This window comes from Plecotus auritus (genome assembly GCF_963455305.1).
Source record: "Plecotus auritus genome assembly, chromosome: 3".
Taxonomy (NCBI): Eukaryota; Metazoa; Chordata; class Mammalia; order Chiroptera; family Vespertilionidae; genus Plecotus; species Plecotus auritus.
In genome coordinates this window covers 115905901-115977989 of record NC_137772.1, presented here as the reverse complement: position 1 = coordinate 115977989, position 72089 = coordinate 115905901, and positions in this window count along the sequence as shown.

The following is a 72089-nucleotide window of genomic DNA, read 5'->3' as shown; positions in this document are numbered from 1 at the left end:
TTCCTGTAAAATATTAAGTAATGAGTATGCCTACTAGTCATACCCCTTTTCATAAAGGCAGTGCAAAATATACACTTTAAACACAGCTGACAGAAATGGTCAGCAGTGGTTTGAGGAGGGAGTGAACAACAGGAGAGGAGAAATTCATCCAATGCCATTTTTCTAGGAGCTCAAGGTAAGCCATCTCATTCAGTGTTCAATGCAACTCTTAGAAATAGAAAACAAGAGGTTTTATAGAAGAGAAACCCAAGAAGAGAGGACCAAGTTTCGGAGAGATGAACTACTGGCCAAAGTCACATAGCTACTGTGTGTTCTGTGATACATCCGTCCTTTTGCCCCATAGCAACCTAAGGAAGAGCTTCCACGATTACAACACTCCATAGGTTGTAAAACTTGTTGAATATAGACAATTTTACGGGATGATAACAAGAATCCTAAAGAAGAGGAAAAACAGAGTCACCATTTATTTCTAATTCCCATTTTACTGTTGAAATCCAGTTTATAAATGAAGGCTTACTTACAGATAGATGTTAAGTAGCTTCTTTAGTTGGGTCAAGGTTAATGTATTTTTTTCTCCATCAGAATAAATTGTTATCAATTTGGTTGGGTTTGCAAGTTACTCAAAGGGCCTTCTTAATTGAAGAAAATGATTCTAACTACTGAGCTATTTGGAGATTGTCCTTTCTGGTCCCTCTAATCTCAGAGTATTTTCATCTAATTCATGTGCCCCCCAAAGATGTGCATGCACTATTGTTCACCATGATGTTTTTAAAAACAGACAGTTATATATTGCTATATACATTGTTACATAGTGTCTCAAAACTACCATGATTTATTTACTCAAGATTCTTCAATTTATGTCAGGCTTAAGTGGGCAGAACAGTTCTGGTGGTATCACTGGGGTGACTCATGTGTCTATATCTGATATTGTGATTAGGGCTACATGATCCAAAATAGCCTCACTCAGAGGTGTGGCTGTTTGCTAAGGCCCCAAACACTCTGGTTCTCATCCAATAATTTCTTTATCAGGATAACACAGATTTCATACATGGCAGCACATGATTCCCACAGAACAAGCCCCAGTGCTCGAGTACTCGAATGCTTATCCAGTCTTAGTTTCTATTGCTTTTGTTGATGTTCCATTAACCAAAGCAATTCGTGCTGACAGAATAATGGCCCCCAACAATGTTTGCATCTTAATTCTCCAAACCTGTCAATCTGTTACCAGACATAGCAAAAGGTACTTTGTGAACATGAGTAGGTTAAGGATCTTGGAATGGTAAAATTATCCCAGATTATCTGGATGGGCTTAATGTAATCACAGGGATCCTATAAGAGAAAGGAGAGGGAGAGTCAGAGTCCAAGCAGAACTGATGACCAAAGCAGAGGTTGCAGTGGTGTAGCCATGAGCCACAATGCAAGAGGCCTCCAGAAGTGGGACAATGTAGAGAACGGACTCTCCCCCAGAACCTCCACAAAGAACACAGCTCTGCCCACATCTTGATTTTATCTCTGTAAGAACAATTTTGGACTTCTGAGCTTGAGAACTGTAAACTAATATGTTTGTGTTCTTTTAAGCAACTAAATTTGTGTAATTTGTTATAGCAGCAAGAGGAAAATAGTACACAAGCTATAAATCAAGTCCAGAATCAACATTGGAGGGGCCATCCAGGAAGTATAAGTCACTGAAGCCCATTAATGTAATAATCTACCAAATTGATGATCTAAAAGTTTAATGATAGAGGATTGTCTTAATGGATTATGGGATTTCCCTATAATAAAATACTATACATTAAAAAAACAATCATACTGTAATAATAAATAATTGTAACAATAAAATTAAAAATAATTGTAGAATAACATCATATAGTACTTACATGTTATTAAATTTAAAAGCAAGTTACAAAATATCAGGTAAAATATAAACCAAAAATATCAGAGGAAAACCTAAATAAAACATCTTGTTTTCATATGCTAGATAGATAGACAGACAGATGGATAGATATCAATAAGTAAATAGTTAGTGTGTATGTGTATAACCTTTAAATAAGGACTAGAAGCATATATCACAAAATATAAAGTGTGGTTTACAGGTGACTTTCTTTTGTTTTATTTTTTCCCATTACTTTCAAATATTCCACAATGAAACGTTACTTGATTCGATAGCCATAAATGGAGCTCTAACAATTGCAATGCTCCTTTGTCACGTGGTAGTCAGGGCTATCAATCAGTGGCCATGAATTCAGGGGAAATTAGAGACTGTGGTGAGTAGGGCAAGAGGCAGCAGCCTCATCTGTGTCCTCACCTGTTCTCAGCATAGACAACAGGTGGCAGGGAAGAAAAAGAATGAGGGAACACTTTTCATCTCCTCTGTATTCTCCGAAAAAGAATGAGAGATGGATGTAGAACACCCCAATGTGATGTGAAAATAAACTCTTCTATATTACTTATTTTCAGAAGAAGACAGTCTAAAGAATTACTACTCACATTCTTTGACAAAGCCCTGGTAAGTTGGCATCACCTGGAGTTTGTTCAAATGCAGAATACAGTTCTATTTGGTCACAATCTGTATTTTAATAGGGTCTCCATGGGATTCTTATGCATAGTAATGATTGAGAAGCACTAGTCTCAAGAGCATAAGAGGACCAACATCCTGATGACTCATCAATAATAATGAAGTGAAAAGAAGTTAAATACAAAATGTTAACATTACATGTTTTACTCTTACATATAATATTGACTGAAAATGGCATTTAGAAACAAACAAATCGATACCCAAACTTTATTCTATATTTTTCATATTTGATTTCTTGGTCAGTTAAAGCAAAGATGGATTAATTATAAAGCAGATGGAGTGATAAAGAAATAGAGATGGTTTCTGTCAGGAAATTTTTACTGTTCAGACTATGTTCCTGCCAGTTTGGGAAGCAAATTATTGCTCAAAAAGTCATGCTTGGGGCATTTGGCTTCCACCTCCACTGTTCAGGAATGCATTTTTCAGCTGCTTTTCTGTTTTAACTGTGATTTAGCTATTGTGCTTAAGCTTATATGGGAAAAATAGATTTATTATTATAACTTACATTAAACTTGATTTAGTGTTCAGCACTTTATACTTTCACATGAATTCAAAACTCCAAATTAAGTTAACCTTAGAAAGACTGGTTTCCACTGCAATGTAGCAGTTGTTTTTTTCATAAGCTTAATCTTGGGGAGGTGGCTCTGTAAGATCTTCAGTGGATCTGGATACAAAAATAGTGCTGCCTCTCTGAGGCCTGGGAGCGATGGCACAAGTGGCCTAATCTTTCCACTGTTCCTGTCCTCAGTGCTCCTTAATGACATGTCTCTCTAGATGTGACTTTAAAAATACACACAGGAAAACCATTGTCCCATTTTAACTGTCACTCAAATAAAAGAGTATTTCCAAATAATTTAACTGGAAAGAATCCATTTCATGGTATTATAAAAGATCTCCCTTAAAGCTTTAGAGTGTTCCCTCTTATCTCACAGCTCCTGTATCATCCTCTCACTTTGAACAGGGCTACAGGTGAATTTAAACACAATACTTTGTATTTATACTCAGCTGTTTAAGGGTCCTGCTAAGAAATCTTCATTGCCAGAGACTTATCTGACACTGATGTGATCTGTTGGTGAAGTTGAGTCCCATCCATTTACTGAAGTCTAAGGGAAATGCAATTCAAATGGCCCAATCTATTGCATGTAAATATATTGCTATAGTATTTTATTTATGCCAGAAGAACTATTTTCATGGTAAACATTTGCAAAAGGTCTCTAGTCCTCTGGCTCTAAGCTTACATGTTTCTGAACAAGAAGAAGAATTCACATAAGAGAAATTCACAATTTTCAGAAATTGAGAAGGAAATGTCCTATCAGAGATGAGTTCCAAAGCCTCATTATCTTGAAGACATTATAACAATGTATATATCCTTGATGTAAGTTTTTACTACCTGCTAATTTCAAGCAATTTTATTTATAAAAACATTTGTAAACAAAATGTGAGAATAAGATCAAGCACTTTAAATATTATATAAATCCACCTCCACTGTTATCTCTCCCCAGGAAAAAAAAATGTTATATAAATGTAACACATTTTAGATAAAATAAAATAAATGCATAAAAAGAAAATTTAAATGGCTCATAACCTCAATATTCAAAAGCAAAACACTATTGACACTCAGGTGTATTTCTTTCCAATCTTAAAAATAATATTATGTGCTTATTTGCACAGTTTTGATTACACAGAAATGCCATTTCCAAAAAAGTTATCTTCAAGATAAACCCATATTAGAATGATGGTCAAGTACTGATTATAAACAAACCAACAAATTTCTGTCAAACTCTGTCACATTTCCAGTATTGTCATTTTGTCTTTTTAGGTGGGGAGCCCCTACACTGAAAGCCAGGATGAAGGAATGAATACAACGGACTCATTTGTTTTGGTTACAATGACATTAAGTATTTGTTAGCTCATCCAGATAGGGTTAATGCCACTTGCCTCAGCTTAATTGGTACTAGTGCCCCTGTCTCCTGCCCAAAGGTATTTCAGCTAAGACAATAAATTAAATGGTGGAGAAACCAAGATGGCGGCATAGTTAAACACCTAAACTGTTGCCTCGCACAACAATTTCAAAACTACAACTAAAAGACAAAACGGACATCATCCAGAACCACAGGAAGGCTGGCTGAGTGGAAATTCTACAACTAGAAGGAAAGAGAAAAGCTCACTGAGACTCAGAGGAGCTGCAGAAGGCAGAGGTACTGAGACATGCGAGCGGAGAGGACTGGCAACTGAGTGCGCGGCTGGCTTTCTCAAGAGGGAGGGAGACAAAAGCTCCTGACTGTGATGAGCTCCAGTTCCGGGCGAGACTCTGGGGACCCAGACTCATTCGGGGAGAAACTGGACTGTCTGGCAGCGGGCGGAACTTGAGGGCGGCTTTCTCTAAGAGGTGCTTGCAGCGATTACCATGGGACACTGGGACACAGGGGCCTATTAGGGCAGGACTGATGGGAAACCAATGCTGTCTGCTCTGCCCTGAGACTCCGCCCCACCCAAGCTGAGCACAGAGGCTTTTGCAGGTCTTGTCTCATAAGGATGTCTCCAGCACAGAAGGTCTCCCAGCATAGACACAGCTGATCCTCACAGCCAGTTGGCCTGGAGGTCAATTCCTCCCAGTGATACCAACAACAATCAAGGCTTAACTACAACAAGACTGTGCACACAGTCCACAAGGGGGTGCACCAAGAGTGTCCACCTCAGGTAACTGGGGAGGCTGAACCACTGGGCCCTATAGCACACCTAGCACACAAAGATACTCTATCAACTCAGGGAAGCAGCCAAAATGTGGAGACAAAGAAACAGGTCACAAATGAAAGAAATGGAGGAAAGCAAATGACTGGATATAGAGTTCAAAACCACGGTTATAAGGTTTTTCAAGAATTTTCTAGAAAAGGCCAATAAATTTAGCAAGACCCTCGAGGATATGAAAAAGGACCAACTAGAAATTAAGCATACACTGACTCAAATAAAAAATATTATACAGTGATCTAACACAGATTAGAGGATCACAAGAATCAAGTCAAAGATTTGAATTACAAAAAAGCAGAAAACACTGAACCGGAAAAGAAAAAAGAATCCAAAAATATGAAGATAGTGTAAGGAGCCTCTGGGACAACTTCAAGCATACCAACATCTGAATTATTGGGGTGCCAGAAGAAGAGAGAGAGCAAGATACTGAAAACCTATTTGAAGAAATAATGACCGAAAACTTCCCCCACCTGGTGAAAGAAATAGACTTACAAGTCCAGGAAGTGCACAGAACCCCAAACAAAATGAATTCAAAGAGGACCACACCAAGACACATCATAATTAAAATGCCAAGAGCAAAAGACAAAGAGAGAATATTAAAAGCAGCAAGAGAAAAACAGTTAGTTATCTACAAGGGAGCACCTATACGACTGTCAGCTGATTTCTCAACAGAAACTATGCAGGCCAGACGGGAGTGGCAAGAAATATTCAAAGTGATGAATAGCAAGAACCTACAACCAAGATTACTCTACCCAGCAAAGCTATCATTTAGAATTGAAGGGCAGATAAAGAGCTTCACAGATAAGAAAAAGCTAAAGGAGTTCATCACCACCAAACCAGTATTATATGAAATGCTGAAAGGTATTCTTTAAGAAGAGGAAGAAGAAGAAAAAGGTCAAGATAAAAATTATGAACAACAAATACATATCTATCAACAAGTGAATCTAAATATCAAGTGAATAAAAAATCTGATGAACAGAATAAACTGGCAAATATAATAGAATCAGGGGCATAGAAAGGGAGTGGACTGACAATTCTCGAGGGAAAGGGGTGTTGGGGGTGCGGGAAGAGACTGGACAGAAATTGTACACCTATGGATGAGGACAGTGGCGGGGGGGGGGGGGGGTAAGGGCAGAGGGTGGGGTGGGAACCGGGTGGAAGGGAGCTATGGGGGAAAAAAAGAGGAACAATTGTAATAATCCGAACAATAAAGATTTATTAAATTTAAAAAAATAAAATTAAAATAAATTAAATGATCACCATATGGAAAAGGCAGCCTACTTTTAACGCATCCACACACTTTCTCACTGTTAGAAATTAACTGGATATTTGTTATAATATTGTTATGGTCATAAGGAAACCCCTCTAATGTATGAAATAATTATTGTGTGAAATCTTTGCTGTGCGGAGACCCCAATACTCTGTAACTTCCAAAATTAATGAACACCCCACTATCTTGATGTGAAAACCCTGAGCCCTTAAAATGTAAACGCCTTGCTCCTAGCATAAGGTACACCTTCTGGCCCACACTGATAAGGACACAAGTTTTTTACTTCAGTCTATATAAGCCGGTAACCGTCTTCAGTTGGCATCTCCTGCCCGATAAGAGGAGGACTCCACGCCGCTCTGAGTGACAAGCCCCTGATTGCTCTGCTGTGTGAGCCTGAACCAACTGCGGCCGTCTGCCTGTCTCTGTTTTTGTCGTCCGTCCTTCAGTGTGCATCGCCGGGTGGCCTTTGCTGGAGCCTAGGACCCACTAGGAATAGGTAAATAAACCCTGTGTGATCGCATACTAATTCTGTCTTGTGTGTCATGTGTTCCGGTTCAGCTCAGCTGTCTAGACATTGAAGTACCAGGGGATAGGCCGTTATTGCTGACTCCTGGTCACCTGCGTTTGTCCCACTAAGTCTAGACAGATAATCAATTAATTGGGGCATAATTGGGACAATATTGAGTTTGCTTATTGAGAAAAAAATATATTTTCTCTTACACAAGGTTTTGTTGGTAGTCTTTTGTCATCATCACTTGTAATTGCCTCTCCCTAAAGACTCATTTAGTCAACTTTTCTCTGTTCAGTGTGGTTGGTGGGGGTGGAGAATGAAGGGGGAAAACTCATCCCCACTTAATCTGCAACAGCACTTTTGAGGGAAGGTGTGGGTGGTATAAATCATGTTAAGTGTATAAGCTAAGAAGTGGATCAATGGCGTTGCTTGCACTGGACAAGTCATTTTTCCGTGCTGCCAAGTGGGTTCAGCATATATTAGTTCATCTCTTAGTTTTGTCTCCACTTAGGATTTTTTATGGATTAACCCAAGGGTGATGAACCAGAAAGTCCTAAGGTTATTGTGATTTGTTATGAATTCCTGTTCCTAGGAGTTTGCAACTGAGGTGCAAAAAGTTGTTCTGACTTGAAATGACTTAGAAATTGAGTTAGGAGGTTCAAATGTGGGGGCAAATATTTTCTTAGAATAAGATTTCCTGTTAGTAGCTGAGTTAGGAAAATAACAGAAAACTTATGAGTTTTAGATGTTTTGAACTCTAATAAAAATGGCATTTGAAGGGAGGCAAGGGAGAAGTGCTAACCTATCACTATCATCTGCAACATCGTTGTCTGAGTAAAGTGTGAACTATACCTTAATTTGATTCACAAATTTATTAGTATAATAATCTCATTTCCTTGTTCACCAACTGCTGTCCTCCTCTGGAGGAAAGATTTGTGACAGCAGGTAATTGTTCTTAGTGGTTCTTTGAGGTGATACTGGTGCTTACACAAGTTTCTGCATGCCCTTGAACCAGCCCCAACCCGCAGAGACTCCTTAGGAAGCTTGTCCTCAAAACTTGTGTAGGTTTCCTGAACTTCACCAATTCCTGTCCATTCTTTCTCTCTCTGTTTCTTTGGCTCACACGTATCAAAAGCTGTAGTTAATAGCATACTATCACCATAATTCAGAGTCCATGCATAGCCTTCCCCACTTACTTACTTAGTTTTGTTCATTTATTCATTTCACAACAAATTAAACTCTTCCTAATCAATGACCTTGAACATCCCCACTAATTACATGTTCTTTCCATCCATTTTTACAGCAGCCTAAATAACATATCATTTACATATAATGTACAGTGCTTCAGGTTATGATCCTGAATACTCTCTCTAGGGTTGAGTTTTTCATTCAATGTTTCCTTTTTTTTTTTTTTTTAGCATATTACACTTTTATTATTATAGATAGTATTCCATATGGTTGCACTTATAAAATAGGAAAAAAAACTTTGTTTTTGTTTTTTTTTTTTTGTTCATGTCGTTGTTTTTCTTTTTTTTTAATTGTTCTTTTTTTTAATTGTTTGAAGTATTACAAATAGTAGTACATATGTCTCCTTTTTTTTCCCCACATTGACCTCCCCCTGGCCTCCCCTTGCCCCCAGTACATGCCTTTACCTGCCCACCCCCCCAGTGTCTTGTATCCATTAGTTATGCTTATATGCATGCGTACAAGTCCTTCGGCTGATCTCTTACAGCACCCCCCCCCTTAACCTCCCCTGCCTTCCCGCTGTAGTTTGACAGTCTGTTCAATGCTTCTTTGCCTCTGTAGCTATTTTTCCCCCATTTCTTTCCTTTAAAAAATCTTACCTCTGCAGACTAGAAATAAACATATAATAACAAAAAATGTTTGAGTCCCAATTTCAGTGTCCAACAGTTCTGAGTCCCCGTTTCAATGTCAAACAGTTCCTTATGTGTACATGTCAGCAATGATATTTGTGCCCTCCCAAAATTCATATGTTGAAGCCCTAACCCCCAATATGATTTTAGCATTAGGAGGTGAGATCTTTGGGAGGTGATTAAGTTTAGATGAGGCCATGAGGGTGGAGCCCTAATGATTAGATCAGTGCTATTATAAGAGGAGAAGAGAACAAAGCTTCCTCTCTCTCTAGGAACATCCACTGAGAACAGGCCATGTGAGCACACAGCACAAAGGTGTCCTGCAAGCCAGGAAGAGAATTCTCACCAGGAACCAAATTGGCCTGCACTTTAATCTTGGACCTCCAGCTTCCAGAACTGTGAGAAATATAAATGTCTGTTGTTTCAACCCACCCTACCTCCCACCCGAGTCCATGGAGTTTGTTACAGCAGCTGGAACAAAGACAGTGTCATTGTAAAGATTAATCTGTGTTATTGTATGAGCTCTCAGTCTTTCATGTGTACATATCTTTATTTCCTTATCATTTTCTGTGAATAGGTATTTTCATTATTTACTGTTTTGGTAACTGAGACAAGGGCTTCTATGAGCATTCATGGTATAACTCCTGATAGACATATAGTTGGGTAAACTCCTGGGTATGGAATTCCTGGCTTACAGACTATGCGGATCTTCAATTTCACAAAATAATGCCAAAATATCTTCCATGTGGTTAAATAATTTGCATGCCCATTAAGACTTCCATTGACCCATGTCCTTTCCAATGGACACCTTAATCTTTACAAACTTAAGGAGTTAAAAAGGCAGTTCATTGCATCTTGAATTGTATTTCTTTAATTAGTGACTTTGAGTGTCCTCTCTTCTCTATTATCTATAATGGTTCATCTTCTGTGAAATACCTGTTCTTGTGTTTTCTCTGGTGCAAATTTGTTCTTATTCCTTTGAAAAAAGGTTTTTGTGGTTTCTTTTTCCACATTCTTGATACTAGTCCTTTGTTAGCTTTAGGTGTAGCAAATATTTACCCCTTGTTTGTAGCTTGCTTTTTGCCTTACACAAAATATTTTTTTAAAAATAGATATTTTAAAAAATTAATATAATCAAATATCTAATTTTATTTATTATGTTTCACATTTTAATGTCATATTTTAAAAAATATTTTCCTACTCTGAAGTGATAAGGCTGTTCCTTTATATTTTGTTCTAAACGTTTTAAAGTTTTACTTTTAACATTTAAGTTCTTAATCCATCTGGAATTGATTTTTGTGTATGGTTAGAAGTAGGGAATCCATTTTTCATTTTTTTCCATATGAATAACCAATTTTTCCAGCAACATTTGTTTAACTACATTTTGTAGTCTTTATCAGTTTGATAGTTGCTTCACAAAAAAAGCCAAAATAATTCCCAAATGTTTCTCTAAAATGATGAGAAACAATAAGTAAAAATTAAAATCATTTTAATTAGTTTGCATGGGATAATATGTCAGAAAATATGTAGCCATTTAATCACAATAATCTTATCAATTAGGTATATTTATCATCATTTTATAGAGACATAAAATGATCTAAGACATGTTAAATAGATGTTGTCTTTTTAATAAAGAGAAGTTGAATGCTTCCTGCAGCTGATGAGGGCAGACAAAGTTATCTAGCTGAAGTCAAGCAGTGTATGCTTTCACTACTTCAACAGAGAGGGATTATATGGGGCGGGGTGCTCTCTTGCTCTTCGTTCAAAATTAAAAGTGAAAATTCCCTAGGGAGAGCAATGTTTCCTTCCTTTTGAGAAGCATCATATGCTGACACTATCAGTTTCTCTCTTTGCCCCCATAGTACTGTGTTCCATGTTCACTGTGGCCTTTCTTTATCCTAGAGTGAAAGGGAACCTTAGAGGAGATCAAGCCCTGGGCAGAGGCTGGAAGCATTGCCTAGAATTGGTGCTGCCCATCTTGCTCCAAGCCATTCTGACAGTTCATGCAGCTGGATGACCAGCATCTGTGTGAATGAGCTACTCCTCATTCCTAAACTTGGTCTGTGGGATATAAGAGATTTTGAAAGGAGGGCATAACTTTTATTTTAATAAATTGTTTTAATGTTTTTGTAACTTTAAAGAAGACACAGAAAGAAAGTTCATGGAACACAAGAAAAGACAGACTTAGAACTAATTTATTCTGTGATAGAACCCCACCCTTATACTAGCTGCTTGACTTTGGACAAGTGCTCTAAGTCAGAAGTCGCCACACTTTTTTTTTTTTTTTTTTTTTTTTTGTAAAGGAACCTAAACTAGTAAATTGTTTGGATTTGGGGCCACACAGAATTTGCCAGAAATTTCAACTATTGTCACAGAACAAAAGTATCTCCAGGAAGATACAGACATAATGTGTGTGCTGTGTAAAATAAAGCTTTATTAAAAGACATTGGAATTTCAATTTTATTTTATGTGTCATGAAATATTGTTTTTTTTATTTTTTTTCATCCATTTAAAAATATAAGCATTTTTATTTCTTAGGTCTTAAATAAATAGGCAGTGGGCCAGATTTGGCCCAAGGCAGTAATTTTCTGAGCCCTGATCTAAACTCTCTTCAGTTGACTCATCTGTAAAATTACAGTCATGAGAATTGTTTTTGGGTATTAAGTTGTGGCTGATATGAAATTAATGAGCTGCTTCATCCAAAGCCAGCCACAGAGTAGAAACTATAGATATAATTTTAAAATTAGAAATTATTATTTTAATTATTAACATGCATTAATATGTTCTGCTTTTTTTGTGTCAACTCTCATTCTAAGTGCTGGTGCTGGGGTACAGCAGTGAATAAGACAGAGTTCCTGCCCTTTTAGTGTTTATATTCTGGCAGAATCAGAAAGACAAAGAGATTAAAGGTAAAGTTTATAGGCTGTCAGATAGTGATAAATATTGGGGGGGGGTGAGTATAAAGGAAAGATGTAGACTGTGGTTTTAGATTTTTAAATCTATATAATTTCAAGCTAAAGATTTTTGAAAATATGAGTGTAAGTATAGATCCTACAGGAAAGAGGGTAAGGTTTAGGCACTGAGCTTTTCTACTATTATGCAGTCAAGGCAATGAAGAATAAATGCTTCAGGTACATCGGGGAGAAACCAAGATGGCGGCATAGGTAAACACCCTAACTGCTGCCTCGCACAACAATTTCAAAACTACAACTAAAAGACTAAACGTCCTCCACCCAGAACCACGGGAAAGCTGGCTGAGTGGAAGTTCTATAAGGAAAGAGAAAAGAGCATTGAGACGTGCACATGTGCTGAAAAGCTGAGGTACGGAGGCACACGAGTCGGGCTGGTGGTGGCGGGTGTCTGGGTGCGCTGCTTCTTTCAACCCAAAGGGAGACAAGCTCCAGATTACTCTGAACTCCAGTTTCTGGGGAGAAGCTGGGGACCCAAACTCCTATGGGGAGAAGCTGGACTGTCTGCCATTGGGTCCGAAAGTGAGGGTGACTTTCTTGCAGAGGTGCGCCCAGCAATCATTGTTTACTGCACTGGGGCATGAGACGCAGGGACTTGAAAACATGGAAATGCAGAGACGGCTGACTGGCAGCCATCGCTGTTTGCCATGCCCTAGCCTAGTGACTCCCTGAGACCCCACCCCGCACAATCTACAAACCCACCCAAGCTCCACTCAGCGGCTTTTGCATATAAATGGCCTGCCCTATCGCAGCTTAACCAAACAAACTGCAGCTCTGGTAAGACTGCTCCAAAACCTCCAAACCCCAAGCAAAGAGGAGAAAACTGTAGTTCTTGCTGTACCTCCTGCTGGGTGGCCTCAGACAGTAGCTGACCAGCACCCCATTGGAGATCCAGAAGCTAGTGTATCTAGCGGTCAGTGTGAGACGACACCAGATTTCAACTACTCACATCCATAAGTGACACATTCAAGAGGCAGATTCAGTGAGCACCAAAGCCCCACTGAAGCAAGTCCTGCCCCTTAAGAGTGTCTCCAGCACAGCAGTTCTTCCATTATAGACACAGCGGGTCCTCACAGCCAATTGGCCTGGAGGTCAATTCCTCCCAGTGACACCAACAACAATCAAGACTTAACTACAACAAGGCTGTACACACAGTCCACAAAGGGGTGCACCAAGAGTGTCCACCTCAGGTAACTGGGAGGCCAACCCACTGGCCCATATAGGACACCTAGCACACAAAACCACCCTACCAATTCAGGGAAGCAGTGAAAATGCAGAGACAAAGAAACAGATCACAAATGAAAGAAATGGAGGAAAACAAACGACTGGATATAGAGTTCAAAACCACGGTTATAAGGTTTTTCAAGAATATCCTAGAAAAGGCCAATAAATTCAACGAGACCCTCAAAGATATGAAAAAGGACCAACTAGAAATTAAACGTACACTGACTGAAGTAAAAAATATTATACAGAGACCCAACAGCAGACTAGAGGAATGCTAGAATCAAGTCAAAGATTTGAAATACAAAGAAGCAAAAAACACTCAACCAGAAAAGCAAAAAGAAAAAAGAATCCAAAAATTTGAAGATAGTGTAAGAAGCCTCTGGGACAACTTCAAGCGTACCAACATCAGAATTATGGGGGTGCCAGAAGAAGAGAGAGAGCAAGATACTGAAAACCTATTTGAAGAAATAATGACTGAAAACTTCCCCCACCTGGTGAAAGAAATAGACTTACAAGTCCAGGAAGCCCACAGAACCCCAAACAAAAGGAATCCAAAGAGGACCACACCAAGACACATCATAATTAAAATGCCAAGGGCAAAAGACAAAGAGAGAATATTAAAAGCAGCAAGAGAAAAACAGTTAATTACCTACAAGGGAGCACCCATACGATTGTCAGCTGATTTCTCAACAGAAACTATGCAGGCCAGACAGGAGGGGCAAGAAATATTCAAAGTGATGAATAGCAAGAACCTACAACCAAGATAACTCTACCCAGCAAAGTTATCATTCAGAATTGAAGGGCAGATAAAGAGCTTCACAGACAAGAAAAAGCTAAAGGAGTTCATCACCACCAAACCAGTATTATATGAAATGCTGAAAGGTATTCTTTAAGAATAGGAAGAAGAAAAAAGTAAAGATAAAAATTATGAACAACAAATACATATCTATCAACAAGTGAATCTAAAATCAAGTGAATTAAAAATCTGAGGAACAGAATAAACTGGTGAATATAATAGAATCAGGGGCATTGAATCAGAGTGGACTGACAATTCTCAGGGGGAAAGGGGTGTGAGGAGTATGGGAAGAGACTGGACAAAAATCGTACACCTATGGATGAGGACAGTGGGAGGGAGGTAAGGGCAGAGGGTGGGGTGGGAACTGGGTGGAGGGAGCTATGGGGGAAAAAGGAGAAACAGTTGTAATAATCTGAACAATAAAGATGTATTAAATTTTAAAAAAAAAGGAATAAATACTTCAAGAGCTGAGAAGTATGGTGAAAATCAGGAGACTGTGCTCTTCTGAGAGCTGGGTGTTCAAAATGGGGAGGGCCAGGGGGATGGAGAGATCACCACTCCAGAACTTCTACTTGGTTTAGCAAGTTGAAGTCTGAGCAGTAGCCATACACTCAGTAATGTGGAGGTCACTGGTGGCCTTGACAAGGAGAACTCTAGTAGATTGGTTGGGTGCAGGGAGACCCTGGTTGGTTCAAGAGAAAATGGAGAGAAACAAGCAATTGGAAAGGAGTAGAGACATCACTTTCCAGGAATTTTCTTCTTAAGCAATGATAGAAATGTACCAATCACTGGGGATAGAAGGGTGGGTTAAAATGAGGGAGTAGGGAGAGCTTTATTTGCTTGTTTTTAATTTCTTTTTTAAGTGGAAGAAATAACAACTTTTAATATGCTGATGAGAAGGATCCAATAGAAAGGGAAACACGGAGGATGCAGTGGAGAAATTAGCAAGTGGCTGGAGTGACTGAAAAAGGTTCTGAACTGTGATGGAAATGGGGGGAGGTCACATTTTCTGACCTCCCAAGAGAATTCATCCATAGTAACAAGGCAGCAGCATGAGTGAACAGAAGTAGATACTCATAGGTGGGTATATGCAGAAGCAGGAGCTTATAGAGAATCTCTTCTGGTTATTTTTTAATGAAATAAGACTTCAGCTGAGAGTAATAATGGGGATCTAAAGTTGGAAAAGAGAAGATATGAGTAATCATCTATGATATCCTATTGTGATTGTTAGATAGTATATAAGACAGAGTTTTGTGGTAGAGCACATGAATTTAACAGTTTTAGATAGCTTTCGGAATATCCATGGATCCCCTGAAGCTGTAGGGATAACTTTCTCCAAATATACATTTTTCTGGAAAGGAGTTCTTAGCTCTCTTAAAATTATTTAATGGGCTCATTAACCACACAAGATTAAAAAAACAAAACAAGACACAATTGCCAGCCAGCATGGCTCAGTGGTTGAGCATCGACCTATGAACCAGGAGGTCACGGTTCAATTCCTGGTCAGGGCACATGCCCAGGATTCGGGCTGGATCCCCAGTGTGGGGTGTGCAGGAGGAAGCCGATCAGTGATTCTCTCTCATCATTAATGTTTCTCTCTCTCTCTCTCTGAAACCAATTTAAAAATGCTTTAAAAAAAAAAAACACAAGACACAATAAACCTACTGATGAAAGATTTTAGCCAAGGCATAAAATCAGGGTTTCTCTCGCATCTAGCTCTGGCAGCAAAACTGGTAAGCCACTTGCCTAAGATGCTAGGTTCCTTATTTGAAGCAAGAAAATGAATTATGACCCTGGCTAGGTGGCTTAGTTGGTTGGAGCGTTGTCTAGTACACTCACAACGTAGTGGTTCCATTCCCAGTCAGGGCACATACCTAGGTTGCTGTTCTGGATCCCCAGGCCAGGCACATATGGGAGGCAACCAATTGATGATGTTTCTCTCTCCCATCCATTTTCTCTCTCTCTCAAATCAATGAGAACATATCCTCGGGTGAAGATTAAAAATAAGAAAATGAGTTGTGGCTGAGACCCAAATGCTGGGGTCCAGCTCTAGAATCATATTCAAGCTGAGTCATCAGAGGGAGACAGATCATGGGTTAGTGTCAAGAGAACTCAACCCAAACAGGGGCCATAGAAATGTAAGTCCAGGCAAGGAGCTAGGAGAGTGAGCCAGACACTCCCACTTATCACTGCTCTCCACATGCAGGTCATACCCACTGCCAGCCCTGATCCTCAGTGCCTCCCTTTGCTTGGGAGGATGGTAAGCAATGATAAAATCACCACATTCAAACAAAACACATTCAAAACAATTTAGTTCCCTCAAAGTTAAAACATGAATTTATTTTGCATATGTGAATATGGGAGGGGAAGTATTTAGGTTCAAAACTGACACAAAATTTCTATTTTGAGAAGATAAGGTAGAAGTGAATTATCCCATTGAAGTATTTAAATTAAGGAATTATTTTGACATTTTAGGCACTTTTTATATATTTTAATTCATTTAATTTTGCATTCCCAAAAGAGATGATACAAATAGGCAAGGTATTTTATGTGGAATAATTATCATAGAGATCAAAATAAAAAGCAAATTGTGATGAAGATAAATTGTCACATACACATTAATCACTTGGAGAATTTAATCTTCTATTTTCCCTGAAATTCAAAAAATACTATAATTGTTCAATTACTAGCTCTTTTTAGGGAAAAACTGAAAACAAAAAAGCAAAAACGCAAGCTTACCTTTATTTGACATTGATAGATATCTTCCTAACTTTGACTTCAAAACTGAAGGGAGGGAAAAAAAGCAACTGTCTCACCTGATGTTTGCCTTTGGCATTATTAAAAGGAGGGAAAATGCCTGCCCCAGACTGAGATGTTATTCACCAAGTTGAAGATTACAGCCAATTGTCATGTCCAAGTTATAAAGTCCTTAGGAAAACATTGACTTACAATGGAAATTTGGACCCACCTAAACTCTGGTAAGGCAACATGCTTCAATAATAATAATAATAATAATAATAATAATAATAATAAAATCTGTTTTTCTATATTCAAACTCATACCACATTCTTGCTGTGAGGAAAATACATTTAGATTTCCAGGGAGGGATTCCAAAGTAGAAATGGGTGTTTATCATGACTGAACTGAACTGACAACCTCCTCTCATTATATTTTGCCACTTTTCCAAATGTTTACATTTGTTATTTTTAAAGGTAAAATCTTAATGAAAAAATATTTCATGTTAAAATTGACCTTTCCTCTTAGTTTCATAAAGAAAGTTACTACCATTCTAATGAAATTAAAGTATGACTGTAATTCATTTTATTAAATATTCCATTAGAAAAACACTCTTTCATAACAAAGTATTCACTTGCTTTAGTCTTGGCATTTTCCTCTTTAGCTGCCATCATTTGATTGAAGCATTTACTTTGAAATGTCTGCCAAATATTTTTGCCTGATCCCACAATAACAATGTAGTGAGGTACCAGTGATTTATCCCAGTGAGTGTACAACTGCCAAACCTGCATGGAACACTCTGCAGTTCAAATAGAAATATTCTTTTCTCTTTCACATTGCTAGTAGTCTGTCTAACAGTGAGTACTGTGCCATCTCACGTTCCCTGTGTAGTGTAAACACCACCAGATAATACTGGTGGCTTTAACTGAAAACAAGACAAACAAAAAAAAAAAGAAGTTAAAGTACAAATATCTATACACACATTCATGAATGCATGGATATGTTCAAACACATATACATATATGTATATTAGTCATTTCCCCTATCACCCTATTAAGAGTTTTATAGACACAGTTTTATTATATAAATAAAAGCATCTTCTCTTTACTTAAGTGTTTAAAAACCCATTTTTATTTCTACCATTAATTAATATAAGCATTGTCTTGTTAGAGTTACCTAACTATTAGATGTCACTCAAAATAACCAAAATGAATTTTCAAATTTGTCTCTAGTTTTACTTCTACTGTGGCTTTTTAAAAACATCCATAACAGAGGAAGTTGTGCCTGCTATGCCATTCCAGAGGTTGAAGGCTTATTCAGAAAGGCCACTGCAGCAATAGGGGAGATCACCAGTTCTTCTGAATGATTGTTCTTTCCATGGAAACAGAAAGAAGTCCAGCCATCCCTCTGGAAAGCACGAGGGCGGGGCTCATTTAGCATCTCGGAACTTTCTGTAGACAGGAACAAAGCAGTAAGAAAAACATCTAGACACAACCCCATGGAGTCCTCTCTACCTCATTTTGCTCTTTAAAGGCTGAGAGATGCATATGTGACTGATTATTAACCAAACTAGAAGCCCAGTGCATGAAATTCATGCCCAGGGGTGGGGGTGGAAGGGTGTTTCCCTCAGCCCAGCCTGCACCCTCTCCAATCTGGTACCCCTTGAGGGATGTCCGACTGCCCATTTAGGCCCGATCCTGGTGGGACTGGGCCTAAACAGGCAGTCAGACATCCCTCTCACAATCCAGGACTGATGGCTTCCAACCACTCACCTGCCTGCCTTCCTGATTGCCCCTAACCACTTCTGCCTGCCAGCCTGATCACTCCCTAACCACTCCCCTGCCAGCCTGATTGAAGCCTAACTGCTCCCCTGCCGGCCCGATTGCCCCTAACTACCTTCCCCTGCTGACCAGGTCACCCCTAACTATCCTACTCTGCAGGCCTGGTCGCCGCCAACTGCCATCCCCTGCTGGCCCAGTCACACCTAACTGCCATCCCTTGCCAGTTTGGTCCCCCCAACTGTCATCCCCTGCAGGCCTGGTCCCCCTGAACTTCTCTCCACTGCAGGACTGGTCACTCCCAACTGCCCTCCTGTGCAGGTCTGGTCCTCCCCAACTGCCCTTCCCTGCTAGCCTGGTCACCCCCAACTGCCCTCCCCTGCAGGCCTGGTCACCCCCAACTGCCCTCTCCTGCCAGCCTGGTCACCCCCAACTGTCCTCCCCTGCAGGCCTGGTCCCCCCAACTGCCCTCCCCTTCTGGCCTGGTCCCCCCCAACTGCCCTCTCCTGCCAGCCTGGTCACCCCCAACTGTCCTCCCTTGCAGGCCTGGTCCCTTCTAACTGCCCTCCCCTGCAGGCCTAGTCCCCCACAATTGCCCTCCCCTGCAGGCCTGGTCCCCCCCAACTGCCCTCCCCTGCAGGTCTGATCACCCCAAACTACCCTCCCTTGCAGGTCTACTCCTTCCCAATTGTCCTCCCCTGCAGGCCATCTTGTGGTGGCCATCTTGTGTCCACATGGGGGCAGCCATCTTGTGTGTTGGAGTGACAGTCAATTTGCATATTACTCTTTCATTAGATAGGATAACTTATATGCATCTATATATAACCCATGGACACAGACAACAGTGTGGTGAAGGGCAGCGGGGGGAAGGAAGTGTGAGGGTGTGGGTCAATATGGGGAAAAGGGGGAAAGTATCTGTAATACTTTCAACAATGAAGATAAATTAAAAAAAGAAAACAAGACCAAAGTGGGACTGACCCTCTGGAGTGTGTTAACTAGTGCTCTCATACCTCAGTTGCCCTGTTTCCAGAGAAGGATGATTTGTTTTGTTTTCTGAAAGAGCTATCAAGGAAGTGGTCTCAGTGAAATGGTCAATCCCAAATAGGGGACCTCTAAGACATAAAGATATGCACACACTTGATGCCTTGGTATCCAAGTACAGGAGTGAAGAAACACATTCTGCTCTGTACAGAGAAGCTTATGTGATGTGTCCTTGGGGTAATGACTGGGCATGAGAAAGATGTCTCATATATAAACCTAGATACATCAAGAAAAATGGACAATGTGCCTTGCTTAAGTCTGCCTGCGTGGGTGTGCCATCTATAATAATCCTATCCAATAAAAGAGAAACATGCAAATTGACTGTACCCCCACTACGCCCACAAGCCACGCCCACAAGCCAATAAGGAGTGAGTATGCAAATTAACCCAACCAAGATGGCGGTTAATTTGCATATCTAGGCACAGAGTGAAGACTAAAGACAGCGTAGAAAGAAGCCAAGCGCTGCAGAAGGGAGCGAAGCTGCGGAGAAGCAAGTAGGGCGGCAGAGAAGGGAGGGAAGCAGGCGGGGTGGGGGAGATGGGAGAGAAGCAGGCAGGTGGTGGAGATGGCCGCAGGAAGCCCTATTCTTGCAGGAATCTTCCTGCAACGGGCCTCTAGTAAAAGCATAATATGCTAATTAGACTGGATGGAAGCTGGAGCAAGCGGGACTGTGAGGGAAGCTGGAGCCAGCAGCCAGCTGCGGGTAGGAAGGCCTACTCTTGCACAAATTTCATGCATCGGGCTTCTAGTTACTGCAATAAGGCAACTGGGTGACTTCAAACACATCTCACATTTTCCAGACTGTTTTGCAGGATTTTTTTAAAATTTAATTTTGCTCATTGTCAAGTTTATGTTTTTGTTTTTGCTGGGAATTTAAAAGACAAATAAACAGAACTACTATTTTCAGTGAGCTTAGAGTCTAAATAGAGAAGATTACAAATAAGCAGATCTTTCTCTTTAGTGCATTAACACATACCATTTATTACCAGGCCTGGAAAATTAGGTAATCAAATATTTGTTGACTAGGCAAATGACCTGTCTAGCACAGTGGGGTTGTTAGTAGGCAATGGATAAATGTAAGTTATCTAAATAGTTTAGTATTTGTTTTGCATTTTTTATATGCATGTTTTTAAAACATTTTTATTACCGATCCCTTCCCCACCAAACATTTTAGTAAATTCACTGAGGCCAGACAATATGTTTAATATATCCTGTCTGGGGCTTCACATGGAGAGTGCATAGTGGGGGTGAGGATTACATCCTGGGAGGAAGGAAATGTCTTCTTAGTTTGATGGTCTGTCATTAAGTCATTTTAATTTTACAATATGATCATTTTAATATTAAAATAACATTAAAAATTTTTTATTGATATCTTTCATTGTTGTCAAGTGCTTTGATTTTGGAAATCAGGCTGAATAAAAGTGAACTAACAGCAAATATATGAGACTTAGCTTCTGAGCAATTTCTCATCTTTAATTTGTTGTCATAATAGTTTATGAATCCAAACATCTGTTTCTAAGCTTAAAAGGAATATGTGTCAGTGGCTTCCTTAGACTCCCAAGGCTTCACCACATGCCCCATTTATACACACTCAGTATGACATGTTGCCTTAGACATGGGACATTATATTCATTGATTAAGAATGATGCTAATTTTAAGCTGTGCTAGTCATTCTGTCTGCTCTCAGATCCACCCCCATCTTTTTCTTTGTTCTGATCTGTATTCAGCATTCTTAACTCTGAAAATGTGTTTTTCTTGGATCTTTTGCCTTTATGTCCACCTGGTTTGTGAAATTGAAGGCACTAGTGTAGAATTGAAGGTTGGAAAAAGGAAGATGCCAAACAGTAGGCCCTTTGCTCCTGCTCTGTCCATCTCCATCAAGTGTGTTTCCTCTGTAGTCCTACTACTGCCAGGAGGGACTGGTTCTGATAATGACACCCTTCTCCAGTTCTTGGACTAGTGGTGGCTTCTTACTGCTCTTGTTGTCCTTTAGGCTTTTCCAATAACTTTATTGCCAGTTCTCCATGTTAAGCACCCTCTTTTGAAATGCCAAGCATTTGCTCTCCCTTCCTGACTAGACAGTGACTGATACTAAGACTTTGTACAGAAAGACCTTGTCACTACTTGGAATCATTTATTCTGGAATCTGGCAAAATTTTCAACAAATGTATTTCACTTCACACTATTCTATTCCATGGGAAGAGTTTTATATTTTTTTTTAATTTTAACTTTTTAAAAATATATATATTTTTTTTCATTTCAGAGAGGAGAGGGGGAGAAAGATAGAAACATCAATGATGAGAGAGTATCATTGATTGGCTGTTCCTGAATGACCCCCACTGGGAATCAAGCCCAAAACCCGGTCATGTGCCCTGACCAGGAATTGAACCGTGACCTCTTAGTTCATAGGTCTATGCTCAACCATTGAGCCATGCTGGCCAGGCTGTTTTTATTGTTGAGATTATTACAGATGTCCCCCTTCTCCCCTTTTGTCCCCCTCCACTCAGATCCTGCCCTCTCCTCCCTCTGGCTATAACCATATTGTTGTCTGTGTTCATGGACTATGCATATATGTTTTTTGGCTATTCTCTTCACCTTCTTCCATCCTTTATTCACAACAATTTCTCTCTCTCATGTTAGCCTTATAACATAAGGATGAAACAAGAATAAGTACATTAAACATTTGCATTAGTTTATTCGAGCTGTCATAACAAAATTCTATAGATGGGTGTCTTAAACAACAAAATATTATTTTCTCACATTTCTGTTTATTGGAGGTCCAGGATCAAGTTTCCAACCATGTTGGTATCTGGTCAGGATTTCCTTTGGGTTGCAAATGGCCATCTTCTCACTGAGTGTTCGTGTGGCCTTTCCTTATTGCATGCAGAGGCAGGGTGTGAAGTCCCCCCACGTCCCGCGTGGTTCAAGGTTCAGGTTCAGGGTTCAGGTTCCGGAAGAGGGACCACACGCAAATGAAAAAGACAAGACAAGAGATAATTTGGAAATATTGGGGGACCAGGCAGTAGCCTAGCTCAAGAGGAAGGACTCCGCTTGGGCTCCTGCTTTGAGATCCTTTTATTCAATTTAGTATCCCACCTATAGCCCTTAGGCAGGCAATTTCCAGTAACAGGCAGACTATCTTATCAGTAAGGATTTACATGACTGTCTGGTGGGAAAGTTGCTTTAGCTACCATTGTCTCAACTAAACAGTGGGTGCATAGCTCTGACCTTTGTCAGAGCTCAAAGGTCATCAGCCTTCCAGGTTCCTTGTCCACACCTCTCTGCTAGTGAAGACAATGGGTGGCTTCCTGCAGCAAGGGAGAGTGAACTCTTTGCTATCTCTTTCTCTTTTTTAATATATTTTTATTGATTTCAGAGAGGAAGGGAGAGGAAAGGAGAGGAAGAGAGAGCTAGAAATATCAATGAGAGGGAATCACTGATCAGGGACTGAGCTCACAACCCGGGCATGTACCCTTGACCGTAATCAAACCCGGGACCCTTGAGTCCGCAGGCCAACACTCTATACACTGAGCCAAACTAGCTAGGGCTGCTATCTCTTTCTTATAGAGACACTAATACATTCAGATCAGGGCCCCACCCTTCTGACATCATTTAACATAACAACTTTCTTACTACAAACACAGCCCACTTTGGGGTATTAGGGCTTCAACACATGACTTTTGTAGGGATACATACCTTAAGTCCATAACAACATCCATTAAAAAAGGCTGTTCATTAGGAAAGTTATTTTACCCAGAAAGTTATCCTTTTTGCATGAATATTTCTGCAGCATTTTGGATGTATTTGCCAATAAAGTAAAAGCAGCAGCTTTCTAATTTGGAATGTGCTATGATTAGTTATAACTTATGGTACAAAAAGCATTATATACAATTTATTCATTTTGAAATAACAGATGCAATGATAAAATAATTAAAGAAATCCATATATATGAAAGCTAAGAGATAATTGCATCCGAAACAACCGAACAGACAACTGAACAGGCTTTGTGGGATGACCAGGTCAGCAGGGGGATTAGTGAGGGGTGACCAAATGACTGAGCAGCAGGCTGCATGGGGAAACCAAGCCCGCAGGTGCGGCAGTTGGGGGTGACCAGGCCAGCAGGTGGGGAGCAGTGAGGGGCGACCAAACGACCAAGAAGCAGGCTGCATGGAGCAACCAGGCCAGCAGGGGAGTTAGTGAGGGGCGACCAAATGACTGAACAGTAGGCTGTGTGGCATGACCAGGGCCGCAGGGGGGCAGTTAGGGGTGATCAGGCAGGCAGGCAGGTGAGCAGTTAGGAGCCAGTGGTCCCGGATTGTGAGAAGGTTGCCCGACTGCCGTTTTAGGCCCAAACCCAGGATCAGGCCTAAAACGTCAGTCGGACATCCCCTGAGGAGTCCCAGATTGGGGAGGGTGCAGGCAGGGCTGAGGGGACACCCCCATGCACAAATTTCATGCACCGGGCCTCTAGTAAATAATAAGAATGATAAAGAATCTGGACAGCACAATATTCCACATTGATCTTATTGTCATTTGCAGAACATTATATCCAACTAGAGGCCCGGTGCACGATTCCATGCACCAGTGGGGTCCCTCGGCCTAGTCTGCGGGATCGGGCCAAAACCAGCTCTCCAACATCCCCCGAGTGGTCCCAGATTGCGAGAGGGCACAGGCCAGGCCAAGGGACCCACTGGTGCACAATCAGGTCTGGGAAGAGATGCGGGAGGTTGGCCAGCCAGGGAGGGGCCACGGGAGGGCTCCAGGGCATGTCTGGCCTGTTTCAATCAGTCCCAATTGGCCAGACCCCAGCAGCAAGCTAACCTACAGGTTGGAGCATCTGCCCCCTGGTAGTCAGTGCACCTCATAGCTACTGGTTGACTGGTCAACTGTCTGCCCCCTTATGGTAAGTGCATGTCATAGCGAGTGGTTGAGTGGCCTTTAGCATATCATTAGCATATTACTCTTTGATTGGTTGAACGGCTGACCAGTTGACCAGACACTTAGCATATTAGGCTTTTATTAGGTAGGATAACTGCAGAACACACATTCATTTCCTGTGCCAAATAAGTATTTACTAAGATCAATCATATGCAGGGCTACAATAAGAACTCAATAACGTTGAAAAAATTGAAACCTTTCAGAGTATATTTTCTTACTTCAGTGAGAATTTTTAATTTTAAAAGCAGCAGATATAACTATCTATTAAAATCTCTATGTATTTGAAAATTAAAGACTATACTTCTAAATAATGTATGATCAAAGAGGAGAGCATAGAGAAATTTAAAAAGATTCCAAACTGATAGAAAATAAAAACATATGATTTATGGGATGCAGCAAAAACAATCCTTACATGGAAATTTATGTGTCTAAATTATCAATATAAAACACCTAGAAACAATCCAATCCACATTTCTAAGTTGACTTGCTCTTCAGAGGGGCTTTATATCAAAAAGCAGAATCAGAGAGGACACATGTGAACTCCACCATGAACTGAAAGTTTATAAGAAAAACTGGGAGGTGGCAGCGGTGCTCATGCATGTGGCACCTCAGAGGGTGTTTGAGGCATGTATACCTGCACCCAAGGAACTGGGTTGATGCTGCTCATTTTATCTTGTGAGTCTGTTGTATGAAATGTCAAAACTTTCTAGACCTTTGTTTCTCTTAGTCTGTTTGCTTTCATCATCTCCCTGACAGCAGTGTATTTCTTTCAGAACACTTATAACTGGCATCCAGCTCTAGTTCTCAATGAGGTTTTTGAGCCCTTGCATTATTGTGGCTTATTTTGTTTGTTTTCATTTTCATCTTTAAAACCTTCTTTAAATCTGGCTTTTCTTAACTTTGATGTCAGTGGGAAGAAATGGCAAACTTGACAAGAGAGACATTACATTAGCAAATGTTCACTTACAGCAACCATAGGCAAAGTTTAGGGAATTTTGGCTTTGTGTGAGAGTCCTTGCATCTCCAACCTGAACAGAAGATAATATTATTGTGTGTTTTTTTTCCGTCTTAACTTTAAATGTCTAACATCTCTCCTTTACAAGTGACAAATTATAATTCATCCTATTTAATAAAATCCTAATATGCAAATTGTCCCCTCAACCAGGAATTCAACCAGGGAGTGGGCGGGGGGGGGCGGGGAGGAAGTGCTGGTGGCAGCAGCAGCAGATGTCAGGCAGCAACAGCCTGGGGAAGGCTGGTGCCCTGGCCAGCAGCCTCTAGGGACCCTACCAGTGCATAAATTTCATGCACTGAACCTCTAGTTCAATTAAAATTTTGAATGTAATATCAGTGAACTGCTGATGGGTGGTGGCCAGAGCAGTTACTAGCTTGAGCTTGACACAGATAAGCATTGACAGGGAGAATCTTCTAATGGCAATACATGCAACTTTATAGCCCTTGAAATCAGCCAGGAAATGTGCTATGTGCCATACTCATCCCCACTAATTGAATACATGGGCAGACACTCTGCCATTCTCACTTAGTAGGAATGAGAGACTTAGAGGTAACTTGCCCAAGCTGTGTAGGCAGTAATCGGTGACAGGAAATTTGGCCCATCTCCATTATCTCTGTTTGTGACAACTATACTGTACTACTTTGCATCCAAGTAGGTAAACTCAATATCAATATTTTGAGTTTCAACTGGAAAATTATGATGTAATTATTTTAAGTCAAACTAAAGCAGCTATAAGACTCAATCACAAGTGGACAAAGTCCTAAAAAGCTGACACATTTTACACAAGATATATCTAAGTGTTAAATGAGATTATTAATGAAAAGCACTTAGAATAGCATGGTGTAAGAGGGAAAACAAGTCAAAAATGGTCATGTGATTGCTTCCTAAAGTAGTGAGTAGGATTCAGGAACTGATCTACCCATCTTAATTGAGCAAACAGACATAATATTCTAGGGCACAGTATTGTAGGGCACAATTTAAATCTAGAATTGTTCAATATCAGACTATATAATCAAGGAGGTTGGATAATAACAACATGGTGATCTTCCCTGGTAGCTGAAATTATAAGATATAAAATGTGGAAATATATTCTATGCCCCATTTTTAGCCCTATATTTTAGAGAAACAGAAGTAGTCAGCAGAGAGGAAAGAATGAAGCAGATATGAAGAGAGAAGCCCAGACAGGACAATAAGTCCTAATTGTGTTGAGATCAAAAGTCCAGTTTATTTCTGAGGCTTAGCGACATTATTGTCCTTAAGCTTCTTTTCAATGTATGAGAGAGTCCTTGTATGATCACCCAAGGTAAGTTTAAATCTGCTTACCCTTCTATTTTTTTTTTTCATAAAACTTACCTATCACTTTCTGGTATTATGCTATGTATTAATTTTTTTTATTTTCTAAATTGCTTATAAAAAATTGGAGACTTGGTCCCCTCTTCTATTCATAGACCCTATAGCACAGTACCCAGCACGTACTCAGTGTTTGCTGAATAAATCAATGATATGACTGCAAAACTCAATCACAATTGTCCTTGTCATTAAGTCAATTATAGCTGAATTTATATTTTTTGAAAAGCAGAGTTATAGTTGACCTGCAAGAGTAGTACGATTGGCCAAGAGTGAACCTGAGGAGGGGCAGTGAATGATTGAAGAAAAGACAGACAAGAGAATACAGCTGGGGTTTGGTGGATATTCAGTGCCTGGTTGAGGACACAAAAGACCCAGCCTGCAAACTGATGCTTTATTTTATAGTCTGATTAAAACAGGGTAGATTAACATGTATACAAATGTTCTTGTTTTGGCAACACTTGTTGCATCTCCCACAGCCCATTAGCTACTTATGAAGGAATTAGGGTGGGCTATAAGATCAGGCTTAATTATGCTAGGAGATCTCTGCCCTCCAGGCTGAGACTTGTTTGTGGCCCTGCCACAGGTCAGCCAGAGGCTTGACCCTAGATCCGCTCCCTACACCTCCCCCTTTTTTTGTTTTTAAGCTACTACAATAAAAGTAAACTTGAACATAACTCTGGCTATTAAAACAATGACAAAAAATGCTAAAGCAACACAACAATAAAAGAAAAATCAAACCATAGACATGTTTAACATTTTTGACTACAAAATGAAAGTTTCTTTTTGCTGCTGGTGTATATTTACTCAGAGTCCTCAGACTTGGCTGTGCAAGACTTTGCAGAAGACTGGCAGCTAACCAATGCTAGCATAGCCAGAAACATGGTTGAGGGAGTAGCTTCCACTTCTTGTTTTTCTACCATCTGCTGGGCTCTTGTTGTTAGCTTCTTCAGCTGACCCCATGTTGGCACCTGGACCTCTTGTGTAGCCTTCATTTTCTTCTTATTCTGCATTGCTGTCATCAGGGCAACTCTCAGTCTTTTGAACAAAGGGACAAGGAGCTTCTCTGGGTCCATTGTGGTGACGCACATAACGTTCAGGCACCCAAATTGGCTGTACTGCTCCTTCTGGAAAAATACAAGCACAACCTCTGCCCCACATCATTACTGGATCTGGCCCAAACCATTGTCCAATTTGTGCATCCTTCCATTGGGCTAACCTGGTGGAGGCTATTGTATTGAAGGCCTGATGCCTTTCGGCTGCTGTACAATGCTCTGCATCGCAATTCAAAAAATTTAAAGTATAAAGAGCATGACTGAGTTTGTTTTGAGGTGACACCTAACATCCATATCCCCTTTTTTTGTTTTAGTAATTGCATTTTAAGAGTATGATTGGCTCTTTCCACTATAGCTTGACTTTAAGGGTTGTAAGGGATACCAGTTTTATGACAAATTTGATATTGCTGACAAAAGTGCTGAGAAGCAGAACTAGCGTATGTGGGTCCATTGTCTGTTTTTAGCTCTAAGGGAGGTCCTAGTACCACAAAGGCAGCTAAGCAATGATTAATTATGTGCTTGGCACTTTCCCCTGTTTGGGAAGTCGCAAAGATAAAGTGGGAGCAGGTATCTACATTAACATGTACCCATCTATGCTTATCAAACTCCAGGACGTGGATGACATCCATTTGCCAGATTTGATTAGGTTTAAGACCCCTAGGATTAACCCCTAATGATTGTACAGGGCAATGAATTACACACTGAAAGCACTGCTTAACAATTTGGCAAGCTTGCCAAATGGAATTGTTTGCACAAGGCAGCAGCATTTTGATGATGCTATGCATGGGAGGACTGGGCAAGAGAAAATGGGGTAGCCTCTTGTATTACATCAAGGAGGCAATCAATAGCATCATTGCCTATAGTTATTGGACCAGGGAGACCTGAATGAGATCGGATATGACCAATAAAGCAGGGAAATTGTCATTTTCTAATAACCTTTTGAAGGCTGAAAAATAAATGAAAAAGTTCCTCCAAATTAGTGTGCCCTATAGTAGCTGTTTCAATAATTTTGGCCATACTTACCACATAAGCACTATCACTATATAGGTTGATGGGCTCCCTAGCAAAATCTGTCAAGGCATAAATAAGAACTTGTATTTCTACCCGTTGTGCTGAAATATAAGGGTTTTGAAGGACTTTTGCTCCCCTGCTGCAGTAGTATCCAGCCTTTCCAAAACTGGATCCATCTGTAAAAATGGTTAATGCCTGAGGTATAGGTTGTGACTTTGTTACAGAAAACCAGAGAAGAACCAAGCAACACTTAGAGAGATGGAGTTACATTTATTATTATTATTATTATTATTATTATTATTATTATTACTATTATTATTATTACACGCTGGCCCAGAGGAAAATGTCTCTCAAATTCTGAACCCCAACATGGAGGAACTTTCCCTACTTATATGTTTTTACCATTTTTGTCTCCCAAATATGGGGTGTTTCCGACTCCCTTTGCAAGTTCTTAAAGAGCCCCTATGTGCTGGGGCCTTGAGACCTCAACCAAAGGCCTGGCCTGGTGTCAGCACTGATAACTTCATCCAGGGAAGGTTTAATGGCCTCTCTTAAGTTGGAGTAGTCTTATTTTCCTTATTATTTAAGCAAGCAAGCATTTACAGAAGCCAAAAATACAGGGTTAAAATTTCAAACAGCAGTTTTTATATCAGATGAATGCTTCATTCCCCACTGGTTTTATGTACATGAGTCAAATCATTGACTCTTGGTCATTGTCAGGGAGGGAGTTATATTTACCTCTGAGGACTATAATTTTAATTTTCTGCCTAATAAAGTTAGTGGGCCTGCTTATAAGATAAGGGCCTGGAATGAGGGCCAGGATTAATATTTAGAGAGCCTGAAGAGTCCTGGACTCTCTATTTTGCCTGGGCTGTCTTAAGCCGGGTATAATGAAGCCACGTTGGGATTCCGTTGACCTTGACTGCCATGGAGGTGGTCCTTTCCAGGTAGGAGTCAGTCCTTGGGTGGCAAATTTCTTTACCCACACAGAGTCACCAGGGTGGAAGGGATGAACCAGATCAGAAGTTGGCACAGGCAGAGCATCTCAGAAATGCTTCTGGATTGCTTCCTGGTTAGACTGTAAAGCCTGTAAGAACTTGAATAAAGATTGGTTATGGATTTCAGCAGTTCTAGATTGGGTAGGTCAGGGTCTGGAAGAGTCACTAGAATCTGTAGAGGCCCCACTGGTTTTAGGGCAGCCTCACGGGCTGCTTCCTCTGTGGCCCAGTTCCCTCTTCCTTCTGTGGAGACCGCTTACCTTGTAAATAGCACTATATACGTGAGCCATTGTAAATGCATACCTGATATCAGTATAAATTGTTACTGATTTTTCTTTTGTCCATCAGAGAGCCTGAAACTGGGTGACTTAAGTAAGTGTTTGACATCCAGCACTCCAGTGTGTTCCAGAGTAAAGCCTCGACCTCATGTGGGGCAAGTTAGGATTAGTTCCTGCCCTAGGGTTAACTTAGTTGCTTTTTCAATAAGCATAGCTGTGGCTGCCACCACCCAGAGACAAGTAGGTCACCCAAATGCAAAGGGGTCAAGTCTTTTGGACAAATAGGCTACCAGCCTTTTCTAGGGGCTGAGACTTTGGTGAGGACCTCTTTGCCTATGCCCCTTGTCTCACATACGTAGAGGTGGAAAGACTTAGTTACGTCCTGTAGCACTAGTTGGCCCATTGTCCTTGCTTTGCTCATGTCTGTCTAACTGCCAAATATATTACCTCAAGGATCCTGGCTCTGAATTCTTTTAGGGAAAATGGACGTTGAATTTCTTTTGTAGCTGCTTTGTGCTGAGGAGGGACAGAATGTTCTTTCAGAGCCAAGAGATCCTTGCTGTCTGTCAGAGGGACGATGAGGCCTGGGCACAGAAGGAGGTGGGCTTGTGACATGGTGGAGACAAATTGTAACAAATGGTCCAGTGTAAGGAAAAGAAAACATTTCAGTTTTAATAACCTTTATTGAAATAGAATTTTTTTTCCTCAAAATTACCTCTATGTTTATTAAAAGAGCTAAATTAAGACCGATTTATCTATTCTATTCAATTTGGCCTGATCGTTTGCATAAACACAATAAGAATGGTAACTGACTACTTTCGCTGGAATTTCATGATTGAATCTTAGTGTTCCCCGTAGGGCCAGGAAGTCAAGCTATCCAGCTGCCATCAGGCCTGGCTACAGTATCTGCTGAGTTAGGTGAATCCCTCACCTGCAGCAACTCCACCTGGGCCCATGCCGTAGGTTTTAAGGCCCATTTCAGTAGCCCTCCTACTTGTGGCCTAGAGGGAGTGGGGGTTCTGCAGGGACACAGAGGCGCCCTTATTGCCCCCCTTCTACTCTGACCAACCGCCAGCGATGGTAGGGTATGGGCCTGACACTCCAGTGCCATCTATTTTCAGGGCTCCCAAGCAGGATACCAGGCTTTTTCCATTGCATTCTTATTGGCTTTAAGTCTTTAGAGTTTAGACAGGGCTCTTTAAAACATGATACTCCAGTCAAAGTTTCCAGTCAATAAAACCACTATTGGAAACCGGTCTTATTGAATTTATGCAAAGAAATGTATTGCCATGATTTATTAAGCATTGCCAAAATTTGGAGGAATTATATAAGGAGAAAAATATACTGACCTGCTTTAAGATCTTCTGATTTTCCTTGTCAGTCCTTTTTATGGATTCTTCAGAGTAATATAACTGTCTTCAAATGGCAAGAAGAAATTCAAAATGTGTCCATATTCAAATAGACAGCTACAGCTGTCCCTGTAGTAAGGTTCCCCCTACTTGACTTGTCCTTAAACTATATATGGTCTCTGGGAGGGTTGACATGCCCTCTCAGAACGGACTAAGGGAGCTTTATTCCTTTACAGGGTCTCACATGTCACAGGACCTCACAGGGTCTGTAATTCCTGTAACAGAGGACTAGTATTCACCATTTCACTACTTCCCTCTTTTCTAAACAGGCCCCCCCACCACTTTTCTAAAGTTGAGGTTTGTGCCACCCCTGACATGGGCATGGTCACACAGGCCTGCAAGACAGTATACAGGCTGCCAACTGTCTCTCAATAGAGACCAAAACCAGATGGGTATTTTCCTTGCCCATTTGGCAACTGCATTCAAATCTGTAAGGTTAATGCAATATTATTAACACAATGATGTACAATATTGGCACTGTGGCCACCTTAGGTAGCCAAATCTTCTGTTACCATATATGACACATGGTAGGGCTATACAAATATCTTAGGGAGGTGACTAAAGTCTATTCTTGACCTTCCCACACAAAGCAAAATTGTCCTTGTCTCTCTGGAGCCATGTCCATGAAGACATAGGCATTATCTAAGTCTTATACAGTTTTCTGCAGGCCACTGTCAGGGCTGTGTATGGTGGCCAGTTCTTCTTTCTAGCCACAAACACAGTCTTTCTAATTTTCCTAAAATGTATTCTGGCACGGGAGAAAGTTGTTTTGCTGTGCACAGGCAGCTTAACCCCTACACAACTGGGCCTGGACCTCTACCTAGCAAATTGCAGTCTGTAAGTTCAATATGCAACCTCCTGTCCTCCTAACCCAACGGGGTCTCGGCCAGTCCCTCAGTCAGACTTCTCCTCTCTAGGAGAATCTCAAAGTCCTGAAGGCTCCCCAGGTAGAGCGCCTTTCCTTTGCCCTTTTTGTTAACCCTGTTTACTAGTTACAGGGCCCTGCCATAAGCTGCCAGTCCAAAATAGCCAGAGTTGCAGTTAGAAACAGCTTTGCATATTGCAAAGCGCTTCTGTGGCAGTGGCTTGAGTATTAGGCCCTTTGTCTTCCCACCAGTCCCCTTTGTGGCAGAGCAGCGACCAGGCCTCTCCCAAGGGAGTGCACTGGAAGTGGATCTCAGCCCATCCTCTTCCAGCAGCAACAGGTACTGAACCCTTTCAGTACATTTGCAAACAGGGAGCTTTCACTAGCTCTATCTGCTGCTTTCACAGATTCTGGGCCTGCTGCTCTATTCCTGGGGCTGTAGGAAGGCTAGTAGCAGTCACTGGTTTCTGGTTTAACTGCTGCAGCCAGCAAGCCAAAGGCCTAAGTCTTGTATTGCTTGTTGTAAAACACTCATTACTCACTGGGCAGCAGCGGGGCAGCTCTAGTGTCAGGTAAATGTCTGCTGTCCCCCGCTTTTTTCACTGCTGCTGCTTCTTCCAGGGCTGCTGCAGGCAGCTCGGGCATCCAGCCCCCCTTCTTTACCTGGCTCTCGGGGGCTGAGTCTGCCTAGCAACAGTTCTAAATCACCAGGGCGGCTATGGACTTCAGCTCCGTTTCTCCTCCGCTTGGCTCCTGGGAGTTTAGTTTTTTGTTGTTGTTGTTTTTTAAATGTATTAGAATTCTTTATTCTTAGAAACCTCAATCTTTTAATGATGATTAAAAGTGAACAGTCAGCATGTTTAGATTAATATTTATGAATTTTAAGTATATTGTATAGGTCTAATTTAGTATTGGAAGGGTTAAAAAGAATAAAACGGGGCAGAGAAATATTAATTGTACTTGCAGAAAACTTGTGACCTTGAATATAGTGAAGTTCTGATAAGACACCTGGACCAGACCTATGCCAGCAGAGTGGTCTGCAGCCAGTAAAAATCAACAAAAACCTATCTCTCCCTGCCTCATAATTAACTGCCAACACCCTCCCTGTCCCCCTGCCTAGGGCCCGTTGCTTGTCTCCCTTTCCTATTGTGAGTCAGAGGAAGTTAATTCCTACAGAGGGGAGAAATGGAAACAGTGGGAGTTTCAGAGAAAACTACAGACTACTGCTGTAGTAGTCCTCCCTCCAGGAGGCTGGGGTCTGACCTGTGGAGAAAAATGACTCTTAGTCAGCCTGGAAAGATAGCGAATGAGGATAAAGGTGTGTAGGGAGATTTATTGTGGACTGAAAGCCTGGAGGGCCTCCTGAAAGAAAAGATCTTTAATCCAGTTACAGATGCTATCAAAATCAGGATGAGGGAGGAAGGGAAAGACCAGGTTATGTCCTCTATGAGGATCCTAATAAATAAATGAAAACAGCAAGTCAAACAAAACACACAACCATGAAGACAACAGACCACACAAGACACACAACCAGGGTTAATGGGGTCCATAGACAGTTAATAATAACTTCAGCCTTAGTTCCACCTCAGGTGGCTCACGTTGGACTATGATGGCACAGGCAGGGACAGGGCCTGTAAATCTCTCTGCCCTGTGGAGCTGTAAGCCCTGCCCCTGGAAGTCTCCAACCACCAAAAGAGATAAGAAACACCATAAATGAAAGTTCTTTGTTCTTTGAAATTTTACAAATTTATACCTTTAAATTAATCCTAGAACTTTAAAATTTCAATTTAATACAGCAAATCCACAAATCAGAGCAAACTGAAACCCTTACTTATACAAACATAGACAGAAATTTTTATTAGCTAAGTGGGCTGATTCCCTCTCTGATGGAGAGCAAAAGACTCTGAGAAAAAGAAATCTCCCAGCTGCTAGAGACTTTTGTATTCACAATGGGTCCGCCCTATCTTTAAACAAATTAAACAATAGAAAGAGATAACAAATACTCTCATGTGTATAGCCAGAAGGCACAAAGTAGCTTTCGCTTCACACAGACCAGTTAATGAGCAGATAATTATGCCAAGACAGACAAACATCCGTACTCACACTCTCTCAGTAGACTAGCCCAGACTGGAGCTGAGCAGATAAATGAAACAATGTCCAACTCCCCAGTTGGGCGTGGGGGCACTCCCAGCATCCATGCCCCAGAACAGAATTCTCGACCAACGTCTTGGTGAGAACCTACCGGAGGAGTTAAGACTGTGTCCAGTCTCCCTTCTTGGTAGCAAATTGGCTAGTCCCACACAAACAAACAGCAGAGTGAACTCATAATTCCTTAATCAAATCTGAATTCACTCACCTCTGGAGTCCCACATTTATATACCAGACAGTCAGAGTTTTTGACATCTATCAGATATTTACCCAGAGTTTAAACAGTCCACTTGATTCCTGATTAAGTTGCCTGAGGAAGTCCTTGACTTCCAGGGAGGTGATCAAGCTCCCCCTTCCACTCACTCGGAGTGGGCCTCACTGATAAGGGCCCCTACTTTACCTATTCTGTCGACAGGTCCAGAAGTGTCCGTCCACTTTCTCCAGATGCCGGCCGGGTCCTGGGCTGAGGTCTGGGAGTGCCCAGAGTCCCCCAGCTCAATTCTGCTAAATTAGCAGAGCGGCGCCTCCCAAAGGCCTATCCGGCTCCCCCGGCCCCCAAACCCGGCTCATTCACCAAAAGGCCAAGCACGAATATTTCTTGGTTTAGGGAACCATTAATGTTACAGAAAACCAGAGAAGAACTAAGCAACACTTAGAGAGATGGAGTTACATTTATTATTATTATTACTATTATTATTATTATTATTACGCACAGGCCCAGAGGAAAATGTCTCTCAAATCTGGGCCCCAACATGGAGGAACTTTCCCTATTTATATGTTTTTACCATTTTTGTCTCCCAAATATGGGGTGTTTCCAGCCCCCTTTGCAAGTTCTTAAAGAGCCCCTATGTGCTGGGGCCTTGAGACCTCAACCAAAGGCCTGGCCTGGTGCCAGCACTGATAACTTCATCCGGGGAAGGTTTAATGGCCTCTCTGAAGTGGGAGTAGTCTTATTTTCCTTATTATTTAAGCAAGCAAGCATTTACAGAAGCCAAATAGCAGGGTTAAAATTTCAAACAGCAGTTTTTATATAAGATGGATGCTTCAACCTCACTATCTTTGGAAAAGTAAAGGTAGTAACTGAGAGAAAATGTAAGACTTTATTTGCAGGATAATGGTTATCAACCTGTCTGGAGTAATTAGCAACTTGCCAACTTGTTGATCGTTGCCAGAGCCAGTCTTGCTGTATAGCTCTAAATGGCACTACAATGAGGTCAGGGTTTCGGACCACTAACTGGCCTGTTCGAAGGCGGGCTCAAGCTATTAGCTGGGAAACTGAATCATGGAAAGGAGTTAATACCTTAGTCAGAGAATGAGCCAAATATAGCTATTCAACAACTCCAGGAGCTTGCCAAATGACCCCAGTGGGTGTATGTGTAGTAAGGAAAATTAAAACCTGTAAAAGAAGGGAGTAATCAATTCTAGTAAGTTTGGCTTCCTCTGTCAATCAGGGCAGGGTTGACAGGTATGAATCTCCCCTAAGTATATGAAATAAAGGGCTTAAGACAGCAGTAGTTAATTTTAAAGCAAGTCAAACCCAGTTAATATCTCCTAATAATTTCTGGAAGTCATTTAATGTAAGTAAAGTGTCAGTCTGAATTTGAATTTTCTGAGGTTTTATTGTTTTTCCTTCAATAATGCTGCCAAGATAAGAAAAAGGAAATGTCATTTGAACATTTTCAGGTGCTATGCATAATCCAGCACAATGCAGGGAATCTTGCAAATCTATATATATAGTATTTAGAAGAGTTTCATTGTTATGAGCTAAGAGAATGTCATCCATATAATGAATAATATAAGCCTCGGGATATTTTTTCCTTATAGGATGTATGGCTGCGGCCAAAAAATCCTGACATAATGTAGGACTATTGGCCATGCCTTGAGGCAATACTTTCCATTGATATCTCTTCATGGGCTCGTTAAAATTTATTACAGGGACACTAAATGCGAATCTTTTGCAATCCTCAGGATGAAGAGGAACAGTAAAAAAGCAGTCCTTAAGCTCTAATACCAATAAATGATATTGCAATGGGATACCTGTAGGGGATGGTAACCCTAACTGAAGGGGCCCCATAATCTCCATGGTTTTATTAATTGCACTTATGCCTTGCAATAGTATCCATTTACAAGATTTTTTCTTTATTACAAATATGGGTGTGTTCCAGGGACTGTGAGTGGGTTCAACATGCCCTGCCTCAAGCTGTTCTCTAACCAACTCTTGTGCAGCTTTTAACTTCTCTCCTAATAGGGGCCATTAATCAGTGAAGACAGGAGTATCTGCAAGCCAGGTAATTTTAGCTGCTGTATGCTGGGTCAGAGAGACAAGCAAGGCCCCTATTAAAAATTCTGGTAACCTAATCCGTGCCTCCCCTTTTGAGTGGACATCGGGATAGATGAACGTCTCCCTTGCTGATTCTTTTCTAGTCCCTTTTGGGTGTGAAATCCTTGATTAAGCATTTGAGAAGAAACAATGGAACTGGGACTTGTTATTAAAATCCCCATCTGCTCTAGCATATCTCAACCCCATAAATTAACAGGTAAATGTTGCAATACATAAGGTTGAAAATAGCCTGTATTTCCATCTGGATCTTCCCATCAAAGGAGTTGAGCACTCTGCAAGGGTTGAGTAACATGTCCCACTCGTTGCAATTCAGAAGCCGTGGGGTTTAAAGACCAGGCCTGCGGCCAGTGTCTGAAAGCGATTAATGACACATCAGCTCCAGTATCTATAATCCCTTCAAAAGGCTTCCCATTAATCCTTAGTTCAAACTCAGGCCGACCCTGCTTAACTATTCTTGCCCAGTTTACCACATCGCTGGATCCAAAGCCCGCTGCACCATGGGGCTGACTGGTTAAAGGCCGCCCTTCTGGATAGTAGGGCAGGAGGAGAATTTATGCTATTTTTGTTTCCGGTAAGACCTGAATTATAGTATTAATTGTTTATGCTATTACTTTAATTTCTCCAGTATAGTGCTGATCTATCACCCCAGGGAGAACTTGAAATCCTTTCAATGTCAAATTGCTCCTCCCTAAAATTCATCCCATCATGCCCATGGGAAGGGGACTATACAATCCCGTAGCAATGGCTGAAGCCCCATCTCCAGGGTTAGTACATATTGGGAGGGGGGACTGAGATCCAATCCTGCATTTCCCGGGGTGGTACAGTAAAAGTTTTCAATGGTTGGCTTTGGGACTGAGCTGGCTGGAAAGGCTGCAGTGGGGTCAAAGATAAGGCCCCTACTGTTTGGTGGGGCCCCGCTTGAAGTTTCCCTGCGTAGGGGGCATTGGTTTATTATCATCAGTCTTGGAGAGGCATTCATTTACCCAGTGCTTTCCTCTCCTGCATCTTGGACATAGTCCAGGCTGCTTGTTTCCACTTGCTATAGCCTTTTGACTTCCATTTCTATCATTCCAGTCTTTAGTAAAATGCCCTAGTTTACCACAGTTAAAACATCCCCCTTTCTTTTTCTGCTAACCAGCGAACAACATTTCTTTTAATGCGGCAGCTAATACTGCTCCTCGAAAGTAGGCTGTTCCAATGTCAGCACAAATATGAATAAAATCATGTACGGTACCATTCTTCCTGTAGGGAAATAAAACCTCTTGACATACGCCATTTGCATTTTCAATAGCTAATTGTTTCATGAGTATCATTCCAGCCTCAGGATCAGCCACAACCCTGCCTACGGCTTGGAGCAAGCAAGCCACAAAATCCTGATATGGCTCCTCTGGGCCTTGCCTAATTTTGCTTATGTCTAGAGATTTTTCCCTTTTTGTTTGCAGTTGCCTCCAGGCTTTGGTGGCACAGATATTTATCTGCTGATAAGCTAACTGAGCCTGCAAAGCCCCATGAGGTCCGGTGCCCATGAGCATATTAATTGTAATGCGTACCCCATGAGCTTGGTTTCTGTTAACCTGCTCTGCACTAAGCTCTGCCCAATTAGATTTCCATAATAAGTAATTGCCAGGTGAGAGACAAGCCTTTGCAACAGTGTTCCAATCACTAGGAGCCATAGCTTCCTCTGATACTGTATCTAGTAACCTTAGCACAAAAGGGGAAGTTGGTCCATACATAGAACAAGAAGTCTTCAACTCCTTCAAAGTTTTAAAAGCTATAGACTGATGGCCACGGAGCATCTGACCTGGATTCTGAGGATCAGGCTGCTCAAATATAGGGTATAGACTGAATCTTGAAGTATCTTCCCCAGCCTGCCTGGCCTCATGCAGAGTCCACTGGAATACAGACAAAGGCACTCTATTTGTTTCTGCTTGTTTTAGGGGTAAAAGGAGAGGCTTATGAGCAACAGTAAACTCCCGGAATGCTTGCATCTGACCCCCACCACCCCATTCCCACAGGTGCTGTTCCCTTGCTGTGTTTGAACCTCCCTATTAAATTCTCTGTTCATTTATTCTATTCTTCAGTTATGTAATTTTGGTACATTTTTGTATTTTCTATCTGTTTGTTAAAATTCTGACTCCTCTGGCACTGCTCTCCTGGCCTCAGTAAGCATTTTTATGACTATTATTTTGCATTTTTCTATTTGACAAATCACTTAAGTTCAGTAAGATCTGATTCAAGAGTTTTTCTTGTTCTTTGCGGGGGGGGGGGGGGGTCAGATTCCTTTTTTTTCATTATTTTTCTTAATTCTTTGTGTTCTTTTCGCACATTAGATAAAACAGCCACCTCTCCATGTCTCTAGTAGAAGATGGACCTTGTCAATTAGCCCAGCGCATGCTCCTGGCTGTCACTCAAACTTTTCAGATTGTTCCAGCTGCTGTCTTTGTTCTTAGTGGCTCCCAGGAATTGATGGTGTGCCAAGATCTGTCAGTGTTCTAAAGGGGAGGATCAAAGTCAGCACCTAATTGCAGGCTGGATCCTTATGTGGCAGCTAGGAACATATGTAGTTAGAACTCTTACTGGGAAGAACTAGGAGGTGGGCATTTTTGCTTGTTCTCATTGTGCTGGCCTGGGTATATGATTTTGAAGGGGTGTTATATGAGCCCATTAAAAAGTATTTCTGCACTGGCCATCATGGCTCAGTTGGTTGGAGTGTCATCCCATACACTGAAAGGTAGCAGGTTCAATTCCAAGTCAGGGCACATACCCAGGTTGTGGGTTTGATCACTGTTCGAGACACACATAAGAGGCAACTGATTGATATTTCTCTCTCATATCGATGTCTCTCTCCCTCTCTCTCTCTCTCTCTCTCTCTCTCTCTCTCTGCCTTCCCCCATCTAAAAAATCAATGAAAAACATTCTTGGGTGAGGACTTTTTTTAAAAAAAAGTCTTTTGCTATGTTCCTGTGAGACTCTTGAATGAAATCTCTGTTGGATATCGAAGTCAGGAGATCTAAGAACCTGTCCCTCAAACTGCAGGGACAAAGGCAAGGGTACCAGATATGTGTAGAGGCTTCTTTGAGGGACATACTGAGAATTTGGAGCAGGCTAAAGGAAGAAGCATCTGCTGGCTTTCCTGGTCTTCAGGGAAGAGTGCAGTTAGCTCTTGGATGCATGTTCATTTAGTAGCCTGAGATTTTAAAGTATGAAAATAGATACTATTCAGAGAAAGACTGGAAGATGGGCATTTCTGTCGGCTGCTGCTTCACTGAATTCTGGGTAAAAGCTGAGGTTAATGTATATGCACCTGTAAAGAACTATTACTTGGTTTGCTATAATCTTGTGGGACTTGTGCACACAAATACTATTGGTCTTCAGAGTTAGGTGTTTTGGGGAGCTCATCCCTTGGGTGGAAGTTAAAAATTGATTGACTAGTTGTGAAGGTCAAGCTCTTTGCTCCTCAAGGAAAAGCTTGGAATTGGGGATACCCTCTCAATTGTATGGCACTGAGCTGGGAGTAGGGGTTTATGGTGAGAATGTCTATCAGCCTTTCCTTCACAATTTGATGTAGGTATTTTCCCTTTTGCCTCATGTGTAGGAGTCACTGTCACCATCTTCGCAGCCACACCATCAGTTTTTATAACACACTCCCAAATGTGTTTAAAATGAAAAATTAGGAAAGTATAAAATGTTTTATAATGAACATAATTGTATATCATTCTATATGTAATCAGGGCTGCTATGCACATAGAAATTATTCAATTATTCATAAATAATATTCATGAAAAAAATTAGATAATTAAAATCTTCCATCAAATTCAGTTATTTAACTATACTGAGAGGAAATAAAATATTATCTAATTTCAATGAATTAAAATTTAAATTATATTTTGCCACTCTAGTTAATATTGTAATAAGGATGGAAAGAAAAAAAAATGTGTTTGAAAAAAAATTAAGGCTAAGTTAAATTTGACATGATAATGGTCTTTATGAAGGCTTCTCAACCTCAGAAGTATTGATGTTTTGAACTTGGTAATTCTCTATTTTAAGTGTCATCCAGGCATTTAGCATCTCTGGTCTCAACTCAGTAGATGTCAACATCATCCAATCCCCCATAATCATGACTATAAAAATGTCTCCAAAAGTGGATAAACCACAATTAGTTGAGAACCACTGTTATATATTAACATCTTGGGTATCAATGACTAAACAAGTTATGTTATAAGTAAAACTTTTTGATATTACAAGTCAAATATTCTATAAGACAATAAAATTAGAAAAATTTAAACTTACAAAGTAAATATATTCACATAAAGTACTTATGTTTTAAAACATATTCACCAGCTTTCCTAATGTATTTCAAATGATTACAAATAAATGTACTATATAGTTCCTCCTTTGACTAGAACTGTTTTACTATTCATCAGAAGAACATAAGGAAAACAAGCAGTGCAGAACAATAATCCCTAAAAAAATATAATTAAAGGAGATAAACCCAAGTCACACCTAAATTGTAATGTGAAGAACATAAGCCAGCAGAACACAATGGTCCTACTAAGCTGAGGCAAAGATTATAGCTCAGGGAACGTGAAGCAGCTCAGATGTGTCAGGCAAGGAACTGGAGGGAAGGGAGCAACAAAGAATGTGTTCTAGGAAACTGAATAAGGGTCCTTGGGACATTTGGTTAAGTGTTTATCTCCACCCTCCTAGGGTAGAATCCCATGAGTCCAGGCAAAAAAACAAATACCAGAGAACCATAAAGTGAGAAGCTTACCAAGCTTACACAGGTGAGCATTCTAGTTCTGAATGTGGTTACTTAGACCTTACAAAAAGAATATAAAAACAAAAACATGGAGCAAGAGAAAAAAAAAACCTAATCCACAAATAAATTAACAACAAAATCCAGAAATTAACATTGTAGATTAAACATTGCAGTGGTTAAAAAAAAATAGCTAATCTGAAAATACAGTAATAAGAGCAACTGAAGAAAAGAGATAATAAAACTTTAAAAATGAATAGCCACTTAGTGACTTGTGGGAGAATATCAGTCAGTCAAATGTGTAACAGGAGACCAAAAAGAGGGGGCAGATCAAATAGCTGAAGAAATAAGGATCAAGCATGTTATAAAATGAATAAAAATATAATCCTACAGATCCAATAAGCTCAAAATACGCCAAGCAAGATAAATACACAGCATAAGGAGACATTGGAACAAATATGCTAAAAATTAGTAATAAGGTGAACATCATAAAAGCAGCCTATTTCATGCAAAAAGGCTCACTTCATACAGGAAAACAAAGAATGACTGCTAACACCATGTGATGTAAACCATGTGATGGCAGAAGAATTGAACAACATTTTTAATCTCAAAATAAAAATAACAATAGAACTGTCAACCAGTAAATTTAAACATAAAATTATTTTGTAAAAATAAAAAAATTTTCAGACAAAATCTGAGTGAATTTGTCACCAGCAAATCTGCACCATGAGAGACGTTTAAAGATCTTTTTCAGGCTGAAAATTAGACCTCAAATTTATACAAGGGAATAAAGAAAAGCAGAAATGGAATATACGTAAGAAAATATGCAAGACTTTGTTTTTTGTTCTTTAAATCTTATGAAAAGATAACCCACTATTTAAAGGAGAAATAGCAATTGCTCTCTGTGATTAATATTATTTGTGGAAGTAAAGTGTATGACTATAGTGCAAAGAAAAGGTGTCACCTCCAGATATGATTCAGTAGATATGGGGTGGGGATTGAGAATTTATTTTTTAACAAGTTTTCAGTGATTTTAAGGCTATGTTCAGGAACCACTGTTTGAGAACCACTGAATTATGAATTCTATGCTATCCCAATACAAATATCAGCAATTTTTTTTAAATTAAATTGACAAACTAATTGTAAAGAGGTTATAAAAATTAAAAGAACATAGAATAGCCAAAATGATCTTTTTAAAAAGTAAGGAAATTATAGGACTTAGACTACCTAATTTCAAGATGTGTTATATAGCTACAACATTATGCCATAATGATATTTGTATAAGGATACAGGAACAGAAATAGAGTCCAGACATAGATCAACTCATGTAGGATAAATTTTGTCAATGTAATTCAATAGAGTAAAGGATAGTCTTTTCAGCAAATAATGATAAAACAACTGTATATCCACACAGAAAAAAAATCCTTAATCATTAAATCATACCATAAATTAAAATAAGCTAGAAAATATCACAGGCAAAAGATAAAACTATGAAAATTCTAGCAAATAATTTAGAAGAATATTTGAATTATATTGGAAATATTTCTTAGAGCACAAAAGGAACAAACCATAACAAAAACAATATTTAGAGTAGATTTCATTTAAATAAAAACCTTTCTCTTCTCAAAAGAGACAATTATGAAAATAAAAAGAAAAACAATAGCAGGGAGAAAATAATCTCAATTCAAATAGTTAACAAAAGACTTTTATATAGAATAAATACATAACATCCTATATAATAAAAGCCTAGGTGGCGTCGTCACAAGATGGCCACCGTGACATCATCACAAGATGGCTGCCCCCATGTCATCACAAGATGGCTGCCTCCACGTCATCACAAGGTGGCAGTCTCACGTTGTTACAACATGGCCACAACAAGATGGCCACAACAAGATGGCCACCACAAGATGGCCACCACAAGATGGCTGCCACAAGATGGTCGCCACAGATAGCCATCAGGGGAGGGCAGTTGGGGGTGATCGGGCCAGCAGGGGAGAGAAGTTAGGGGTGATCAGGCCAGCAGGGGAGGGCAGTTGGGGGCAAAATCAGGCCAGCAGGGGAGTAGTTAGGCATCAATCAGGCCAGCAGGTGAGCGGTTAGGGGCAGTCCCAGTTTGTTAGAGGGATGTCCGACTGCCGGTATAGGGTTAGGGTTAGGATCAGGCCTAAACCAACAATCAGACATCTCCTGAGGGATCCCAGATTGGAGAGGGTGCAGGCCGGGCTGAGGGAACCCCACCCCTGTGCATAAATTTTGTGCACCGGGCCTCTAGTCAATAATAAGATGGCAAAAAGTTTGAAGAGACCCTTCTAGAAAAAGACAGGCAAATGACCTATATACATGAAGAAAATGCTCAAAATTATTTTATCACAAGGAATTACACAATACAACTACAGTGATGTATCACTACATCTTGAAGCTGTGTTCAGATTCCACTAGAATAGTTAAAATAGAAAAGATCAATAATACCAAATGTTGATGAGGATGTAGAACAGCTGAAGCTCTCCTCACCTACTGCGCTGGGAATATGAAGGGGGGCAATGATTTCAAATTGCTTTTTTAAAGTTCTATAAAGTTAAACATATACTTGCCATATGGCACAACAATCCCACACTCAAGTATTTACCCAAGAGAAATAAGTATCTATATATATAAAAGCCTAAGCGACTATTGCAACCGAACAGAAGACCGAACAGGCTGCATGGGACGACCAGGCCAGCAGGGGGGTAAGTGAGGGGTGATCAAACGACCAAGCAGCAGGCTGTGTGGGGCAACCTGGCCAGCAGGAAGATAGTGAGGGGCGACCAAACAACCGAGCAGCAGGCTGTTTGGGGTAACCAGGCCCGCAGGGGAGGCAGTTGGGGGCAACTAAGCCAGCAGAGGGGGGGGGGGGAGTTAGGGGTGACCAGACCAGAAGGGGGGCAGTTAGGGGCAATCAGGCAGGCAGGCAGGTGAGCAGTTAGGAGCCAGTGGTCCTGGATTGTGAGAGGGATGTCCGACTGCCAGTAGATCGGGCCTAAACCAGCAGTCGGACATCCCCCAAGGGGTCCCAGATTGAAGAGGGTGCAGGCTGGGCTGAGGGGACCCCCCCCCCCCCCGTGCATGAATTTCATGCACCGAGCCCCTAGTATATACATAAAAACTTCTATAAGAATGTTCACAGAAGCTCTATGAATAATAGCCCCAAACTGGACACAAGGAAATACCCATTAGCCACAGAATGGATAAGTTGTGTCATATGTATGCAATGTAAAAGGTGTCTCAGTTGATTGAACATGGTCCCATGTATCAACTGGTATGTTTCCTGGTCAGGGCATATACCTGGGTTGTGGGCTCAACCCCTAGTCGGGGGCATGTGGAGGGCAGGCGAGTGATGTTTGTCATTGATATTTTTATGTCTCTCCCTCTCCCTTCCTCTCTCTCTAAAAAAATCAATAAAAACGTATTTTTTAAAGTAAAAGGAATAATCTACTGATCCACTTAACATCATGGATGTCAAAAACATGCTGAGCAAACAAGGTTAGATAGAAAAGATTTTCATATATCCTATGCAACTTCATTTATATGAAACTCTAGGAAAACATTTAATTTATGGTGATGAAAAATAGATTAGTTATTGTCTGACTATTGAAGATATGAAGAATATTTTGGCAGTGATGGAAATGTTCTATACCTTGATTGGGGTGATAGATACATGTGTATACACATTTGTCAAAACTGACTAAAAGTGGCTGTATTATATTGTAGGTAAATTATACATAAATGTAAGTAATCTCAAAAGAAAATGTACAAAGGGATAATCAGGAGAACTTATATTATATAGGACATAAAGACTAAAAGTATTCTTTTTTGAGCAAACTTTACTGTAAACTTTTCAGATCTTAATTTTAATACTACATCTTGAGGAATTTAATTTCTAATAACATGCATTTTACTCTTTCTTTATAGTCCATAATATAAATTATTAGCTGTAGATTTTGAGAAAATATATTTTGGCTAGCAATTTATACAAGAAATAATATGCATATGTGTACAAAATTAAACAGGTCAAGTTTCTTAAAGTTGTAAGTATATTAATATTATATCATAATATATAAGTATAAAATATTACCCAATCCATATTTTGATAGTATTTGAACTCCAGCAAATCATCTAATAACAATGGCTTCCTATAACAAAATATTTATGATTTTGCCTAATGTCAGTGCTTCAAGGATGCAATTATCACCAATAATTATAATCCAAAGATAAAAAAACAACAACAAAAAACTGAAGAAAGGACCAAGTTTTCTTTATCATTATGACAGTCTAATTTTTTTCTTGGTTAAATTAAAATGATTGATGGATTTTAATTTCATTTTAGCCCTTTAATTCTATAGTAAATAATTAATCTTTTATGATGAAATGTAGTCATGTTTAATAATTCTGTCATTGTCTTTCATTGTAGCTCTGATTCTTAAAACCTTTGATCCTTAGATTAGGTTTAGCAAACTTCCTTTGAATGTGCAGACAGCCATCTTTCATCAGATGTAGATTAACTGGGATTAGCTAGCTTTCAGAGAAGGGGCATCCAGGACTCTGTTTTCTGCAATGATCCTCTTTCTGTAGATTATAGGAAGATGCAATATACAAAATATGACAAGTTCTTCAATTTATGACTTGTTTAAAACTAAAGAGAATAGAGAAAATGGGGTGGGGAGGGAAACTGTGAAAGACTTTTAGGAGATGAAATGTAAAACTAGACTCCTGAGTTTAGAAGGAAACAAGTATTGAGTGAAGTGAGAAGAGAGAGATACAGGGAAGCTTTCCTGAAAAATAGTATCTTTCATGAGGAAAATTCCTGGCATGCTTTGTTTTAATGGGGTCTTTCATAGCTTATACAATTCTCCAGAATGAATTTTGAAAGAGAGTCCATTGAAGGCCAAATATGAGGTTTTCCCTGAAGTCCCAGGAAATGAGTAGGTGGGTTCTATTTGTAGTCAAATAATTTCTTTAAATCATTAGCAATTTAATTTTCCTAAATGCAGTTGAATCTTTTGCAGCTCTCACCTTTAGGAAAAAGCCTATATTTTCTATTATTTGGGGGGTAAAATGTAAGTCATTTTTAAACTTCCAATACCTTGGAGTTACCTAGTCTCAGAAAATATTAGCATCACTACTGTTTAAGCAGCATGGTGCCAGTGTATGTGCACAGTTTGCACACAGAAACATATAATACTTGGCTCAACAGAAGGGAACATATAGTCTAGAGGGGAACTCAACAAGTAAAGCTAGCAAGGATTCTGCAACTGTGGCACTTTTGGGTTCCCTGGGTAGCTCAAGCTATGACAAAAATTAAGGTGGCAAGCTTTGAGGATCCTAAATGTCTTTCACAGTTTCCCTCACAGTGGGGTGAACATCTACCTCATGTGATGGGGGGTTGTTATCTGTGGTGAATGAAGATAACAAATCAGGAGTGATAGGAAACTCAGCTTGCACATGTAGCTCTCTCTTTCCTGTACCATCAGGGCTGATCTATTAGCTCATTCCTTCAGCATATAAATTTTTAACATTATTTTTCTTTAAAATATATTTTATTGATTTTTTACAGAGAGGAAAGGAGAGAGATAGTTAAAACATCAATCAGAGAGAAACATCGATTAGCTGCTTTCTGCATGCCCCCAACTGGGGATCTAGCCCACAGCCAAGGTACATGCCCTGACTGGAATCAAACCCGAGACCCTTCAGTCCATGGGGCGACACTCTATCCACTGAGCTAGTTAGGGCACAGTATACAATTTTTAAAAATTCCCAGTTAATGTGGCTCACACAAGGCCACTCTACCAACTCAAGGACACTTAGCAACTACCCAGTACATAGAAACAAACACAGGGAAGCAGCCAAAATGTGGAGACAAAGAAACAAGTCACAAGTAAAAGAAATGGATGAAAGCAAAATACTGGATATAGAGTTCAAAACCACAGTTATAAGATTACTCAAGAATCTTCTAGGAACCTCTGAGAAATTCAGTGAGACCCACCCAGGATATGAAAAAGGACCAATCAGAAATTAAACATACACTGACTGAAATAAAACATAATATACAGAAATTCAACAGCAGACTAGAAGATCCCAAGAATCAAGTCAAAGATTTGAAATACAAAGAAGCAAAAAACACCCAACCGGAAAAGCAAAAAGAAAAAAGAATCCAAAAATATGAAGATAGTGTAAGGAGCCTCTGGGAAAACTTCAAGCGACCCAACATCCAAATTATGGGGGTGCCAGAAGAAGAGAGAGAGCAAGATATTGAAAACATATTTGAAGAAATAATAACAGAAAACTTCCCCTACCTGGTAAAGAAATAGACTTACAAGTCCAGGAAGCACAGAGAACACCAAACAAGAGGAATCCAAAGAAGACCACACCAAGACACATCATAATTAAAATGCCAAGGGCAAAATATAAAGAGAGAATATTAAAAGCAGCAAGAAAAAAACAGTTAGTTACTTATAAGGGAGTACCCATACGACTTTCAGCTGATTTCTCAACAGAAACTATGCAGGTCAGACTGGAGTGGCAAGAAATATTCAAAGTGATGAATAGCAAGAACCTACAACCAAGATTACTCTACCCAGCAAAGCTATCATTTAGAATTGAAGGTCAGATAAAGAGCTTCACAGATAAGAAAAAAGGTAAAAGAGTTCATCACCACCAAACCAGGATTATAAGAAATGCTGAAAGGTATTCTCTAGGAAGAGGAAGAAGAAGAAAAAGGTAAAGATAAAAAATTATGAACAACAAAGTGACAGCAAATACATATCTATCAACAAGGGAACCTAAAAATCAAATGAATAAAAAACCTGATGAACAGAACAGAGCAGACTGGTGAATGTAATAGAATCAGGGGCATGGAAAGGGAGCAGACTGACAATTCTCAGGGGGTTGGTGTTGTGGGGGTGCAGGAAGTGATTGGACAAAGAGCTTACACCTATGGACGAGGTCAATGCAGGGGGGAAGGTCTGGAGTGGGGTGGGAACTGGGTGGAGGGGAGCTATGGGGGGAAAAAGAGGAACATCTATAATTATCTGAACAATAAAGATTTAAAAAAAATAAGGTATAAAAGATGAAACAAAAAAAAAAAAAAAATTGAACCACTTTCTTACACCTTACACCTCAGCCCCCACCTTAGGTTCTACCTTTGCAGTCCACCCAGATTAGGTTCTGATTGGTTGTTTCTATGCCAGTCAGCATCAAAAGCTCCACCTCCTAGGCAGCCATTGGCTCCTTGCAATTCACCCAGATTTGGTTCTGATTGGTCAGTTTCTATGCCAGTCAGCATCTCCGGGCCTATCTCCGGGCCTGATCATATAGACAGGGCTGATCAGCAGCCACCCCAGGCTGCTGGCAAGCGGGCTGAACTACTGACCTCTGGGAGAGAGAGAGAGGCTCAACTGCTGGTGAGGCTGCTGATCAGCCCTGCCTTTTTCTCTTTCTAAGAGGTCATCAGTTCAGCCTGCTCACCAGTCCCCACCCCCTGAGCGTTCTGTGCACGCAGCCTGGCATTCAGTCATCCCTTTGGTTGTTTTGGATGTTACAAACCCTGGCTCTTTACTTATATAGATTTTAATATATTTTTATTGATTTCAGAGAGGAAGAAATAGAAACATCAATGATGAGAGAGACTCATTGATCCACTGCATCCTACACGCCCCCTACTGGGGATGGCACCCGAAATCCAGGCATATGCCCTGACCAGGAATTGAACCTTGACCTCCTGGTTCATGGGTTGATGTTCAACCACTGAACCACCCTGCTGGATGAAATATTTTTTTTAAATAATTTTCAAACTAAACTCACTGTTTTCACTTTCAATTTTTTGTCTCTCATTTTCTATCCTTAATCCGCTGTTAAGTAAAATAAATTTTATTTTAACCAGCTTCAAAGCTAACTATTAATTCCACAAAACTTTACCAATTACAGTGTTTATATAGAATCTCAACTTTTGAGATAAATCCTATTTAGCCCATGCATAGCTACCATACTTATGAGCTGAAGTACAGGGCAATTTGCACCCTGTACCTCTGTGGGTATAGTGTGGGAGATGGCTAATTCTGAGAATAAACTTCATAGGCATAAAAGGAATCTTGTTTGTACCTTGGATCTAACAAATGAATTTTAAAATGATTCTTGTATATGCAGGCCATATTATTACGTAATATTTTGTTAGGTGTTATAATGGCATGGTAATTATGTTAAACAAAATTTAAATATTCTTATGAAGACATTTATGAGTGAATAAAATGCTTTGGAAAATGTTCAAGGACAGAGATAAAATAAGATCACCAAATATTGACAGGTGATAAATCTTGATAATGGAAATAGGAGAATTCATTTTATTAAAATATTTTGCTGTATATTTGAAAATTCTCATAATAAAAACTAAAACAAAATAATGTACTAGTTAACTTTTTTTCCATGTATATAGTGTAAACAAGACTTCAGATATGCACTTAATAATAAATAGCTGAATTTCCACTCAGCAGTTAGTGGTTAGTTTTAAAAGGAACACAAATGCCTATTTATACAAGAAATTTGGGTTGGCCATATATTATTCAATAAGATGCATATAACTATAAATAGAGACTAGGAAACTACATGCCTAGTCAGTTTGCATAAGTTTTTGAAGTCAGTTTGGCATTTGGCTTAGTTACAAAAAAATTTTGATATATTAAGTAAAATATATTTTATGTAAAATTTAAATTATTTATGTATGTATATGGCATGTACATTTTATGTACACATTATATGGTACTAGAATTAGGTCTACAAATTTTGTAAAAAGACTGCATATAAAGTAGAACTCTCATTCAGCAAAAGCAACTACATAATACCTATTATTTTTCAAATGATTCATGAAAACTATGTATCAAACCTTTCTAGGACTAAATCATGTCTTGGTTAGTCACAGACAAGCCATTCATGGATACAATAAAAATTCAAAGCAAGTTTACCCCCATATTTTCTTATAAGACTCATGTACTAGTAAATTCTTAAAAAAAATGTGGGAGAGGGAGGAGACAAAATGGCAGCAGAACAGACGGACGTGTCCTGAGCCTTGTCCCAGAGCAATTAGAGTGAGCAGCTGAAACGAGTGGAATTCAGCCTGAATTGGTGAAGGAGAGGCAGCTGGTGAGACAGTTTGCAGGCGGGAAGGGCAGAGGTCCCCTGGATAAAGGTGAAATCAAGGATCTAGGCAAGAGAGTCTGCCGGATCTCTGTGCCGAGGGTCAGGGAGAAACTACAGGGTGCCAAGCCACGTCCCTGAGGACAGGCAAAGCATCTAACTGTGAAAAAAAAAAAAAAAAAGGGACCACGAGACTGCAGGAGGTAGGAGATTTTGGACCTTGGAGTCTGGATTTTGGATCTGAGCTCAGAGGCAGCCCTGAAGGGCTGGCTGGACCAGCAGTGCCAGCAAGAGAGGAGCTTGTAGAGACGCAGTCCCTCCTTGCGCTTGGGCCTATGCCTTTCTCCACTGAACCTAGTTCACAGGACCTTTCGGATACAGACACTTACCTGTGGCTGAGGTGCGGGAGAAGGTGTGGACTTGTGGAATCTGGGGAGAGTAGGCAGCGGTCCAGGAGAGGTGGTAGCAAGTCTGGTGCTGAGTCATATCTAAGCCTCAGTCGCCATTTTCTCCTGAGAGATAGCCCCTCCCTCCAGTCTCCAGGCAACCAATATAGCCACACCCAGATCCCACCCTGAATAATACAAGGAATCTGAATACTCCCTGAGGTCATAGGAACTGGCCTAATGAGAAATTTTTAGCCCCAGCAAACAGAAACTGAGAAACAGTACAGTACAGACGACTGGAATCATAAGCCAGCCAAAGGAACGACCTTCCACTTTTTTCACTTTTATTTTTATTTTTTTTTATTATCCCTTTTTTTTCTTCTTTTCTTCTTTGTTTTCCTGTATTTGTTTGTTGCTTTTTTTCTATTTCTTTTCACATTATTTTTCCATCACTATTTTTTATTTGCTATTTTTAATTTTTTATACCATTTTTGAAATCAATTTTTTTGTAAATTTATTATTTTTTCTTCTCATTCTCTTTCTTCTCATCCACTTATTCCCTTTCTACTTCCTCAATACTAAATTGAGGTCCTCCCCATATTCATCCAATTCTTAATCTTATTTTCACTATATAAGCTCAGCCTCTACAGATTCTGCCCCAATCCTCTTTGCTGGGTGTGTGGTGTTTGTATTTTTTTTTGGTTTATCTATTGGTTCTGTGGTGTATTACCCCCACATACATATATATATTCTCCTTTTTATTCCTTTGTCTTTTATCCCTTATATTTTTCTCTCTCTTCGATAGCATTTGTGCTCTCTTTTCTCTGCCCTAACTCTCTTTGCTCAGGTGGTCACTTATATTGGGGTTATTGGTGTCGTGTGTACATTTGTGCTTAGTTCCCTCTGTGTTGTGTCTTGTTGAGGTGAATTTTATCCTGTCTGGTCAAGGGGCTTGAGAGCAAGCCACATAACCAGACACCTGGAGAGGAAACTCCATCCACGAACAGGTCAATAACACCCCAGACCCAACTATAGAGGCAGGAAGAATGCGGCAGTGGGGGAAAGAGCATGAGTGAGTGAGGGAGTAAAAGAGGAGCGTGTGGTCAGGTGGGGTATGTGTGTGTGTGTGTGTGTGTGTGTGTGTGTGTGTGTGTGTGTGTGTGAGAGAGAGAGAGAGAGAGAGAGAGAGAGAGAGGCACAGTTAGATCCCACAGGACCTTCAGGGGCAGGCTAATCAGGCTCACCTAACTAGGCAGCTTCTGCTACCATTGCAAACAGTACCGGGAGGCCAGCTTTTCCTTAGAGGCCTAGCCTTATTGAAGGGGGAAGCTGGTGTAACTGGGTTCCCAGCCTCAACTCCACCCAGAGTGCCCTCAGATAACACCTGGGACTCTACAGCCACCCCTGCCAGGGACATGCTACCTAGGCTGTGATCCCACAGTCAACGAGGCTCCAGCCACCCTGGGCACAGGCTCCTGTGAGTTTGGAAGCAGGCTCCCCTCTGACTGGCCCAATGCTTTAGCCCAGGGCACTGCAACCACATGAACAGCAGACACGTGAGCAGCCCACTCCTGTCCAAGGAGCAGCAGCCCCACGAGCAACCCGCCACAGGCCTAAGAGAAGCAGATTCACATGGCCTGCCCTTGTCCAAGGAGCAGCAGCTGTATGAGCAGCCAGTTCCCCCATCAGAGGAGCAACAGCCGCTTGAGCAGCCCACCCACTACTGATGAGCGGCAGCCCCACGCAGCCGGACCCCCTCTGAGAAGCAGCAGCTTTGCGCAGCCCACAACCTGCACCTGTCCGAAGAGCAGCAGCTGTGCCGCATGAGCAGCCAGCCACCTTCCAATGAGCAGTAGCTGTGTGAGTAGACCGTCCTTTTCTGAGGAGCAGCAGCCGCACAAACTGCCTGCCCCCATTCGAGGAGCAGCAGTTGTGTGACCAGCCCGCACACATCTGAGGAGCAGCAGCTGTGTGAGCAGCCCACCCCCTACTGAGGAGCAGCAGCCACACAAGCAGCCTTCCCCCATCTGAGGAGCAGCAGCCACATAAGCAGACCACCCACGTCCAAGAAGCAGCAGCCCTGTGCAGTCCGCACTGGTCTGAGGAGGAGCACCCACACGCAGCCTGCACCTGTCCGATGAGAAGGAGCCGGGTTAGTGGCCTGTCCCTGTCCAAGGAGCATCAACAGCATGAGCAGCTCACTCCCATGCAAGGAGCAGCAGCTGCATGAGCAGACTGCCCCCCATCCGAGGAGAAGCAGCTGCATGAGCAACCCCCACCCATACAAGGAGCAGTAGCCCTTCAAGCAACCTGCCCCTGTCCGAGGAGCAGTGGCATCACAAGTAGCCCGTCCCATCTGAGGAACAGCAGCAGCACACAGCCAGCCCCCATCTAAACAACAGCAGCCACACGAGTAGTCCACACCTGTCCGAGGAGCAGCAGCCACGTGAGTAGCTGGCCCCGGTCCAAGGAGCAGCAGACATGAGCAACCTGTCCCCATCTGAGGAGCAGCAACCTCATAATCAGCCCACCCCTGTCCAAGGAACAGTAGCTAAAAGAGTAGCCTCCCCCACCAGCCAGAGGAGGCACCACTGCTGCGAACAGCACCCACCAGAGGAGCCACTGCCTACTGAGAAACAGCTGCTACCGTAACCGCCCAAGGAGCAAATGCAGCCAGAGAAGCCACTGCCACCCAAGGAGCAGCCCCTGCACAGCTCAACATCTAGATCAGTCGGAGAGATCAAAAATGAATAGACAAAGATATCCACAAAGGAAAGAAAAGGAGGAATCTCCAGAAGAGCAGCTATGTAAAACAGAGACATCAATATGTCAGAAAAAGAATTCAGAATAAGGGTCATAGAGTTCCTAAACCGGATGGAAGAAAAAAATAACACCTTATGTAAGAATCAAGAAGAAATGGATGAAAAAATCAACAACTTATGTAAGAATCAAGAAGAAATGAAGAGTGATATAGCTGCAATAAAAAACACCATGGAAAGTTTCAACAATAACTAGGAGAAGCAGAGGACCGAATTAGTGAACTAGAAGACAGTGAAGCAAAACACAGCCAAACTGAATTGCAACTGGAGAAAAAAATTAAAAGACAGGAGGAGAGCCTAAGGGAGCTATGGGACAACATGAAACAAAGCAACATACGAATAATAGGGGTGCCAGAACAACAAGAAGAGGAACAAGGGTTAGAAAACCTATTTGAAGAAATAATGTCAGAAAACTTCCCTGATGTGGCAAAGAAAAATGTCACACAAGCACAGAGAGTCCCAAACAGGATGAATCCGAAAAGACCCACACCAAGACACATTATAATTACGATGGCAAATATTCAGGAGAAAGAGAGAATCTTAAAGGCTGCAAGAGAGAGACAGAAAGTTACATACAAGGGAGCTCCCATTAGATTATCAAATGATTTCTCAACAGAAACACAACAGGCCAGAAAAGAATGGAAGGAAATTTACAAAGTGATGCAAACCAAGGGAATGAATCCAAGAATACTCTATCCAGCAAGGTTATCATTCAAAATTGAAGGGGAAATAAGGAGCTTCAGAGACAAAAAAAATGCTAAGGGAGTTTATCACTACCAAGCCAGCAATGCAAGAAATGCTAAAGGGACTGGTGTAAAAAGAAGAAATAAAAAGGTAAGAAGGAACACAGACACAAAAAATAAAAATGGCTACAAATAAGTTCCTTTCAATAATAACTTTAAACATAAACAGACTAAATGCTACAATCAAAAGACATCGAGTGGCTGAATGGATAAAAAAAAAAAAAAAAAAAAAAAATGACCCATATATATGCTGTCTAGGAGAGACCCACCTCAGAAAAAGGGACTCATACAGACTGAAAGTGAAGGGAAGGAAAAACATCTTTCAGGCAAATGGAAATGAAAAAAAAGCTGGGGTAGCAGTAGTTATTTCTGACAAAATAGACCTCAAAGTAAATTCCATAACAAGAGATAAGAAAGGCCACTTCATAATAATAAAAGGATTGATACAACAAGAGGATATAACCTTCATAAACATATATGCACCCAATGCAGGAGCATCCAAACACATAAACTAACTCCTGGAAGATATCAAGGGAGAGATCGACAACAATACAATCATAGTAGGGGACTTTAATACACCACTGACATCACTAGACAAATCCTCTGGACAAAAAAAATCAGCAAAGAAACAGCAATTCTAAATGACTCACTAGATCAGATGGACCTAATTGACATCTTCAGAGCATTTCACCCCAAAGCCACGGAATATACGTTCTTCTAAAGTGCACATGGGACATTTTCAAAAATAGACCACATATTGGGTCACAAAAGAAGTCTCCCCAAATTCAAAAATATTGAAATCATATCAAGCATTTTCTCAGACCACAATGGCATAATATTAGAAATGAACTACAATAAAAACATTCCAAAAAAATTCAAACACTTGGAAGCTGACAGCATGCTATTAAACAATGATTGGGTTATCAGTGAGATCAAAGAAGAAATTAAAAACATCTTGGAGACTAATGACAATAAAAATAAAACAATGCAAATACTATGGGACACAATGAAAGCAGTCCTGAGAGGGAAGTTTATAGCTCTACAGGCCTACCTCAAAAAACAAGAAAACATGCTAATAAATGATCTAATTCAACAACTCAAAGAATTAGAAAGAGAGCAACAAGAAAAGCCCACAGTGAGCAGAAGGAAGGAAATATTAAAGATCAGAGCAGAAATGAATGACATAGAGACCAAAAAAAAACAATACAAAAGATCAACAAAACCAAGAGCTGGTTCTTTGAAAGGATAAACAAGATTGATGAACCTCTAGCCAGGCTCACCAAGAAGCAAAGAGAGAGGACCCAAATAAACAAAATCAGAAATGAAAGAGGAGAAATAACAACAGACCCCACAGAAATACAAAGGATTATTAAAAAATACTATGAACAACTCTATTCTAACAAACTATATAACCTAGAGAAAATGGACACATTCTTAGAAAAATACAACCTTCCAAAACTTACTCAGGAAGATACCAAAAATCTCAATAGGCTGATAACTATGGAAGAATTGAAGCAGTCATCAAAAAGTTTCCAGTAAACAAAAGCCCAGGGCCAGATGGCTTCACAGGGGAGTTTTACCAAACATTCAAGGAAGAACTAAAACCTATCCTCCTCAGACTATTCCAGAAAATTCAAGAGGTAGGAACACTTCCAAGCTCCTTCTATGAAGCCAGCATCACCCTAATACCAAAACCAGATAAAGATAACACAATGAAAAAGAATTACAGACCAATATCCCTCATGAACATAGATGCCAAAATCCTCAACAAAATTCTAGCAAATCGGATCCAGCAGTACATCAGAAAGATCATACACCATGACCAAGTAGGATTTATCCCGGGGATGCAAGGACGGTACAATATCGGCAAATCAATAAACGTGATACATCACATAAACAACTTGAGAGATAAAAATCACATAGTCATATCAACTGATGCAGAAAAAGCATTTGACAAAATCCAACACCCTTTCTTGATAAAAACTCTCAGCAAGGTGGGAATAGAAGGATCATACCTCAACATTATAAAAGCCATATATGACAAATCCACAGCCAACATCATACTCAATGGGCAAAAACTAAAACCATTTCCCCTAAGAACAGGAACAAGACAGGGAGGCCCACTCTCACCACTCCTATTCAACATAGTGCTGGAAGTATTAGCCATTGCAATCAGACAAGAAGAAGAAATAAAAGGCATCCAAATTGGAAAAGAAGAAGTAAAACTGTCCTTATTCGCAGGTGACATGACAATGTACATAGAAAACCCTAAAGACTCCATCTAAAAAATTATTAGACTTAATAAATGAATTCGGCAATGTAGAAGGATACAAGTAACGCCAAGAAATCTATGGCATTGCTATACACCAATAATGAACTTACAGAAAGAGAGACTAAAAAAGCAATCCCATTTACCATCGCACCAAAAAAATTAAGATACCTAGGAATAAACTTAACTAAGGAGGTAAAAGAGCTTTACACGAAAAACTTCACGACACTGAAAAAAGAGGTAGAGGAAGACATAAACAGATGGAAGAACATACCATGTTCATGGATTGGTAGAATCAACATCATCAAAATGTCCATACTACCCAAAGCAATCTATAAATTCAATGCACTTCCCATTAAAATACCAATGACGTATTTCACAGACCTAGAACGAACTTTCCAAAACTTTATCTGGAATAAAAAAAGACCCCGAATAGCTGCAGCAATCCTGAGAAAGAAGAACAAAGTAGGTGGGATCTCAATACCGGATATCAAGCTGTATTACAAAGCCACTGTTCTTAAAACAGCCTGGTACTGGCACAAGAATAGACATATAGATCAATGGAATAGAATAGAGAACCCAGAAATTGACTCAAATCACTATGCTCAATTAATATTTGACAAAGGAGGCAGGAACATACAATGGAGCCAAGACAGCCTCTTCAACAAATGGTGTTGAGCAACAAGAAAAGCCCAGTGTAAGCAGAAGGAAGGAAATAATAAAGATCAGAGCACAGATAAACGACATAGAGACCAAAGAAACAATACAAAAGATCAACAAAACCAAGAGCTGGTTCTTTGAAAGGATAAACAAGATTGATGAACCTCTAGCCAGGCTCACCAAGAAGCAAAGAGAGAGGACCCAAATAAACAAAATCAGAAATGAAAGAGGTGAAATAACAACAGATCCCGCCGAAATACAAAGGATTGTTAAAAAATACTACGAACAACTCTATTCCAACAAACTGGACAACCTGGAGGAAATGGACATATTCCTAGAAAAATATAACCTTCCAAAACTCAATCAGGAAGAATCTAAACAGCTCAATATGCCAGTAACTATGGAAGAAATTGAAGCAGTCATCAAAGAGCTTCCGGCAAACAAAAGCCCGGGGCCAGACGGCTTCACAGGAGAGTTTTACCAAACATTCAAGGAAGAACTAAAACCTATCCTCCTCAGACTATTCCAAAAAATTCAAGAGGAAGGAACACTTCCAAGTTCCTTCTATGAAGCCAGCATTACCCTAATACCAAAACCAGATAAAGACAACACAATGAAGGAGAATTACAGGCCAATATCCCTCATGAATGTAGATGCCAAAATCCTCAACAAAATTCTAGCAAATCGGATCCAGCAGTACATCAGAAAGATCATACACCATGACCAAGTAGGGTTTATCCCAGGAATGCAAGGATGGTTCAATATCCGAAAATCAATAAATGTGATACATCACATAAACAAATTGAAAGATAAAAATCACATAGTCATATCAATTGATGCAGAAAAAGCATTTGACAAAATCCAACACCCTTTCTTGATAAAAACTCTCAACAAGGTGGGAATAGAAGGATCATACCTCAACATAATAAAAGCTATATATGATAAACCCACAGCTAACATCATACTCAATGGGCAAAAACTAAAACCATTTCCCCTAAGAACAGGAACAAGACAGGGATGCCCACTCTCACCACTCCTGTTTGACATAGTACTGGAAGTATTAGCCATTGCAATTAGACAAGAAGAAGAAATAAAAGGCATCCAAATTGGAAAAGAAGAAGTAAAGCTGTCCCTATTTGCAGATGACATGATATTGTACATAAAAAACCCAAAAGACTCTATCAAAAAACTAACAGACTTAATAAATGAATTCGGCAAGGTAGCAGGATACAAAATTAACACCAAGAAATCTATGGCATTTCTATACACCAATAATGAACTTACAGAAAGAGAGACTAAAAAAGCAATCCCATTTTCCATCGCACCAAAAAAATTAAGATACTTAGGAATAAACCTAACCAAGGAGGTAAAAGACCTATATGCGGAAAACTACAGGACACTGAAAAAAGAGATAGAGGAAGATGTAAACAGATGGAAGAACATACCATGTTCATGGATGGGTAGAATCAACATCATCAAAATGTCCATACTACCCAAAGCAATCTATAGATTCAATGCACTCCCCATTAAAATACCAACAGCATATTTCACAGACCTAGAAAGAACTCTCCAAAAATTCATCTGGAATAAAAAAAGACCCCGAATAGCCACAGTAATCCTGAGAAAGAAGAATAAAGTAGGAGGGATCTCAATACCAGATTTCAAGCTGTATTACAAAGCCACTGTCCTCAAAACAGCCTGGTACTGGCACAAGAACAGACATATAGATCAATGGAATAGAATAGAGAATCCAGATATCGACCCAAACCAATATGCGCAATTAATATTTGACAAAGGAGGCATGAGCATACAATGGAGTCAAGACAGTCTCTTCAATAAATGGTGTTGGGAAAATTGGACAGATACATGCAAAAAAATGAAACTAGATCACCAACTTACACCATACACAAAAATAAACTCAAAATGGATACAGGACTTAAATATAAGACGGGAAACCATAAAAATACTAGAGGAATCCACAGGCAGCAAAATCTCAGACATATGCCAAAAGAACTTTTTCAGTGATACTGCCCCTAGGGCAATGGAAGCCAAAGAGAAAATAAACAAATGGGACTACATCAAAATAAAAAGCTTTTGCACAGCAAAAGAAACCATCAACAAAACAACAAGAAACCCCACTGTATGGGAGAACATATTTGCAAATGGTATAACTGATAAAGGTTTAATTTCCAACATCTACAGGCAGCTTATACAACTTAATAAAAGGAAGATAAATGATCCAATAAAAAAATGGGCAACGGACCTAAATAGAATCTTTTCGAAAGAAGACAGAAGGAAGGCCAAGAGACACATGAAAAGATGCTCAAAGTCACTTATTATCCGAGAGATGCAAATCAAAACGACAATGCGATACCATCTCACACCTGTCAGAATGGCTATCATCAACAAATCAACAAACGACAAGTGTTGGCGAGGATGCGGAGAAAAAGGAACCCTCGTGCACTGCTGGTGGGAATGCAGACTGGTGCAGCCACTGTGGAGAACAGTATGGAGTTTCCTCAAAAAACTGAAAATGGAACTCCCATTTGACCCAGTAATCCCACTCCTAGGAATATATCCTAAGAAACCAGAAACACCAATCAGAAAGGATATATGCACCCCTATGTTCATAGCAGCACAATTTACAATAGCTAAGATTTGGAAACAGCCTAGGTGCCCGTCAACAGATGACTGGATCAGAAAACTATGGTACATCTACACAATGGAATACTATGCTGCCATAAAAAAGAAGGAATTACTACCATTTGTAGACACCTGGATGGAATTAGAGAACATTATGCTAAGTGAAATAAGCCAGTCAATGAAAGAAAAATACCACATGATCTCACTCATCTGGGGATAATGAAAAACATTATAAACTGATGAACCAAAAGATAGTTACAGAGGCAGTAAAGCATCAAACAGAGTGTCTAATTACAGCGGTAAGGTTAGGGAGAGGTGGGGGAAATAAGAGATCAACTGAAGGACTTGTATGCATGCATATAAGAGTAACCAACGGATGCAAAACATTGGGGGGTGAGGGCAGGTATGGGAGTGGGGTGGGGGGGGCAATGGTAAGATATGTACACATATAATACCTTAATAAAAATTTGAAAAAAAAAAAAATAAATAAATACAATGCTGAAAATAATATAACAAAAATGCAAGTGCTCACCTTTCAAGATTAACACATGTTAATGTGCCAAAATATACTTTATTTTATTATTTATATAAAATAAGTAAAGCATATAGATAAAAAAAAAAAACAAACAAAAAAAACAAATGGTGTTGGGAAAATTGGACAGACACATGCAAAAAAATGAAGCTAGATCACCAACTTACACCATACACAAAAATAAACTCAAAATGGATAAAAGACTTAAACATAAGACGGAAAACCATAAAAATACTAGAGGAATCCACAGGCAGAAAAATCACAGACATATGCTGAAGGAACTTCTTCACTGATACTGCCCCTAGGGCAATGGAAACTAAAGAGAAAATAAACAAATGGGACTACATCAACATAAAAAGGTTTTGCACAGTGAAGGAAACCATCAATAAAACAACAAGAAAGCCCACTGCATGGGAGAACATATTTGCCAATGATATCAACGATAAGGGTTTAATCTCCAACATTTACAGGGAACTCATGCAGCTTAACAAAAAGAAGATAAACAACCCAATCAAAAAATGGGCATCTGATCTAAATAAACACTTTTCGAAAGAAGACAGAAGGAAGGCCAAGAGACATATGAAAACCTTCTCAAAGTCACTAATCATCGGAGAGATGCAAATCAAAATGACAAGGTGGTACCATCTCACACCTGTCAGAATGGCTATCATCAACAAATCAACAAATGACAAGTGCTGGCGAGGATGTGGAGAAAAAAGAACCCTCGTGCACTGCTGGTGGGAATGCAGACTGGTGCAGCCACTGTGGAGAACAGTATGGAGTTTCCTCAAAAAACTAAAAATGGAACTCCCATTTGACCCAGTGATCCCACTTCTAGGAATATATCCCAAGAAACTAGAAACACAAATCAGAAAGGATATATGCACCCCTATGTTCATAGCAGCACAATTCACCATAGCTAAGATTTGGAAACAGCCTAAATGCCCATCAGCAGATGAGTGGATTAAAAAACTGTGGTATAATCCGGAAAGTGGAGCTTATCGGAAGCCTGAAAATCCACAACTGCGGCACCCAAGGAACAGCTGCGAGCCCCAGAACAACGCTCCCCAACTGGCGCAAACACACGGGTTCAGAGGAGCTCTACACTCCACCATGGAAAGGTCAGATTTCGCCTGGGATAAGGAGAGAGAGAACTACATAACCAGACACCCAGAGAAGAGAGACCATGGGGAGACAAAGAAGCAGCCCGCATATGAAAGAAAAGCAGGCATCACCAGAAAAGGAAGTAAACGAAATGGAGGCAAGCAACCTTCCAGAAAAAGAATTCAGAAAAATGGTCATAAGGTGGCTGAAAAGAATGGAAGACAAATTTGACAATATGAGCAAGAACCAAGAGGAAATGAAGAAGAACCCAGAAGAAATGAAAAATGACATCGCTGCTGTAAAGAACTCAATAGAAAGCATCAAGAGAAGACTAGAAGAAGAGAGGACCGCATCAGTGAGCTAGAAGACAAGATGGAAAAAAATACCCAAGTAGAGCAACTTCTAGAAAAAAAATTAAAAGGCTGTAGGAGAGTCTAAGGGAACTTTGGGACAACATGAAACAAAACAACATCCGCATAATAGGGGTTCCAGAAGGAAAGGAAGCTGAGCAAGGAATAGAAAACCTCTTTGAAGAAATAATGACAGAAAATATTCCCTGATATAGGGAAGAAAAAACCCACACAAATCCAAGAATCTCACAGAGTCCCAAGCAAAATGAACCTCAAAAGACCGACGCCAAGGCACATTATAATTAAATTGGCAAACACCAACGACAAAGTAAGAATCTTAAAAGCAGCAAGAGAGAGACAGAAAGTTACATACAAAGGAACCCCCATCAGACTAGCAACTGATTTCTCAACAGAAACTCATCAGGCCAGAAGGGAATGGAATGAAATATACAAAGTCATGCAAAGGAAGGGTCTGAATCCAAGAATACTGTACCCAGCAAGGCTGTCAATCAAAATTGAAGGTGAAATCAGGAGCTTCACAGACAAAAAAGGACTAAGGGAATGTATTACCACCAAACCAGCAATGCAAGAAATGTTAAAGTGTCTGCTGTAAAAAAAAAAAAAAAGAAAGAAAGAAAGAAAGAAAGAAACAGGAAGCGAAGAAGTAACACAGGGGTAAAGAATAGGAATGGTGACAAATAAGTACCTATCAATAATAACTTTAAATGTAAATGGATTAAATGCCCCAATCAAAAGACATAGGATAACGGATTGGATAAGAAAACACGACCCATATATCTGCTGTCTACAAGAAACCCACCTCAGAAAAAAAGACGCACACAGACTGAGGGTGAAGGGATGGAAAAAGGTTTTCCAGGCAAATGGAACTGAAAAAAAAGCTGGGGTAGCAATACTTATTTCTGACAAATTAGATCTCAAACTGAAGGACATAACAAGAGATAAGGAAGGCCATTTCATAATACTAAAGGGAGCAATCTAACAAGAAGAAATAACTCTGGTAAACATATATGCACCCAATACAGGAGCACCCAAATACATAAAAAAACTCCTGGAGGATATCAAGGAGAGATTGACAGCAATACAATCATAGTAGGAGACTTTAATACCCCACTATCACCATTGGACAAATCCTCTAAACAAAAAATCAGCAAAGAAACATCAATCCTAAATGACTCACTAGACCAGATGGAATTAATTGACATCTTCAGAACATTTCACTTCAAAGCCACAGAATATACATTCTTCTCAAGTGCACATGGGTCATTTTCAAAGATAGACCATATGTTGGGACATAGGCAAAGTCTCTTCAAATTCAAGAAGATAGAAATCATATCAAGCATCTTCTCAGACCACAGTGGCATAAAACTGGAAATCAACTACATTAAAAACAACCCAAAGAAATCAAACACATGGAGACTTAACAGCATGCTATTAAACCATGACTGGGTTACCAGAGAGATCAAAGAAGAAATAAAAAACATCATGCCAACAAATGACAATGAAAACACTACAATCCAAAATCTATGGGACACAGCGAAAGCAGTCTTGAGAGGGAAGTTCATAGCTCTACAAGCCTACTGCAAAAAACAAGAAACAGGGGTAATAAATTACCTAACCCAACAACTCAAAGAGTTAGAAAAAGAGCAACAAGAAAAGCCCAGTGTAAGCAGAAGGAAGGAAATAATAAAGATCAGAGCACAGATAAACGACATAGAGACCAAAGAAACAATACAAAAGATCAACAAAACCAAGAGCTGGTTCTTTGAAAGGATAAACAAGATTGATGAACCTCTAGCCAGGCTCACCAAAAAGCAAAGAGAGAGGACCCAAATAAACAAGATCAGAAATGAAAGAGGTGAAATAACAACAGATCCCGCCGAAATACAAAGGATTGTTAAAAAATACTACGAACAACTCTATTCCAACAAACTGGACAACCTGGAGGAAATGGACATATTCCTAGAAAAATATAACCTTCCAAAACTCAATCAGGAAGAATCTAAACAGCTCAACATGCCAGTAACTATGGAAGAAATTGAAGCAGTCATCAAAGAGCTTCCGGCAAACAAAAGCCCGGGGCCAGACGGCTTCACAGGAGAGTTCTACCAAACATTCAAGGAAGAACTAAAACCTATCCTCCTCAGACTATTCCAAAAAATTCAAGAGGAAGGAACACTTCCAAGCTCCTTCTATGAAGCCAGCATCACCCTAATACCAAAACCAGATAAAGACAACACAATGAAGGAGAATTACAGGCCAATATCCCTCATGAATGTAGATGCCAAAATCCTCAATAAAATTCTAGCAAATAGGATCCAGCAGTACATCAGAAAGATCATACACCATGACCAAGTAGGGTTTATCCCAGGAATGCAAGGATGGTTCAATATCCGCAAATCAATAAATGTGATACATCACATAAACAAATTGAGAGATAAAAATCACATAGTCATATCAATTGATGCAGAAAAAGCATTTGACAAAATCCAACACCCTTTCTTGATAAAAACTCTCAACAAGGTGGGAATAGAAGGATCATACCTCAACATAATAAAAGCTATATATGATAAACCCACAGCTAACATCATACTCAATGGGCAAAAACTAAAACCATTTCCCCTAAGAACAGGAACAAGACAGGGATGCCCACTCTTACCACTCCTGTTTGACATAGTACTGGAAGTATTAGCCACTGCAATTAGACAAGAAGAAGAAATAAAAGGCATCCAAATTGGAAAAGAAGAAGTAAAGCTGTCCTTATTTGCAGATGACATGATATTGTACATAAAAAACCCGAAAGACTCCATCAAAAAACTAACCGACTTAATAAATGAATTCGGCAATGTAGAAGGATACAAAATTAACACCAAGAAATCTATGACATTTCTATACACCAACAATGAACTTACAGAAAGAGAGACTAAAAAAGCAATCCCATTTTCCATCGCACCAAAAAAATTAAGATACTTAGGAATAAACCTAACCAAGGAGGTAAAAGACCTATATGTGCAAAACTACAGGACACTGAAAAAAGAGATAGAGGAAGATGTAAACAGATGGAAGAACATACCATGTTCATGGATTGGTAGAATCAACATCATTAAAATGTCCATACTACCCAAAGCAATCTATAGATTCAATGCACTCCCCATTAAAATACCAACGGCGTATTTCACAGACCTAGAAAGAACTCTCCAAAAATTCATCTGGAATAAAAAAAGACCCCGAATAGCCACAGCAATCCTGAGAAAGAAGAATAAAGTAGGAGGGATCTCAATACCAGATTTCAAGCTGTATTACAAAGCCACTGTCATCAAAACAGCCTGGTACTGGCACAAGAACAGACATATAGATCAATGGAACAGAATAGAGAATCCAGATATCGACCCAAACCAATATGCGCATTTAATATTTGACAAAGTAGGCATGAGCATACAATGGAGTCAAGACAGTCTCTTTAATAAATGGTGTTGGGAAAATTGGACAGATACATGCAAAAAAATGAAACTAGATCACCAACTTACACCATACACAAAAATAAACTCAAAATGGGTACAGGACTTAAATATAAGAAGGGAAACCATAAAAATACTAGAGGAATCCACAGGCAGCAAAATCTCAGACATATGCCAAAAGAACTTTTTCAGTGATACTGCCCCTAGGGCAATGGAAGCCAAACAGAAAATAAACAAATCGGACTACATCAAAATAAAAAGCTTTTGCACAGCAAAAGAAACCATCAACAAAACAACAAGAAACCCCACTGTATGGGAGAACATATTTGCAAATGGTATAACTGATAAAGGTTTAATTTCCAACATCTACAGGCAGCTTATACAACTTAATAAAAGGAAGATAAAGGATCCAATAAAAAAATGGGCAACGGACCTAAATAGAATCTTTTCGAAAGAAGACAGAAGGAAGGCCAAGAGACACATGAAAACATGCTCAAAGTCACTAATTATCCGAGAGATGCAAATCAAAACAACAATGCGATACCATCTCACACCTGTCAAAATGGTTATCATCAACAAATCAACAAACGACAAGTGTTGGCGAGGATGTGGAGAAAAAGGAACCCTCGTGCACTGCTGGTGGGAATGCAGACTGGTGCAGCCACTGTGGAGAACAGTATGGAGTTTCCTCAAAAAACTGAAAATGGAACTCCCATTTGACCCAGTAATCCCACTCCTAGGAATATATCTTAAGAAACCAGAAAAACCAATCAGAAAGGATATATGCACCCCTATGTTCATAGCAGCACAATTTACAATAGCTAAGATTTGGAAACAGCCTAGGTGCCCATCAGCAGATGACTGGATCAGAAAACTATGGTACATCTACACAATGGAATACTATGCTGCAGTAAAAAAGAAGGAATTACTACCATTTGTAGGCACTTGGATGGAATTAGAGAACATTATGCTAAGTGAAATAAGCCAGTCAATGAAAGAAAAATACCACATGATCCCACTCATTTGGGGATAATGAAAAACATTATAAACTGATGAACAAAAAGATAGTTACAGAGGCAGTAAAGCATCAAACAGACTGTCAAATTACAGTGGTAAGGTTAGGGAGAGGTGGGGGAAATAAGAGATCTACTGAAGGACTTGTATGCATGCATATAAGAGTAACCAACGGATGCAAAACATTGGGGGGTGAGGGCATGTATGGGAGTGGGGTGGGGGTGGGGGGTAATGGTAAGATATGTACACATATAATACCTTAATAAAAATTTGGAAAAAAAAATAAAAAAATAAAAAACTGTGGTATATCTACACAATGGAATACTGTGCTTCGGTAAAAAAGAAGGAGTTTCTAGCATTTGCAACAACATTGATGGAGATGGAGAGTATTATGCTAAGTGAAATAAGCCAGGCAGAGAAAGATAACTATCACATGATCTCACTCATTTGTGGAATATAATGAGCTGCATAGACTGATGAACAAGAACAGATCCAGAGACTGAGAAACATTGAACAGCACGTCATACCTCAGGGAAGGTAGGGGAGGGTGGGGATAAGGGGGAGAGATCAACCAAGGGACTTGTGTGCATGCATATGAGCCAAATCAATGGACACAGACAACAAGGGGGTGGGGCATAAGTGGGGGGTGGGGGGTTATGGGGGAATAATTTGTGTTTTTGCCTCCCTGACAAAGTTTATATAAAGTTACAAAAAGAAATTGACAGCCAGTTTGAAATTGAATTGCCATGGCCTAGAGCAAAGAATATCCTTACATGATATTATTCTACAATGTCATTATAATTTTAGATATTTTACAACAGCATATTGTACAATTATCCCAAACAAACTTACAAACTAATTCTTGGAATGTTTGGCAGCAATTTTTTAAAAAAAAGAGGACATGAAAGGATATAATCCCTTTCAGAAGGAATTAGGGCGCTGGGAAGGCACTTGAGCATTCTATATTGGCCCCTCTTGCCTTTTGTGCCAAGAGGGACCCTCTTCTCACAACCCAATTGCCCTCACCTGTTGCCTGAGCTTTCTTTTCATGTTGAGCTTGAAGCCTAGTGGTGGCTGGTACCATGGATCTGTCTCTCACCCAATTGTGTGAGCTGGGCCCTCCCTGGAGAAGAAACCTGAGTTCCCTGAGATATGTGATCAGTGCTGGGGCCCCGCCAGCAGGCCAGGGGATCCCAAGGCAGGTGCTGGGCGTGGAAGCCAAGGGGGCATAGGCTACCAAGGAGACAGAACTGAACCTCACATCACCCTGCTTGGCCCCGGAGGATGACTGGTTAGCCAGAGACGGGTAAGATACCTCAGGGAAGGAACAACCTAAGACAGGCACAGTCGCAGAGGGGCCATCAGGAGAGAACTTGGGGATCATCAGAGGTTGGGCACAGACCCTCACCCCCCAAACCTTGCAGGGGCCTGAACCCCAACCCCGTCTGAGGGAGGTCTCCTGCTCCCATGGCTGCTTTACTTCCCACGCCCAGCTCAGATCAGGACACAGGTGACAGACAGTGACTTGGCCCAGCTCAGATTGGGACCCAGGTAACAGACAGAGACTTGGCAGACAGCAGCTGCCCTATATCTAAATCCAGCCTAGCACCAGGAATGCTCAGGGCCTACTCAAGAATGCAAATAATCCTTTCCACTAATATTTACAGGGTAAACTAAGATTGTTGATAGAGTATTAAATTTGACAGTAAAATAATAATCAAGTTTTCAGATTAAATTAAATAGGCTAATTCAAATAAGTGAATATTCAAGAAAATTTAATTGTACTGGACAAAAAGCTTTTCCTAAAGTGGTAACTAAAATTTCTATTGGTAGTTCATCTCAGGGTAAAATTCCCGAACATACAATGAACCTAAAGCAGTCATATTTTTGTGCAAAAAATTAAAATTTAAAGTTATCAAGACTGCATTATAAAATTTACAAAAGCCTCCATTAATCAAAAAAAGGCGATAGTAGGGTAATATCATGTAAGGAAAAATATCCTGTAAGTAAATTACATCTAGAAAACTTTTACTTTACAAAATTAGTTTTCATTTGTAATGCTAACAGCAAGACTCCCATGAAAAACAGACATGGTGTCTAAATAAGACAAAGGAAAATTGTTTGGGCAAAAATAAAAAGGATCCCAAATCAATTATATAGAAAAGATTCCTTTATTAACTTTTGGTCGAGAATATGTTTGTATATTTTCAGAAAACAACTCCAAGACCATGTGGATTCCTGCAACAGAGAGGAATTGACAGGTCTGCTCCAACCACGAAGACAGGAGGAGAAACAGTCCAGAGATGGAAGATGCTGACGACGCCTTGCCACGCTAGCAGTCAGCAGCTGTGCGACGCAGCAGGTTGCCTAGGACCAAACCAGAGTGTGTCGGACCTGCATTGCCACCATGTGCCCACCATCCAGATATCATTGCTGACATGTACACTTAAGGAACTGTTTGACATTGAAACGGGGACTCAGAACTGTTGGACATTGAAATTGGGACTCAAACATTTTTTGTTATTATACATTTATTTCTAGTCTGCAGAGGCAAGATTTTTTAAAGGAAAGAAAGGGAAAAAAATAGATACAGAGGCAAAGAAGCATTGAACAGACTGTCAAACTACAGCGGGAAGGCAGAGGAGGTTTTGCGGGGTGGGGCTATAAGATCAACTGAAGGACTTGTACACATGCATATAAGCATAACCAATGGATAAAAGACACTGGGGGGAAGGGGAGACTGTGGGGAGGTCAATGGGGAAAAAAAGAGACATATGTACTACTATTTGTAATACTTCAAACAATTAAAAAAAACAAATTAATTAAAAAAATTTAAAAAATAAAAAAAGAATAAAGAAGAAATAAAGAATGACATAGCTGCAATAAAGAACACATGGAAAGTTTTAATAGTAGACTAGAAGAAGATGAGGACCACATCAGAGAGTTAGAAGACGAGGTAGAAAAAACACACAAGCAGAGCAGCAACTGGAAAAAAAACAAAAAACTTAAAAAGCAGGAGAGCGTAAAGGAGCTTTGGGACAACATAAAATGAAACAACATCCCCATAATAGGGGTGCCAGAAGGACAAGAAGAGGAGCAAGGAAAGAAAAGCTGTCTGAAGAAATAATGACAGAAAACATGCCTGATGTTGGGAAGAAAAAAGTCACACAAGTCCAAGAAGCACACAGAGTCCTAAAGAAGATGAACCACAAAAGACAGACAAGAGGATACATCATAATTAAATTGGCAAACATCAGTGACAAAGTAAGAATCTTAAAGATTGCCAGAGAGAGAGAGAGAGAGACAGTTACCTACAAGGGATCTCCCATTAGACTATCAACTGATTTCTCAACAGAAACACATCTGGACAGAAGGGAATGGAATGAAGTATACAAAGTCATTAAAAGCAAGGGACTGAATCCAAGCATACTATAACCAGCAAGGCTATCATTCAAAATTGAAGGTGAAATCAGGAGCTTCACAGACAAAAAAAGGGCTAAGGGTGTTTATTGCCACCAATCCAGCAATGAAAGAAATGCTAAAGGTACTGCTGTAACAAGAAGAAATAGAAAGGAAAGGAGGAACACAGGCATAATGGATAAAAATGGCAACAAACAAGTACGTATCAATAATAACCTTAAACATAAATGGATTAAATGCTCCAATAAAAAGACATAGGGTAGCTGAATGGATAAGAAAACATTACCCATATATTTTCTGTCTATGAGAGAACCAACTCAGAACAAAGGACACACACAGACTGATAGTGAAGGAATGGAAAAAAATTGTCACAAAAAGGGAAATGAAAAAAAGGCAGGGGTAATAATACTTATATCTGACAGAATAGACACCAAAGTGAAGGCCATAACAATACATAAGGAGGGCCACTTCATAATATTAAAGGTAAAAATTCAACAAGAAGATATAACTCTGGTAAACTTATATGCACCCAAAGCAGGAGAACCCAAATACATAAAAACATGTCTGGAAAATATCAAGGAGAGTTCGACAGCAATACAATCATAGTAGGGGACTTTAATACCCCAATGAAAAACACTGGGTAAATCCTTTAAAAAAATCAGCAAAGAACCAGCAATCCTAAATGACTAACTAGATCAGAAGGAATTAATTGACATCTTCAAAACATTTCACCACAAAGTTACAGAATATACAATTTTTTCAAGTGCACATGAGACATTTTCAAAGATAAACCACATACTGGGACACAGGCAAAGTCTCTTCAAATCCAAGAAGATAGAAATCATATCAAACATCTTCTCAAATCACAATGGCATAAAATTAGAAATCAACTACAATAAGAACAATGAAAAGAATCAAGCACTAAAGGCTAAATAATATGGTATTAAACAATGATTATGTTACCAAAGAGATCAAAGAAGAAATAAAAAGCATATGGCAACAAATGACAATGAAAACACAACAATCCAAAATCTATGGGACACAGTGAATGCAGTCCGGAGAGGGAAGTTCATAGCTCTACAGCCCTCCCTCAAAAAAAAAAAAAAAAAAAAAAAAAAAGGTAATAAATTACGTAACCCTACAACTTAAAGAATTAGAAAGGGATTAACAAGAAAATCCCAGAGTAAGCAGAAGGAAGGAAATATCAGACAGAATTAATGACACAGAGACCAAAAAAAAAATCAATAAAACCAAGAGCTGGGTTTTTAAAAGGATAAACAAGATTGATGAAGCTCTAGCCAGTTTCACCAAGAAACAGAGAGGACACAAATAAACAAAATCATAAATGAAAGAGGCAAAGTATCAACAGATGCCACAGTAATAAAAATGATTGTAAAAAAAAATAGTACAAACAACTCTACTCCAACAAACTGGGCAAGCTAGATGAAATGGACATGTTCCTAGAAAAATACAATCTCCAAAACTCAATCACAAAGAATAAAAAAACCTGAAGAGGCTGGTAACTATTGATGAAATTAAAGCAGTAAAAACAAAAAACAAAAAACAAAAAACAAAAAACAAAACAAAACAAAAAAAACTTCCAGTAAACAAAAGTTCTGGTCCAGATGACTTCACAGGGGAGTTTTACCAAGCATTCAAAGAAGAACTAAAACCAAATCTCCTCACTATTCCAAAAAATTCAAGAGGAAGGCACACTTCCAAGCTTTCTATAAAGCCAGAATTACCCTAATCCCCAAATCAGATAAAGACACTACAAAGAAAGAGAATTACAGGCAGGCCAATATATCTGATGAACATAGATGCTAAA